The 72089-nt window shown below is 41.9% G+C and overlaps 1 protein-coding gene across 2 annotated transcripts; it reads right to left on the reverse strand.

The window, feature by feature from the left end:
- Nucleotides 1-19070: 19070 nt before the first annotated feature.
- On the reverse strand, nucleotides 19071-58113 carry SLA2 (Src like adaptor 2). Of its 2 annotated transcripts, none has more exons than XM_073606619.1 (8): nucleotides 57960-58113; nucleotides 40703-40822; nucleotides 37237-37333; nucleotides 35670-35756; nucleotides 34728-34831; nucleotides 23547-23696; nucleotides 22427-22556; nucleotides 19071-19511 (listed from the first exon to the last, which is right to left on the reverse strand). In XM_073606619.1, the coding sequence occupies exons 2-8, from the start codon at nucleotides 40776-40778 to the stop codon at nucleotides 19364-19366; spliced, it is 792 nt and encodes a 263-aa protein (XP_073462720.1). In that variant the 5' UTR covers nucleotides 40779-40822; nucleotides 57960-58113; the 3' UTR covers nucleotides 19071-19363. The 2 variants fall into 2 exon arrangements, with proteins under 2 accessions (XP_073462720.1, XP_073462719.1); XM_073606618.1 differs by having other exon boundaries at nucleotides 37237-37336.
- Between the last annotated feature and the right edge of the window lie 13976 nt (nucleotides 58114-72089).

The raw sequence follows: 72089 nt of genomic DNA on the forward strand, positions 1-72089 counted from the left end.
ATGCTCTTGGCCACCCTGCTGCAGTTCAGTTTCAGGGTCTTGGCAAACTTCTTATAGCCTAGGCCATCTTCATGCAGAGCAACAATTCTTTTTTTCAGATCCTCAGAGAGTTCTTTGCCATGAGGTGCCATGTTAAACTTCCAGTGACCAGTATGAGAGAGTGAGAGCGATAACACCAAATTTAACACACCTGCTCCCCATTCACACCGGAGACCTGGTAACACTAATGAGTCACATGATATCGGGGAGAGAAAATGTCTAATTGGGCCCAATTTGGACATTTTCACTTAGGGGTGTATTCCCTTTTGTTGCCAGCGGTTTAAACATTAATGGCTGTGTGTTGAGTTATTTTGAGAGGACAGCAAATTTACACTGTTATACAAGCTGTACACTCACTACTTTACATCTTTACATTGTAGCAAAGTGTCATTTGTTCAGTGTTGCCACATGAAAAGATAGGATAAAATATTTTACAAAAATGTAAGGGGTGTACTCACTTTTGTGAGATACTGTGTGTGTGTATATATATATATATATATATATATATATATATATATATATATATATATATATATATATATATAGTCTCTGGAAAAAACAATAAAGATTTCATGGCTATTGCAGGAATATAGAGCTGTACAAAAGGTCATTTATATATTGTTGCATGTACTATTGTCTTCTAATGCCGCGTACACACGACCAAACTTTCCGTCAGAATAGACTCCAACGGTCTTTCTGACAGAGTTCCGCTGAAACGGACTTGCCTACACATGATCACACCAAAGTCCGATCATTTAGAACGTGATGACTTACGACGGGACTAGAAAAAGGAAGTTCAATAGCCAGTAGCCAATAGCTGCCCTTGCGTCGTTTTTGGTCCGTCGGACTAGCGTACAGACAAGCGTTTTTTCTAATAGGAACTGATTCCGTTTGGATTGGATTTTCTGACAACTTTGTGTGATCGTGTGTATGCAAGACAAGTTTGAGCCAAGATCCGTCGGAAAAAATCCATGGATTTTGTTGTCGGAATGTCCGATCGTGTGGAAAGGGGATAAGACTAAATTGAAATTTGACTTCAAAATTAACACTGGTCTGTAGTGCATGTTCATACCTCAATACCATATATAATAACATATGAGATTTTTCACTCTAGCAGTATATGATGAGTTTGGAAATTGTAGAGAAATGTTAAGTAATGCATTACAATTTAATTACACCCATTCGATTTTAGATGACTAAAATTAGTTTTAGTCGACTAAAATATACTGGAGATTTAGTCGACTAAAATATGACTAAAACTAAAACAATTGCAGAAGACTAAAATGGGACTAAAACTAAAATGCCATTTTAGTCCTAAGACTAAAACTAAATTGAAATTTGCTGCCAAAATTAACACTGGTCTGGACCCTCCTGCATTTCTCAACTTACTTTTGGCCAATAGGTGCAATGGGCAGAATCAGTGGTTAATAGCAAGGTACAGGAAGGGGTGGGTCATTGTACCTACTTTCTAGCAGAAGTCAGTATTTGCATAATTAAACACTCTAGTTTACAGGGTTCCTATGGTGCTCTGAAAGGTTGCCAAGGGGGTTATTTACTAAAGCTAGCGAGTGCAAAATCTGGTGCAGCTCCGCATAGAAACAATCAGCTTCCAGGATTTATTGCCAAAGCTTAATTGAACAAGCTGAAGTTAGAAGCTGATTGGCTACCAGCTGCACCAGATTCTGAGTGCTCCAGTTTTAGTAAATCCCCCCCTAAGTGTATTAATATTCTGATTCAGTATGATACACTTTAATTAGAAGAGCCGTAGCGAGGAATTATAAAAAATGTGCACTCCACTTGAACATCCTGTATAAAAAATATAAGAGGTACCCCTATTTCAGTTGTGCATCACTGGACTTTCATTGGACAGTCATTTGACCTTCATTTATGATTATGATGTCTGATTCATAAATTCTATACACTATGAGAAATATTACTGTTGTTCTTAAGAAACGATAAACACACCCCCAAACCCAGTACTTCTCTCACCACCACAAAGCACTCAGCGTGCTGTCTAGCCACCTACACGCTATGTATATACACAGGAATGTATAGAAAGGGTGGAAGATTACAATCATTTCAGTTTCGTATAGGTTACAGCAGCTGCCCTGTACACACGATAAGATTAATGGACGAATGATCGTTCATTTTTTTTTTTTTTTTGCATGATATTCGCAGATCGAATCTGATGAGTTTACTAACGTCACGAAAATTCTCATACGACAGAATAAAAATTCGGAAGTGATGTCATGTGTTGTAATGCATTTGTATTGCATTTTCGAAACTTCAGCTGTAATGATTAAATGAAAATCAGGCGATCTAGCATCGTACGGAAATTTTTTTCGTTCATATCCAATAGAATAATATCGGATGAACTGCCATGATTGGCTCTCGAAAGCTCTGTACTAACGATCCGATTATCGTACGATCGCTTAGAACGCGGTATTTTTCATACAATTTTCTGATCGTGTGTACGGGGCTTAATAAGGAACTTGACAACCTCCCACCAGTCATTACCACAGCTTTATGAAAACATCGGAAAACAACCTTCAGTCTTATTTATTCCGACTTTGCACACCTAACTCATCCTAAGCATGGTGACTTATTAAAGTGTATGGCAAAAAAAGACAAAGAAAAAAAACAGAACATCTCTATAATAGTTGCACATTTCCTGATGTTTATCCATTTATATCTGAACTCAGGGCAAAAAAACAAACCCTTTCATTTAAATATATTCCTTTATAGCCACAAAGGATATAAATGCACTTTGTGTGCACCAAATGCTTGTGTAAGCTTAATTATTTCCTTGTAAAAAAAAGCTTGTGCTCTACGTAGTCTATGCAGAGAGCAGAGCTGTGGGAGGGGCTCAGAAGCTCCTCCCATTACAGGCTACCTGCATTAATTTACAGGAAGGGGCAGATACAAAATGGTTCATGCTACACAAGGAGAGAGAGCAGCAATGACCGGTCTTTATTACAGGAAGGTTTCACACAGGGGCAGATCCAGAGCCTAGTCTCAGAAGGGGCACTGCCAGAAAATATGCTTTTTTTGGGTAAATTTAACGGGGAAATGGCTGGTGTTAGCGCTTCAATCATCACGGCACCATGGTTGTTATGGAGTCAGGATGATTGAAGCGCATTATTACTATTATTACATTGTTATAAAAAATAAAATAGTTAAACTCACCATAATGCAGAATCAGTGGGAGCCCCAATTGTGTCACTTGCCACTGTCACCTGCCACACGTTGCGGATTGCCAATTGCCACGTCACCTGTCACTAGATGCAGATTGTCACATCACTTGCCACATGTTGCAGATTGTCACTTGCCACGTCCCATGCCACACGTTGCAGATTGTCACTTGCCACCTCCCATGCCACACGTTGCAGATTGTCACTTGCCACGTCCCATGCCACACATTGTAGATTGTCACTTGCCACGTCCCATGCCACATGTTGCAGATTGTCACTTGCCACCTCCCATGCCACACATTGCAGATTGTCACTTGCCACGTCCGATGCCACACGTTGTAGATTGTCACTTGCCACGTCCGATGCCACACGTTGCAGATTGTCACTTGTCACGTCCGATGCCACACGTTGCGGATTGTTACTTGCCATGTCCCATGCCACACATTGCGGATTGCTACTTGCCTGCTATAATTGTCTCTTGCTGTGTCCCAGTGTCAGGCAGCACATTAACAGTCAAGCAGCAGAGAGATGATGTAATCTTTCTGCTGCCGCGGCTGCCTGCACACTGCACAGTGAGGGCGGAACTGCTGGCATGCAGGGCGGGCGCTGGGTGGTGAGAGATGATGTTATCTCTCTGCTCCTCCGCCCACTGGCTCCCTGTTTAGCCAGCAGCCACTCTCACACTGTCACCGAGCCGCACAGCTGCTCACCAACAGTGCCTCCCGCTGTCTCTCCCCACCAGAGCCGCCTGTGCTCTCAGCCACGGAGCCGCCTCTTCGGCTCACTCACCCGCAGTGATGCCTGCCCGCCCACTCACTCACCCACATTCTCGGAGGGGGCAATTGCCCCGTTGCCCCCCCCCCCGGATCCGCCCCTGGTTTCACACTGGATTACTGCACAGATCTGCTGTAGAAGAAATACACAAAGCACACCAATGTTCAGCCTCTTGTATTTAGAAAGTATTTTCTCATTACTGAGTTTGGTTTGAAAAGTGCTGCAAGTTCAGAAAAATAGCTTGTTCTGCCAGAACTCCTAATATTCTGTTTGAGTGGATAACACATTGGGGTTGATTTACTAAAGGCAACTAGACTGTGCACTTTGCAAAGTGCAGTTGCTCCAGAGCTTAGTAAATGAGGTAAAGCTTCACTTTGCAAAGAACACCCAATCACATGCAAAGGAAAATAAAAAAACAGCATGTTTGCTTGCACGTGATTGGATGATGGAAGTCAGCAGAGCTTCTGCTCATTTACTAAGCTCTGGAGCAACTGCTCTTGTAGTACATAAAAGGGGAATGTCTTTTATGTGCTGCAAAGCTAATGTATATGTATCCATTATGTTTATGCCAGTGTGCATGTATACATATGAAAATACTTTTTTACTATTGTTGCAAATAAAAAATGATTACTATATACTCTACCTCCACAAACATTGTGCTTCATTTAAAGTCCCAAATTCCCCCCTCTTTGCTAACTGCTCTTGTAGAGTGCAACTGTACTTTGCAAAGTGCACAGTCAATTTGCCTTTAGTAAATCAACCCCATTGCCTTTTCTTCTCTTGAATCCCAAGCTGCATTGTCAGCCTCTCTCTGGATGACTGTCAGAAAAACCAAGTGCCCTGATTACAATTGTGAAAAACAGTGTCATAAATCAGTGCCCACCAATGCCCACCAATGCCCACCAATGCTAGCGATCAGTGCCCACCAGTGGCAGCAATCAGTGCCCACCACTGCCCACAAGTGCCACCAATCAGTGCCCATTAGCGATGCCAGTCAGTGCTGGTAATCAGTGCCACCTAATAGTGCTGCCCATCAATGCTCATCAGTGTTGCCCATCAGTGCCACCCACCAATGCCCATCAGTGCCCATCAGTACCACCTATCCATGCCGCCTATTAGTGCCCACTAATACCGCCTATTAGTACCCACCAGTGCCGCCTATCAGTGCCCATCAGTGCCACCTATCAGCCTATCAGTGCCCATCAGTGCAGCATATTAGTGAAAAACATTTTTTTTTTTCGAAATTTTTGGTCTTTTTTTTTTTGTAAAAAATAAAAAACTCAGCAGTGATTAAATACCAAACAAAGGACAATCAGCGCAAACCAAAATGTAAAATTGAATGCAAGCTGGACACTAAAGGATTCACCAACCTCAATATCACATAATAGACAATAAAAGTGCAGCGCAAAAGAAAAGGAAAATTTTCTTTAATTTTCCTTATCTTTTGCGCTGCACTTTTATTGTCTATTAAGTGATTAAATACCACCAAAATAAAGCTCTATTTGTGTGAAGAAAATGATAAAAAAATTTGTTTGGGTACAGGGTTGCATGACCGTGCAATTGTCATTCAAAGTGTGACAGCGCTGAAAGCTGAAAAATGGCCTGGGCAGGAAGGGGGTGTAAGTGCTCGGTAGGCAAGTGGTTAAAGTGCATATGATAGACTATTGTGAATTGAAAATTGTAATTGTTATCTTAAAACCAAGAAAGCACTGAGACTGCCTATCAGAGTAAGTCAGTTTATAATACCCAAATCCAATTCAAAAAATGTTGATAAAATAATAATAATATCTAATATATATTATTTGTATTATTATTATCTACTTTAAACTTTTTTTTATGCATTCTTTAAATTGTTAAGAAAATCAGATAGAGTAACGCAAGAGGACATCAAAGTAAACAAAAGCAGTACATGGCAAATCGAGGTTTCAGTTTGTCGAGATCAGGCACATAGAAACATAGATGCAATCTATATACATTGTGAACAGAGAAGTGACATGCAATTATAAGTTAGTAATAATGCAAAAAACACATGAAAGTATGTACAGCCATAACAATACTATGGTCACGAATTGGGGGTGTATATGCTAACAAAATACCTTAAATTCAGGTTTTTAGTATAATATAAAATTGTGAAAAGAACTGAGGAAAGCCCATCCCCGATAAGAATTGAAAGTATTTTTAAGGTGGATTCCATGTACTGTTATGAGTTTGTAACTGTTTTGTTTGTTTTAGGAAAGTTCATTGAATTCATTTTTTTAAATTAATTTTATACTTTTTATTTTTTATGTAGTCCTACATTTATTAATTACTGTTAACTGTGTAAATATTCTGTATGTCAAATAATGAGTTTAAATGCATTGCACTTTATCATTCTGATTGATTTTGGTGGATTACATAACTGTTTATTTAATTATATCTTTGTATTATAATTATGAGGTTGTTATGTCCAATGCCTAGCAATATGATAAATTGAATGAAGCCTCAGATATTTGCACTGAATTGTGGTCAAAAAGCCCTGCAGTTTTCAAAGTATGCATATAGTGAAGTATACATTGTCCCACGAAGACATCTGTCACTGCATTCGATGTACGTATATAGAAAGAACTGTGCCCGTATCTAACACTATTAAACCCCCTAAATAACAAATATTTTGTGTAAAAAAAAAAAAGTCCCCCCTAAAGACTGCTATACTTAAATTGCAATATAATATTATGTGTATTATGGGACAGCATTAAAGTCCCTTCAATTTAAAATTCCCAATATAAATAACACCCTCTTTTTCCCTTTAATCCAAGAATTTGAAAAGAGAGGTTGTTTTTTTTTTTTATATTGTAAATTAAAAAAGGAATGGACTTTAACACTATCTCATAATTCACACATAATATTCTATGGCACTCTATGTACTTCAGACTCAAACTGCAACAATTTTGGCGCACTCTGCCCAACGTACCATATGTAACTGTCTGTTATCTATAATGGTTAAAATTTTAAGGTGTGATATCATTCATCACAGAAAATGTTGACCATTTCGGGGATGTTTTTTTGTTCGTCCTTTATGATACAAATCATTTATGTTTTCATGTTCGATACTTTGTATCACTGTTTATCAACAACTAAATAAAAACTTTTATTGCAAAAAAAAAAGAAAAGAAAAATGAAAATGTATAAATCAAAATATAACACAGTACATCTAGCATTTTATGCTGTCCCCTTCCAGGTGGTTTGGGATTTCTGCACAGTGTATTGCATACTAACACTAAAAAAATATAAATGCTGTAAGTATATAAATAAATTAAGTTTAGATACTGGTTTATGGAGTATTATTGCTGAAAAAATATGTGTAATAAAACTACTATATGATTATTATGAATAATGGTATCTTTACATAATTTTAGATATTTCCATATGGTCTGAGGAAATAGAAAAGATATGTAAAACACATAACCACCTCAGAATCAAAATACCATTGTAATCTTCAGAATAAAAGTTTGTGTGACTTAAAGTGGAGTTCCACCCAAAAATGGAACTTCCGCTTTAAGGGAAGGTGACCCCCCTGACATGCCACATTTGGCATGTCATTTTTTTTTGGGTGGGCAGCCGGTACCCTCTTTTTAGAGGGTTCCAGCTCCCACTTCCTCCCGTCGCACTGCGGCACCGGAAGGGAGATCACCTCACCCCCCTCCCTTCCTGCAATCTTCTGGGACACGTCATGCGCAGTGCGTGCCCGGCTGTGAAGCCACAGCCGGGCACCCACAGTGACAATGTCGGCGTCGCAGAAAGGAGGGGGAGACAAGCGGGGCTTCGTTCCCCCGCATCGCTGGACCCTGGGATATGTAAGTGTCCGATTATTAAAAGTCAGCAGCTGCAGTATTCGTAGCTGCTGACTTTTAATTATTTTTTTTTAATCGGGACTCCGCTTTAAATATCACAGTGATCTTACTGAATCCTGAGAGATAAATGTAAATGTATGGGAATATTATGCTATTTATTTGGCTGCGGTACTACTAGTGATAACAATACCCTACCCTTTATAGACACTGAGCAAAATTCTAAACGAAACACTTTTGTGTTTATCATGAGCTTTTGTGTTTGTGTTGTGTTTTGTGTTTATCATGAGCTGAACTAAAAGATCTATGACTTTTTCTATGTACACAGAAGGCCTATTTCTCTCAAATACTGTTCACAAATATGTCTAAATCTTTGCTCATGAGCACTTCTCCTTTGCCAAGATAATCCATCCACCTCACAGATGTAGCATATCAAGATGCTGATTAGACAGCATGATTATTGCTCAGGTGTGCTTTAGGATGGCCACAATAAAAGGCCACTCTCAAATGTGCAGTTTTACCGTATTGGGGGGGTCTGGGGGGTCCAAAAACCTGTCAGTATCTGGTGTGACCACCATTTGCCTCACGCAGTGCAGCACATCTCCTTCACATTGATTTGATCAGGTTGTTGATTGTGGCCTGTGGAATGTTGGTCCATTCCACTTCAATGGCTGTACGAAGTTGTTGGATATTGGCAGGAATTGGAACACGCTGTCACATATGCCGATCCAGAGCATCCCAAACATGCTCAAGGGGTGACATGTCCGGTGAGTATGAAGGCCATGCAAGAACTGGGATGTTTTCATCTTCCAGGAATTGTGTACAGATCCTTCCAACATGGGGCCGTGCATTATCATGCTGCACCATGAGGTGATGGTCATGGATGAATGGCACAACAATGGGCCTCAGGATCTCGTCACGGTATCTCTGTGAATTCAAAATGCCATCAATAAAATGCACCTGTGTTCATTGTCCATAGCATATGCCTGCCCATACCGTAACCCCACCGCCACCATGGGCCACTCGATCCACAAATTTGACATCAGCAAACCGCTCACCCACACAACGCCATATACACTGTCTGCCATCTGCCCTGTACAGTGAAAAACGGGATTCATCTGTGAAGAGAACACCTCTCCAAAGTTCCAGATGCCATCGAATGTGAGCATTTTCCCACTCAAGTCGATAACGACGACGAACTGCAGTCAGGTCGAGACTCCGATGAAGACGACGAGCATGCATGAGCTTCCCTGAGACGGTTTCTGACAGTTTGTGCAGAAATTCTTTGGTTATGAAAACCGATTGTTGCAGCAGCTGTCCGGGTGGCTGGTCTCAGACGATCTTGGAGGTGAAGATGCTGGATGTGGAAGTCCTGGGTTGGTGTGGTTACAAATGGTCTGTGGTTGTGAGGCCAGTTGGTTGTACTGCCAAATTCTCTGAAACGCCTTTGGAGACGACTTATGGTAGAGAAATGAACATTCAATTCAAGGGCAACAGCTCTGGTGGACATTCCTGCAGTCAGCATGCCAATTGCACGCTCCCTCAAAACGTGCGACATCTGTGGCATTGTGCTGTGTTATAAAACTGCACATTTTTAGAGTGGCCTTTTATTGTGGCCAGCCTAAGGCACACCTGTACAATAATCATTCTGTCTAATCAGCATCTTAATATGCCACACTTGTGAGGTGGATGGATTATCTCGGCAAAGGAGAAGTGCTCACTAACACAGATTTATCCTAGGTTCCCATTGGAGCGATTTGAGAGATCAAATCGCATGACAAGTCGCAGCCTATTGGAGGCAATGGCACTGTTCCAATCGATGTGACACTGATTTTGGGGCGCACTACTGCACTACTTTTGTTGATTTCAGGTGCGACTTCAGTAGACATCTGTGCATGAAGCCACACAGATGTCTATCAAGTAGCACCCGAAATCGCGCTGACCTTGCTACTTTGAAATCGCGCTATTTCAAGTGAAGTAGCGCGATTTCAAAGTAGCATCAATGTGAACCAGGGTTGAGACAGGTTTGTGAAGAATATTTGAGAGAAATAGGCCTTTTGTGTACATAGAAAAAGATCTTTTTCTCGTAGCTCTTTGAGTTTAGCTCATGACAAATAGGGGCGGACACAAAAGTGTTGCGTTTATAATTTTGCTCAGTGTATGTTTTATTAGAGTTTTGCATTTTTCTGTTTTTTTTTAAGCGGTATGAAAATAAAATTGATATCATTTTTTTAAATTTTGGTACATAGGTGTTATGTAATCAATGATGAAACACCTTAAAAGCCCCATTTTGGAGTTTGTTTTAATAGTTCTTGTTGCTTGGATGTGGTGCCTAAATGGTCATAAAGGGACACACTTCTTTATGTAATTTTATTATCTATAACTATCTATAATGGTACCAACCAGCATTCCTGAAATTTGCAAGCTCTGGAAAACACACAATAATGCTGATGTGTGAACAATCCTGAAAAGAAAATGGTTATTTTTTTTATACATTATGCTTAGTGCTAAAAAAATAAAAATAAAAATACATTTTAAAACTTGTCTTTCTTTCTTTGTATTTTTTAATTAAAGGGGGGGTCCACCTAAACCGCCAAAAAAAAAAAATATTAAAAGCCAGCAGCTACAAATACTGCAGCTGCTGACTTTTAATAAATGGCCACTTACCTGTCCAAAGGGTCCAGCGATGTCGGCAGGCGACGCCGAGAACCCGCTCGGTTCTCGGCAGCTGCCGCCGCCATCCTAGGTGAGGGAATCAGGAAGTGAAGCGTTGCGGCTTCACTTCCCGGTTCCCTACTGCGCATGCGCGAGTCGCGCTGCGCATCGTAACTGGTCCCCGCTATCTCCTGGGAGCTGTGTGTTTCCCAGGAGACAGCGCGGAGGGACAGGAAGAGGCATAGACTCCCATGGGAGTCTATGCCGGAAGTGGGTGCAAATACCTGTCTTAGACAGATATCTGCACCCCCCTCCCCCCTGAAAGGTGCCAAATGTGACACCGGAGGGGGGGAGGGTTCCGAAAAGCGGAAGTTCCATTTTTGTGTGGAACTCCGCTTTAAGTAAATCTTGACCTATTACACTTGGATGTCTCAATTCTGGTGAACTAGCTCTTTAAAAAAGCAATAGTTTGTGGTGAGCTGTTGAGCCCAAGCCATCAGGTTCAAGTAATGACTTTTTGTCTGTTTCTGTCACAAATTGCTAGTATAAGTTTGCTTTAACTTCAGACATGACCTTATACAAAAAGGTCCCTCAATGTGGTTGATAGACCCATGTGACCCTCTTTTTCCCCTCTTCTGATGTTTTTGGCCTTTTATAGACCTGTGATGGAAACTTAACATACTCTTGAAACATGATGCACAGTGGAACTTCATGCAGTGAACCAGCAACCCAGAGGCGGATGATAAAGATGGAAAACATGGGACTACATTTCACTATGACCCTCATCTATGAGCATTCCAAAAATATAATCTCAATAGATTGACGCTAGATATTAAGTGTCACATGACAGTTCACTTGTACTTGCATAAACCTCCCAAGGGGGACACCTTTCAACACAAAGCATATAAGCAATGGACACACCCTGCCATGCCCCTAGTTCCATAAACCACGAAGAGGCCACATGTAAAAAAATATTTGTTGACCCCGTGTTTTTTTTTCCACCACTTCTTTTTACAGGCTTTTCAAAATAACAAATCAATACTTTTAGGTTAAAATGTTGGTAGATAAAAAGTGCATTTTGTTAATATCAGAACAAAATAAGTAGGAATGGTCCCGATGTTCGAGTCGAATGTAAGTTCGACTCGAACATCAGGTGTATTTGTTTGCTCCCAGAACAAATGAACACATGGGGCGTTCACGGCAGATTCTAGCGCTGCGGAGCGCCCCATAATGCACTGCGAGATCGCAGTTAATTGACGCCTGCTTATTGGACAAAGCATGCACCTGACCTGCATGCTTTGGCCAATCAAAGCACGATCTGCTGTGAGAGCCATGATTGGCCAATTGCATGGTGCCTTTGGCCAATCATGGCTCAGGGGCTAAGTCCATGCCGCACACTATGTAAGGCTGCTTAACACATGGCCGTATATAGTCTTTAATAATGGAGATTAGGCAGGGTATTTAGTGTAGTGTAGTGTGCGGTCAGTCAGCTTAGTGTTTATATAACACATATATAACGTTTATATACTTGCCAACAGTCCTGATTTTCCTGGGACAATCTCGATTTTGGGACCCTCGTTACGATCGGAGCTCGTCCCGATTAAATTCCCGGAATTTTGCCTTTGTCCCGGGAAATCTGGAATGTTTTAGGCAAAAATGGCTAGCGGGTTACAAACAAAATGGCCGCCGCCACTGCGGCGAGGTATCTTTTCTCGTGTGTTCAGTGGAGAGGGGAGGGGCAGCCAATTGGCTTCTTTCTTCAGTGTACAAGTAGGCTTGTTGCGAGAGTTTGCTCAGCTCTGCCGTCTGCGTGTTATGGGGGAAGTCGGTGGACAGCCCAGGCCAGCAACACATGATCATCAGCTGTAACCCCCGCCATTACTGCAATATCTCCACCATAGATATGTATAGGGGCAGCGAGCATTGTCTTGTGTACATGGAGGATGCAATGTACAGGGGGGGTAATTATGTACAAGGGGTAACTATGTACAGGGGGGTAACTGTGTATGGGGGAGGGGGTAATATGTACAGGGGGGTAACTATGTACAGGGGGCAACTATGTACAGGGGGAGGGGTGATATATGTACAGAGGGGTAACTATGTAAAGGGGGAGGGGGTAATTTGTACGGGGGTAACTATGTACAGGGGGAGGGGGATAATATGTACAGGGGTTAACTATGTACAGGGGGAGGGGGGTAACTATGTACAGGGGGTAACTATGTATGGGGGGTATCTATGTACAGGGGGAGGGGGTAATATGTACAGGGAGTAACTATGGGGAGGGGGTAACTATGTACAGGGCGAGGGAAGTAACTATGTACAGGGGGAGGGGGGTAACTATGTACAGGGGGTGGGGGGTAACTATGGCTCTGCTTAGGACACTGAGGTAAGGACTGGGGCTCCACTGTGGACACTGATGTAAGGACTGGGGCTCCACTGGGGACACTGATATAAGGACTGGGGCTCCGCTGGGGACACTGATGTAAGGACTGGGGCTCCGCTGGGGACACTGATGTAAGGACTGGGCTCCGCTGGGGACACTGATGTAGGGACTGGGCTCTGCTGGGGACACTGATGTAAGGACTGGGGCTCCGCTGGGGACACTGATGTAAGGACTGTGCTCCGCTGGGGACACTGATGTAAGGACGGAGGCTCCGCTGGGGACACTGATGTAAGGACTGGGCTCTGCTGGGGACACTGATGTAAGGACTGGTGCTCCACTGGGGACACTGATATAAGGAGGGGCTCCGTTGGGGACACAGATATAAGGAGGGGCTCCGCTGGGGACACTGATGTAAGGACTGGGCTCCGCTGGGGACACTGATGTAAGAACTGGGCTCTGCTGGGGACACTGATGTAAGGACTGGGCTCCACTGGGGACACTGATGTAAGGTTTGGGCTCCACTGGGGACACTGATGTAAGGAAGCACCGGGGCTCCACTGGGGACACTGATGTAAAGACTGGGTTCCGCTGGGGACACTGATGTAAGAACTGGGCTCCACTGGGGACACTGATGTAAGGAAGTACCGGGGCTCTGCTGGGGACACTGAGGTAAGCACTGGACTCTGCTGGGGACACTGAGGTAAGCACTGGACTCTGCTGGGGACACTGAGGTAAGGACTGGGCTCTGCTGGGGACACCAGATGTAAGAATGGACTCTGCCGGGGGCATCTGATGTAAGAAGGGACTCTGCTGGGGGCACCTGATGTAAGGAGAAACTCTGCTGGGGGCATTTGATGTAAGGAGGGACTTTGCTGGGGACACCAGATGTATGGACGGACTCTGCCGAGGGGCACCTGATGTTAGGAGGGACTCTGCTGGGGGCATCTAATGTAAGGAGGGACTCTGTTGGGGGCACCTGATGTAAGGAAGGACTCTGCTGGGAATGCCTGATGTAAGGAGGAACTATGCTGGGGGCACCTGATGTAAGGAGGGACTCTGCTTGGAATGCCTGATATAAAGAGGGACACTACTGGGGACACTGATGAAGGACGGGGGCTCCACTGGTGACACTGATGTAAGGACTGGGCTCTGCTGGGGACACTGATGTAAGGACTTGGGCTCTGCTGGGGACACTGATGTAGAGACTGGGGCTCCGCTGGGGACAATGATATAAGAAGGGGTTCCACTGGCGACACTGATATAAGGAGGGGCTCCGCTGGGAACACTGATATAAGGACTGGACTCCACTGGGGACACTGATGTACGGACTTGACTCCACTGGGGATACTGATGTAAGGAAGCACGGGGGCTCCACTGGGGACTCTGATGTAAGGACTGGGCTCTGCTGGGGACATTGATGTAAGAACTGGGCTCTGCTGGGGACACTGATGTAAGGACTGGGCTCCACTGGGGACACTGATGTAAGGTTTAGGCTCCACTGGGGACAATGATGTAAGGACTGAACTCCACTGGGGTCACTGATGTAAGGACTTGGCTCCACTGGGGACACTGATGTAAGGAAGCACCAGGGCTCCACTGGGGACACTGATGTAAGGACTGGGTTCCGCTGGGGACACTGATGTAAGAACTGTCCTCTGCTGGGGATACTGATGTAAGGACTTGGCTCCACTGGGAACACTGATGTAAGGAAGCACCGGGGCTCCACTGGGGACACTGATGTAAGGACTGGGTTCCGCTGGGGACACTGATGTAAGAACTGTCCTCTGCTGGGGATACTGATGTAAGGACTTGGCTCCACTGGGGACACTGATGTAAGGAAGCACCAGGGCTCCACTGGGGACACTGATGTAAGGACTGGGTTCCGCTGGGGACACTGATGTAAGAACTGTCCTCTGCTGGGGATACTGATGTAAGGACTGGGCTCCACTGGGGACACTGATGTAAGGAAGTGCTGGGGGTCTGCATGGGACACTGATGTAAGGAAGTACCGGGGCTCTGCTGGGGACACTAAGGTAAGCACTGATGTAAGGAGGGACTCTGCTGGGGGCACCTGATGTAAGGAGGGACTCTGCTGGGGGCACCTGATGTAAGGAGGGACTCTGCCGGGGGCACCTGATGTAAGGAGGGACTCTGCCGGGGACACCAGATGTAAGGAGGGACTCTGCTGGGAATGCCTGATGTAAGAAGGAACTATGCTGGGGGCACCTGATGTAAGGAGGGACTCTGCTGGGGGCACCTGATGTAAGGAGGGACTCTGCTGGGGGCACCTGATGTAAGGAGGGACTCTGCCGGGGGCACCTGATGTAAGGAGGGACTCTGCCGGGGACACCAGATGTAAGGAGGGACTCTGCTGGGAATGCCTGATGTAAGAAGGAACTATGCTGGGGGCACCTGATGTAAGGAGGGACTCTGCTGGGAATGCCTGATATAAGGAGGGACACTGCTGGGGACATCTGATGTAAGGACGGGCTCTGCTGGGGGCACCTGATGGCATCTGGTGGCAGGCGATGTGGCAAGTGACACACTTAGGGCTCCCACTGATTCTGCATTATGGTGAGTTGAATGATTTAATTTTATATTACAATGTAATAATAGAAATAATGCACTTCAATCATCCTGACACCATAACAACCATGGTGCCGGGACGATTGAAGCGCTAACACCAGGTGTTTGGAGCATCTTTATCTGCTGATTGGTAAACTTTCTGGAATACACATATTTCTATTGTGGTATAGGATCTGGGTCTGCTGTCCCTCCATCCCTCTTTCTTTCCTTCCTTTTCTCTCCTTCCTTAAGTCACTATCTCTTTCTCTCTCTCTCTCTCCCCCTAGTTCATCTCAGACTCTAACCACACACCTTTTGAGCCACGCCCCTCCAAGCCACGCCCAATATCCCGCTTAAACCACGCCTATTTTTTTGCCACATTTTTCTTTTTCTGTGATGCCACACCTACAAATGAATGGCCCGCCCCCTGATTATAATAAGACTCCACCTACAGGCAAAAACGTGTCCCTATAAATTTTTTTACAATGTTGGCAACTATGATAACAGTGTAAGGCAGAGTATATATGACAGTGTAGAGTATATAACAGTGTAGGGCAGAGTATATAACAGTGTACTGCGGTGTATATAGTACAGTGTAGGGCAGAGTATATAACACAGCGTACTGCGGAGTATATAGTACAGTGTAGGGGGGAGTATATAGCACAGTGTACTGCGAAGTATATAGTACAGTGTAGGGCAGAGTATATAACACAGTGTATATATAATACAGTTCAAAGTATATAGTGCAGTCCGTATATTATATATAAGGCAGTTCAGAGTATACAGAGCAGTCCGTATAGTACATATACTGCAGTTCACAGTATATAGTGCAGTCTGAATAGTCTATATAAGGCAGTTCAGAGTATATAGTACAGTTCGTATGGTATATAGAAAAAAGAAGAAACGAATAAGAACAGCGCCCTCTAAGTGCAGTATACAGGCTAGTTTAATCGATAAAAAATGGTTTTAAAAACACTCACAAAGGTGAAGATCCAAGGCTGAGGAAGGGACACGCATGTCCCGAATGCGAGCACCTCCCGCTGACCCGACCCGGAAGTGACGTCCGCTACAGCGAGCAGTGTCAACCACAGATCCTCTCTCCTATTCACCGGACAGCACAGTGAACCAGCGGTGTGACCGGCATAGGATCTGATCCAGGAGACACAGCCACCGCCACATCTCACGGACCTCCCCCACTCTCACCCGGCCATCGGGAGTGGATGAGAATTCATGCCTATTGTTTCTTCACCTTTGTGATTGTTTTTAAAACCATTTTTTATCGATTAAACCAGCCTGTATACTGCACTTAGAGGGCGCTGTTCTTTTTCGTTTCTCCATTCCAGAGTTCTTGTTCATTCTTACTCCGAACTGGCAGCCCTCTGTGGACAGATTTATTTTCTTTGTATTTTGACATTTGATTCCAACTGTTTTTATATCGTTTTTAACCATTGTGTAGTGTCACTGTTCACCATACAGTGGCAAAACACTATCGGTACACTGCTGTCACATTGCTTCATGATTTTTATATATATGATTGTTGTAACCCGAGAGCGCCGTATTATTCAATTCTTTTTTCGTATGGTATATATACTGCAGTTCAGAGTATAAAGTGCAGTCCGTATAGTATATATAATGCAGTTCAGAGTATATAGTGCAGTCCGTATAGAATATATAAGGCAGTTCAGAGTACATAGTGAAGCCCGTATAGTATACAGTATATAAGGCAGTTCAGAGTATATAGTGCAGTCTGAATAGTCTATATAAGGCAGTTCAGAGTGTATAATGCAGACCGTATAGTATATATAATGCAGTTTAGAGTATATAGTGCAGTCAGTGTAGTATATATAATACAGTGCAGGGTATATAGTGCAGTGCAGAGTATATAATACAGTCTATTGGAGTGGTTAAGGGGAACCCTATGATAGAAATAAGAAAAAAAATGGCATGGGGTCCCCCCCCAAAATCCACACCCGGCCCTTAGGGTCTGGTATAGATTTTAAGGGGAACTCCAAGCCAAATTTTAAAAAAAATTGGCGTGGGGTCCCCTCCAAAATCCATACCAGACCCTTATTGGAGCAAGCAACCTGGAAGGCCAGGAAAGGGGGGGGGGCGAATGCCCCCCCTCTAAACCATACCAGCCCACATGCCCTCAATATAGGGAGGGTGCTTTGGGGTCCCCCCCAAAGCACCTTGTCCCCATGTTGATAGGGAAAAGAGCCTCTTCCCTGGCCATTGGTTGTGGGGGTCTGCAGGAGGGGGGGTTTATCAGAATCTGGAAGCCCCTTTAACAAGGGGGCCCCCAGATCCCGCCCCCCCACCATGTGAATGGGTGTCGGATACATTGTACCAAGTGTCAAGAACTAAAAACCACAACAGACAGTTTTTGACAATTCCTTTATTAAAAAAAAGTATCCTGCGATGTCCATCAATCTTCAATTACGCGGCCCGATGGACCCAAAAATAGAAAAAAATTAAAAAGTTCCGCCTTGATGGTAGGCCTCCCGCCGACTGCTGTCTCTTGGCTGTAACAGCTGTTAAATAGGCAAGGGTGGGGCCACCCGGTGATGTAACCGAGTGACCCCACCCCCTTCTGACATCATGCAAAAAGACAGCAGTCACCGGGAGGCCTCCCATGGAGGCAGAGTTTTTTCTTTTTTTTTTCTAGGTTTCGGGTCCATCGGGCGGCATGATTGAAGATGGATGGACATTGCAGGACACTTTTTTTTCCTTTTTAATAAAGGAATTGTCAAAAACTGTCTGTTGTGGTTTTTGCTTTTTGACACTTTTTTTGGTGAATGTGTCTATGGGAATGTTTGACCATCCTTCCAAAAGCGCATTTGTGAGGTCAGGCACTAATGTTGGACGAGAGGCCTGGCTCGCAGACTCCGCTCTAATTCATCCCAAAGGTGTTCTTTCGCGTTGAGATCAGGACTCTTTGAAGGCCAGTCAAGTTCCTCCACCCCAAACTCGCTCATCCATGTCTTTATGGACCTTGCTTTGTGTACTGGTGCGCAGTCATGTTGGAACAGGAAGAAGCCATCCCCAAACTGTTCCCACAAAGTTGGGAGCATGAAATTGTCCAAAATGTCTTGGTTCCTTTCACTGGAACTAAGGGGCCAAGCCGAACCCCTGAAAAACAACCCCAAACCATAATCCGCCCTCCAGCAAATTATTTGGACCAGTGCACAAAGGAAAATCAATAAAGACCTGGATGAGCGAGTTTGGGGTGAAGGAACTTGATTGGCCTGCACAGAGTCCTGACCTCAACCCGAAAGAACACCTTTGGGATGAATTAGAGCAGAGACTGCGAGCCAGGCCTTGTCGTCCACATCAGTGCCCAAACTCACAAATGCGCTTCTGGAAGAATGGTCAAACATTCCCATAGACACACTCCTAAACCTTGTGGACAGCCTTCCCAGAAGAGTTGAAGCTGTTATAGCTGCAAAGGGTGGGCCGAATCAATATTGAACCCTATGGACTAAGACTGGGATGCCATTAAAGTTCATGTGCGTGTAAAGTCAGGTGTCGCAATACTTTTTGCAAAATAGTGTATATATTAAATAACTCAATGAGCTTGATTCTCATTTTCTTGGCTCAGCCTGCCAAGGTCTGTATCTTCTATATAAAAAGAGTCAATTTTAAATTAAAATATGAATTTTGTTTTTTAATAAACACACAATAATACTAAGATACAATGGAAAGCAGCACAGCTGCAATAAATAGAGAGCAATAAAGTCCTTTAAGCAGCACAAGTCAGTAAGGATTGACCTGCAAAATCTTGCTGAACAGGTACCGAACCAGTTAAATATCCTTTTTTAAAGTTTGTTAGTTTTTTTTTTAGAAACTTCTCATTTTGAGAAAAGTGATCACAGTGTTATCTCCCAGTCAATGAAGTGGCTTGACAGAACTGTAGCAGAGGAAAGTAGTCTCTATGATTTTTTCCACCGATGTTTTCTCTCTGTTGGCTTTGAGTCCTTGTCTTCTGTCATTAACATGTATGAGCTGACCGCTTCTCTGAGTCCTATGCTGACCGGGCAATCTTCACTCAGGTCGCTGTTCTCAGTAAACAACGAGGAGCTGAATAATGAAAAAAAAAAAAAAAAAAATATGTTATAATTTATGATTTCTATCTGTTGTATGTATTATTTTTAGTTTTTAAGGTGGAATATCATCGGGTATATTTTTTCATGTTAAAGTGTTACTAAACCCAGGACTCTGCATTCACTATATCTGGTCTACCACAGTACACAGAACATGGAAATGCAATTATTTTAGTAAATGTAAACTGCTAAATACCTTTTCTCCTCAGCAGTATATAGCAGTCTTGTGAGTGACTTCTATCAGTGTCCAGTTAAAACTTGTAGGAGAAGTATTCATTCTGCTCTGACTGTCCTGCAGGACCTCTGACCCTCTGTCAGGACAGTGCTAATTGGCCCTGTGCTGATCACATGCACCCTCCCCCAAAACAAAAAAAAACTCCCTAGCAATGCACACCAAACTGGGCATGTGCAGAGTGCCCCCAAGGCTCTGTACTATCAGCAGATGGATTGGGGACAGTGGAAGAAGGGGAACATGAGAGAAGAAGGGATCAAACAGCCTTTTTACACAATGCAGAGGATTAACCCCTTAGGTTCCACAGAGAGTATAAGAAGCATGCTTTACTGAATTATACAGACTGATTTTACTGTTGTGGGTTTAGTAATACTGTAAAGTGGAGTTCCAGTCATTTTTAAGTTTATTAAAAGTCAGCAGCTACAAAAAGGGTATCTGCTGACTTTTAATAAACAGGCACTCACCTGTCCCATGGTCCGCCGGAAGCCTCGCTCCTCTCCCTCTCCTCTCAAGTACATTGCAAGTGTGGGCACGCACTGTGCATGCGTGAGTCGCACTGCGCCGTCTCAGTGGTCGGGCAATCTTCTGGGACCTGTGACGTGTAACAGAAGATTGCAGGGAGAGAGGGAAGGAGGAGGAGTTGCTTAGGCGGCGAGAGCGGAAGTGTGAGCTGGGTACCTTTCAAAACTAGGTACCCGCTCTCCCCCCCCAAAAAATGACATGCCAAATGTGGCATGTCAGGGGGCGAGGAGTGCTTAAAGCAGAAGTTCAACTTTTGGGTGGAACTGCGCTTTAAGTTCATGCATGCTACATAAAATGTAAGCATAAAACTAGCCGTACACTATTAGAATTTTGACTGATCGTTCATATGTATTTCTGAAAAAATCATTCATCAGAGCATTCAATCATGGCATCATTTATTCTACAAATTTCATTTTAAAAGCTGTAATTTTTTTTTTAATTTAAATCCAATGCCGATGTTTTAAATTTTAATGTTCAATATTATTTCAATGATACAATGGAATAAATGTAATAGAATCCAATGGGCTGCACAAATGAGAACTGCATCCACATCAAAATCTTTAACATGCCATATACAGCAAACATAGACACCGTGGGAGCAAGGAAACACAGTCAACACATTTTGCTAAAAATGTATTCATGACTAAAAGGTAGCAGCACGAAACGCGTTGACTGTGTTTACTTGCTCCCACAGTGTCTACTGTTGCTGTATATGGCGTTTTGAAGATTATTAATAAAGTGGATACCCATTGGATCCTATTGAACTTGTTCCATATGGCTGGATGAGAGGTTCTTGCACCTAAATACACAGGAGGTGAAAGGGACTGTGTGGTGCCATCCAAAAGAAAACCAAGAAGAGAAATAAAACCTGGAGAATGTGGAGCGAGGAGTGGTCAGAGAACCGCTAACACTTTCAGGTTTTGATTACCTCTCACAGAGAGATCACACTACTCCTCCTGACAATGTTATATTCTGCTTTTCTCTCCAAAAAGACAGCGCCATCTTTATTCAGGCATCATCCAGGGTCAGCATCTAGTACACGCAGGGGCGGGACAAGGAGTGCAGGAGGGGAAGCTACCCTGGGTGCAATGGTTTATTGCAGGGATGGGGGCACCCTGACCCTAACCCTAAGGGAAAGGAGGGGGGCGCAGTCTGGCATCTTTGCCCTGGGTGCTGGATGACCTTGTCCCGGCACTGAGTACATGCACTGAGATACTGGCTCATAGATGGTACATTCATTTATATCCTGATGCCTGTGAAGTTATTGGGTGTGCCAAAAATGTCTGACATGGATCAGTCCCTTTTGCAACCCCTCACCTTGTCATTTGCTACAAATTTACAATGTTGTAGTCCGATGAAGGAGATAAGACTAAGGGAGCGCTGTATGCCGGTGTTTTGTCAGATTAGGTGACCCGTCAGATTTTGTAATGGAGGTGATGTTCCGTCGCCGCCATCTTGATACACCCCACACTCGTCTACAGTAAGGATATAGCGAGAAGGCGGCAAGTGGACATCTTGTTACACCCACCAGAGTCTTGCATTTCACACTTATTTTTAACAGTAAACTCAGCTTATATAGTGAAATACAGTATTTAAAAATCCGTCTGACTATTTAGATGTTGAATTTTAAAAGCAGCGGCAAGCCTGCCGATCTCACAGGTTTGCTGATCTGACAGAGCACTGCTGCTTTGAAAAATGAACATCAAAACAGTCTTATGGATTTCAAAATACTGTATTTTACTATATAAGCTGAGTTTACTGTTAAAAATAAGTGTGAAATGCCAGACTTCGGTGGGTGTAACAAGATGTCCTCTTGCCGCCTTCTCAATGTATCCTTAGTGTGGACGAGTGCGGGGTGTAGCAAGATGGCGGCGACGGAACATCACTTCCATTACAAAATCTGACAGGTCGCCTAATCTGATGAAACACCTGCCTGGAGCAGACTGATGACATCATCTCAGCCTAGACAATGTCAGCGGATTGGAGCTCAAGGACTGTTTTTCAAATTGTAGAATTTACAGCTTTTTTTTTTTTTTTTAAATAATACTGTCGCTGTACATTGTGAAACGTCTGGATTTTTTATCTTTTTGCAAACGTGCAGAATTAGTGAAAATTCCACTTAAAATCACAGCACTTACCTATCTAGGTCTCTCCAGTTGAGTGTTGGTTTCCTTACGATGATTGGCTGAGAGATTGGAACTACTGGAGGGATGAAGCCTTGTATGATACATGGATCCTTTAAGACGCAGCAAATACCGTCTGACATTTCTATAAAAAGATCAAATAAAAGCAAAAAGAATTTAAAATAATGCTTCTACTTAAAGGAAAATTCCACTTTTGTAAAAAAAAAAAAATCGATATATTTTACAATGTTAGATGTACACGTTTGTAAAATGATTTAAAGAAACTTTCCATGTAACTGCAGCCATTACTAATTCACTCCCTGGTTATCTCTCGCCTTGACTACTGCAACTCACTTCTCATTGGCTTACCTTTAAATAGACTATCCCAACTTTAGTCCATCATGAATGCTGCTGCCAGACTCATCCACCTTACAAACCACTCAGCGTTTGCTACCCTTCTCTGCCAATCCCTCCATTGGCTGCCACTCACCCAACGAATTAAATTCAAAATACTAACAATAAGTTACAAAGCCATCCACAACTCTGCCCCCAGCTACATCACTAACCTAGTCTCAAAATACCAACCAAATCATCCCCTCGTTCCACCCAAGACCTCCTGCTCTCTAGCTCCCTCATCACCTCCTCACATATCCGCCTCCAGGACTTCTCCCGAGCCTCTCCCATCCTCCGGAATTCCCTACCCCAATCTGTCAGACTATCTTCAAAATCTATGCACTTTTAGGCCATCCCTTGAATACCTTTCTCTTCAGAGAAGCCTATCTGGCCCCTACCTAACAACTGTACTTTCATTTTCTTCATCAGATCATCCCCCACAGTTATTACCTTTTTTATCACTTGACCCTCCCTCCTAGATTGTAAGCTCTAACAAGCAGGGCCCTCTGATTCCTCCTGTATTGAATTGTATTGTAAGTGTACTGTCTGCCCTCATGTTGTAAAGCACTGCACAAACTGTTGGCACTATATACAGTAAATCCCGTATAATAATAATAATGATAATAATGAATCTTATGTGAAAGTTGGATTAATCTGGTGTGAAAACATTCATAAATTGACCCATAAGCAATAGACAATGCTCTCTTTTCAATCTTCAGCCAAATCCAAAGCTTGCTCTTACCAGAATAGTAGTCCACCATGTCCTGAAGAGTAGGGAATGTTAGACGAGGAGATATATACAGCCACCCATTCTCTAGTTGATTGATACGATAATGTTTGATGGAATCCCGAGTAACTTGGTTGGATCTTCTAACTGACAGACTGTAACATCCTATGGGGAAACCAAAAGATTAAATGTATAAAATTGACGTAGAAGGTATGTTCAACACTAGAAGTGTTTTAGTAAATCTGGTTATTACATTGCTTAAAAAGCTGAAGGGCTTACCAACAAAAAACTTAAAGTCTATGAAAATCCTAACAATGAACTTCTCTTGTCTGCTTCATTTCGGTCTGATGAATAGACCTTTCAAAGCATTTAATTTTTATTATTTATATTTATTACTTTAATATTACAATTCAACAATGTGTCCCTTTAAATGTTAAAATTGTGTATTTTAACCCTTTCATGACTAAGCCTATTTTTGAAATTTGGTGTTTACAAGTTAAAATCCGTATTTTTTGCTAGAAAATTAATTAGAGTACCCAAACATTATATATATTTTTTTAGCAGAGAATCTAGAGAATAAAATGGAGATTGTTGCAATATTTTATATAACACGGTATTTGTGCAGCGGTGTTTTAAACGCAAATTTTTGGAAAAGGGACACTTTCATGAATTTAAAAAAATCCAAACAGTAAAGTTACCCCAATTTTTTTGTATAATGTGAAAGATGATGTTACGCCGAGTAAATAGATACCAAACATGTCACCCTTTATAATTGCACGCACTTGTGGAATGGCGACAAACTACGGTACCTATGAATTTCCATAGGCGATGCTTTAAAATTTTTTTACGGTTACCAGGTTTGAGCCCTAGAGGAGGTCTAGGGCTAGAATTATTACTCTTGCTCTGACGATCGCGGCGATACCTCACATGTGTGATTTGAACACCGTTTACATATGCGTGCGCGACTTCCGTATGCGTTTTCTTCGCTGCGCGAGCTCGTGGGGACAGGGGCACTTTAAAAAATTTTTTTTTTTTTTTTTTTTTTTTTTTTTTTTTTACTTTATAAATTGTGTTTTAAAAAAAATTTTTTTTTTTACTTTTATTGCTGTCACAAGGAATGTAAACATCCCTTGTGACAGTAATAGGTGGTGACAGGTACTCTTTATGGAGGGATCGGGGGTCTAAAAAACCCCCCATCCCTCCTTTACACGGCGATTCGCGATACACGGCGATTCTGAATACTGTGTACTTTTTTAAATTCGGCGCCATTGGCAGCCGAGTAAACGGGAAGTGACGTCATGACGTCGCTTCCGCGTTTACAACGAGAAGGCTGGAACGAAGCCGCCCACAGCTTCGTTCCAGCCCGCCCCCAGCTGCCGAAGATACCCGATCGGACACCAGGCCTCCCGATCGCACGGGAGGCCCGGTAACAGCGGCGGGAGGGAGGGGATGTCCCCTCCCGCTCCTCCGGTATAACAACCGAGCGGCTTTTAGCCGCATCGATTGTTATACTTGGGTAGCCGATCGCCCGCTGGAAACAACGGTACCGGGATGATGCCTGCAGCTGCGGGCATCATCCCGGTATAACCCCGGAAAGCCGAGTACGCATATCTGCGTACGGTCGGCGGGAAGGGGTTAATGTCACATTTTTTGTTTTATTTTTGCATCTGATTACTGGTTGATCCTGCCAGTTCTCCTTCTTCCTGGTTGTAAACTGACCATGCTAAGCAGCACGGAAGCCACTGCCGAAATCAGCCTTTCTTACCCTTTTAATCATAGAGGAACCATTGAAATAACTTTACAGTCTTAGGGAACCCCTGCTACAAATTGTTATATCTACAACTCAGGGTACATTAATGTAGTGGTCAGTGGGAGGAATGCTCCTTACACATGTGGTCATTGGGAAGAATTACCACCTTACAGATAGCTAAAAAGATCAACGGTGTCAGTGGGAACTTATATGAGAGGCAAAAATTGCTCATTGCCCAAGGAACCCCTGGCAACCTCTGGAGGAACCCTGGGAGACCCTGGCTTAAATGAAGGACGGGCAGCTGGAGAGCTGTCAGCATAGGCAGCACACTACAAGGGGGCAACACTATCTATAGATATTATACTTGCAGTGGTAATAATAATTATAATTATACTAGCTGTCCTATAAGGTTTAATCAGAGGAGAAACTTTGGGATTTTTGACAGCATTAGGCATAGGGTAAATTCACTCTGTATCAGAAGTTCAGAGGGCAATAAATCTACAACTAAGACCAGGGGCATAACTACGGTCAGATCATAGTGCCCCATAGTAAAATTTTGATGGTGCCTCCGAAAAACCTCTCTACTGTCGATCATAACATAAAGTATATCTAAATCAAAGCCAGGCAGCATGAGAGCTGTCCATCAGTATATTACTATATTACAGTGCTGTGTATAGATGTGGTCAGGGAAGAGTGGGGCAAAAGTTCAGGGAATTAACCTGAATTTCCCAGATAACCATTCTGTCTTCAGGAGCTCACCAGTCTATTCAACATCTCAAATATCAGGGCCTTGATGTAACTTCTAAGCCCTCTTGGGGCCCCTTCCACCCCTAGACCCCATAGCAGCCCCCAACCAGTGTTGCCCCCTTCTCCGTGCTCTGGGTGCCTCCTTAGCAAGCGGAGTGGGTACGTTCTCCTGACCCAGGTTGTGTGCTTATAAAAATGCACACAACTCCGGTAAAACAAACTCCGCCCCCTCCATACAGGAGTTTAACTAACAGCAGCAGGAGCCTATAGCTCCGCTGGCCTCAGTGTCTCCTGTGAAAGCAAGAAACGAGGGGAGCGGTGCTGGAGCCAAGACCGGAGCCGGGTAAGTGTTTTGGAATAGAGTGGGCTAGGAATGTTTTGTACTTTAAGGGCTAGTTTACACTTGCTTCAAAAGAAGGCTTCGGGCATGCTTTGTTAAAGCTCTGTGGATGCCAGTCAAAGCTCCTGTCACTAAATAAAATGGTTAGCTTGCAATCCTGTTTACACCTTGCATTTGCTTGGTGCTTCGATGAGGCTTTGGTGGGGCTTTGATGAGGCTTCGATAAGGCCTCAGTGGGGTTTTGGTGGGGCTTCAGTGGGGCTTCAAGTGAGCTTTGCAATAGATTTCTATGGAGGCTTTGAAGAAGCTTTGAAGCACAACTAAAGCAACATGGGGTATCATTTTTGAAGTGAAGCACCAAGAAAAAACAAGGTGTAAACAGGACTGTAAGCTAACCATTTTATTTAGTGACAGGAGCTTTGATTGGCGTTCAGAGAGCTTTAACAAAGCATGTCCGAAGCCTTGTTTTGAAGCAAGTGTAAACTAGCCATTAATGTGTGTTGAAGCCGAAGCAAGTGTAAATGAGGCGTAAAGGATAAGTTCACCTTGGGGAACATGTTACGTGTTCCACCTATTTTTAGGGTGGAAAATGTAACATGTTCCTGCTGCTGCAGCCTCTCGGGGATCCGGGTGCGGGGAGAAGTTCCCTGCACCCGCTGTCACTTTTTTAAAAGAGTGCGGCCATACGGGGGCTCCGCCCACACAGCCGTGTCATTAATTTACAGAGTTCTGTGAATGAATGAACTACAAGTACTAACATCCTTTGTGGCTGTCGGCTTGTAGTTCTCATGGTGCTGTTGAGCTCTGTAGTAGTTCATTGAGTATTGGGCAGACAGATACACTGACAGTCTGCAGGAGACCGGCATGGCACTAGCGATCTGCTGATCACTGGTGCAATGCTTTCCAGGCTCCTAAAAAAAATAAAAAAAATAAATAGTAAATGCACATTTTTTTACCTGCAAAAAAATGTGCATTCATTTTTATTTTTTTTAAAGGTGAACTTATCCCTTAATGTAGAGAATGCATTAAGTTAACAAAAAACTTTAAAGCCAGGTTTACATATGTGCGGCCACATGTGTTGTGCCCGGGGTCTGGTGCGTGTTTGTTCACCAGTTCAGGTCCACATTTTTGCCTGAATTCACACCTGAACCGGTCCCAAAAACGCACAGGACCCTTTTGCAATCCGCTCTGTGGTTGCGCCAGACCTGTGGATCCATTGAAAGCCGGTCACACTTGCATGTCATGCAAATTAGATGCGGGGAAAACCTCATCCAATATGTAAACCCAGCCTAAGACTTCAGAACCATTTTAACAACCTCCCTAATGGGGTCCCCTTCCACCCCAGGCCCCATAGCAGAAGGTGCAGATTGCAATGGTTATTGTTATGGCACTGGGTGTAAACATTTCTACCTCCAGAGTTGTGAAGGTTGTGCTTAGTAGTAATAGTGAATGAGGGAGATTTACTAAACCTGGAGAATCTGGCAGCCAATCAGCTCCTAACTTCAGTTTCTTAAATTAAAGAGGTTGTAAACCCTAATTTTTTTTTTAAATAAAAATAACAAACATGATATATTAACCTGCACTGTGCAAGTTTTGTTAACTTCTGGGGTGCCCCCCTCCCGGCGCTCCTGGCTTCTCCCCTTTATCGGGTGCCCATGCGGGCACGTTCCCAATTTCTGCTGCTGCATCCATTGACACAAACAGCAGGACTTGCCCCCCCCCCAGTCCTGTGTCCATGGATTTGATTGACAGCAGCTGCTGCTATCAATCTGTCCAATGAGAAGAGCGATAACGGCTGGAGCAGCTGGGCTCATGCACATTGCTGGATCGGATCGGGGCTCAGGTAAGAAAAAAGTGGGGGGGTCTGGGGGGCAGCTGCAGCACAGAAGGTTTTTCACCTTAATGCATTAAGGTATAAAACCTTGAGGCTTTACAACCATTTGAAGCTTTGACAATAAAACCTGGAAGCTGGTTTCTATGCACAGCTGCAGCAGATTTTGCACGCTCCGGTTTTAGTAAATCTCCCCAATTTATAGTACAATTCTGAGCTCGGTGAATCAATATTCTTTAGCAGTTAGTTGGGATAATATCCAGTAATGTACAACAAAGGGACAGCAGAAAGAGTCGGCATACTGAGACAAGATTACACAGCACCTGTGTATATACACCAGGCTATTTGGTTTCCTGTTACCAATGTCTGCAATGCATCATTTCCACAACTCGCACCACATATTGTGTGACAGGTGTGAGGACTTCCTGAGGGCAGATGACAAGTGTGAAATGTTCTGTATAAAGTGGAGCTTTTAGACCCTTTGTCATATCTAAGTCAGATCTCTGTACACAACTGTCAAAAATTAACTATTATTATTAACTATTTTTTTTTTCAATGTACACAATAAAATGCACCTACAGGCATCCCATAACTAGCTTTAACCTGCATATTCCTTAAAAAAAATGCTAGCTGTCTGTCTGTCTTTGTTTTTTTTTTTACTTCTGAGACACTGACCCAGGACAAGTATAAGCTAAATCCAGTGGCGGCCGGTGGAATTTTTTTTTGGGGGGGCAAACAGTATGCCCCCCCCCCACCCAGTTGGTAGCACTTGCCCCATCACCAGCGGCTTCCCTGCTTGGCGGCAGCCCCCCGTTCTGCTCTCCGCGGGTCATCGCGGCTGCTTCCGTTTCCTCCCTCCTCCTCAGCGGCCAATCGGAAGTCTTCTCTTTTTGGCCAATCGGAAAACGGGTCTCCCACCCGCTTCTGCTTGGCTGGATTGAGGGTCAGTGTTTCAACAGCGATTGACACCTGGGTGGGATCGGAGCGCATTCTCTGCGACCCGAGCCCACCCTATTTTGAAGCCTATTAGAACCTCTGGCTCTGTTTCAATGGTTTTTATTGGGGTTTTAACAGATACAAGGTAAAGAGTATATGACATTTGTATGATGCAGTAGATTTGTAGATCATATAATACAACACATTAGAACAAGAGGCATCTAGGGAAATAAATGCGCCGAGTTTAACGGCTAACTGTAACAAATGTTTTCTCTTAAGTCAAACATGCCCCTGAAGGCTGGTACAAAAGTATTTTCATCAAGAACCTCTGGCTCTAATCAGGTGCTTCAAAAAAAAAAAACCTGGCTGCTATAATTCATGCTCCAGTGCCCTGTTTTTTTCTGGATTTTTGGTTGATATTCTGTCTCTATCATTTAAAATACACCTATGATAACAATTAAAGACCCATTTCTTTGTAGGTGGGCAAACGTACACAATCTGCAGAGGATCAAATAATTATTTTCCCCAATGTATAGCGCCAACAGTTTACGCAGCGGTTTACAATATAAAAGCGGGGGCAGTACGATTACAATACAGTTAAATACAGAAGGAATAGGAGGGCCCTGTTCATGGAGCTTACAATCTAAAGGGAGGGGGAGATATAATGCAGCTTAACCACTTGCCGACCGCTGCATGCCGATATACATCGGCACAATGGAAGCAGTGGGCAAATGGGCGTACCTGTACGTCCCCTTTAATTGGCGGGGCTAGCAGGCGGTGCGTGCGCACCCACTGCGTACAGCGTGACCATGCCCGTGGGTCCCGCGGACTCGATGTCTGCCGGTGTCCCGCGATCGTGTCACAGAGCCGCAAAACAGGGAGATGCCTAAACAAGGTATTACCCCATTCAGCCTAGTGACATGACAGGGATCTACTGCTCCCTGTCATCGGAAGCAGTGATCGCTTCATGTGAGGTGTAGCCCACCCCCCTACAGTTAGAATCACTCCCTAGGACACACTTAACCCCTTGATCACCCCCTAGTGTTCAACCCCTTCCCTGCCAGCGTCATTTACACAGTAATCAGTGCATTTTTATAGCTCTGATCGCTGTATAAATGACAATGGTCCCAAAATAGTGTCAAAAGTGTCCGATGTGCTCGCCATAATGTCGCAGTCATGATAAAAATGGCAGATCGCCATCATTACTAATAAAAAAAATTAATAATAAAAATTCCATAAAACTATCTCCTATTTTGTAGACGCTATAAATTTTGCGCAAACCAATCAATATATGCTTATTGGAATTTTTTTACCAAAAAAATGTAGAAGAATACATATCGGCCTAAACTGAGGAAAAAATTTGTTTTTTTTATATAATTTTGAGGGATATTTATTATAGCAAAAAGTCAAAAATATTGCTTTTTTTTTCAAAATTGTCGCTTTTTTTTTTTGTTTTGTTTATGGCGCAAAAAATAAAAACCGCAGAGGTGATCAAATATCACCACAAGAAAGAAAACAAGGGACATCAATTTTGTTTTGGTGTAACGTCGCACGGGCGTGCAATTGTCAGCGACGCAGTGCCGAATCGCAAAAAGTGCTCTGGTCAGGAAGGGGGTAAAATCTTCCGGGGCTGAAGCGGTTAGAGTCCTTAGATGCGGTAGCTGCATTCGTTTTCTTTTTTTCAGGCTTTTCTCAATTCTGCCAGTAACATACATCTGGTCACCCTAGGACAGAACACCTTCCCCTCTCCTCATCTCCATAACATAGATGGGAGGTGTTCTGTTGTCCACAGAGAGCCCTTCGGAATATTGCTAACTGGTAACAGCACAGGCAAAGAGCACAAGAAGTTATCGGCTCACAAGATCTCTGGTAGATCATCAGGTTTTTTTTTTTTTTTACTCATCAAACAGAAATGAGGAAACGATTACGATGGTATATAACACTAAATGGTATATAACACTAACATGGCAAAAAAAAAAAAAAAATGTTGGTGAGTTGGAGACATAATTTCTGCAAAAATCTTCTATGTGCACTGTAGTTATCATTGACCGTATTAGGCTATATTTGCATCGCATTCACACCGAAATGGTGCAGGACCTTATACTGTATGTTTTCTAATAAATATAGTAATAATCATAAAAATGGTTGTGTCTTTGTAAAGTAAGTAAAATATGTTTTTTTTTTAGAAAAGAGATAGTTACTACTTTCTTCAGCTAAGACTTGTTAACACATGAAACTCTGCCTTGAAAACCTTGGTCTGATACGATATACCACTGTGTGGGTGTGTGGGGTCTCGAAGGTAAGTTTATTCTTTTACACATAACACATGTTAATGAATGTGCTTAAGAAAAAAAGAAAAAAAAAAGAAAAGAAAAAGTGGATCTGCGTAGGAGTGTGCAGCTGTAGAAGTAATAATTGTTAGCGCAGAACTGAGAATCTGCACACTTTTGCAGAAGAACCATATCTAAGCGTGAAAATAAAAATGTATTATACTGTCGTTTACCAGTCCCTAGGTGTGGTGGCTGCCTTCATTTTTTTTTTCCTTTCTTTTCACCCAATGATCTGGCCAGAAATGCACTTGCTATTTTAGGGTGGGACAAAGTCATCTAAGGCCCAGGGCGAACATGCTAAACTGCGCCCCCCCCCTCAAGATGTATAAGCATTATGTGTCAGCAAAAATTGCCCCCCCCCCTCAAAAAATTGAGCACTAATCTGCATGCTTAGCCTCCAAGCATAAATTCCCCCAGTACAATTTCCCCCCTCCCAGCACAAATATTTTCCCCCATCCCCAAATCTCCCCAACACAAATGCCCCTCCCAGAAAAAGTCATCCTTCCTAGCACAAATCCTCTACCCCTCAAATTTCCCCTCCGAGTACATATCCCCCCCCACTCCAAATCCTCCCTCCCAGCACAAATATTTGCCTCATCCTGAAATCCCCCAACACAAATGCCCCTCCCCCAAAAAAGTCATCCCTCCTAGCAGGAATCCTCTACCCCTCAAATTTCTCCTCTGAGTATATATCCCCCCCACTCCAAATCCCCCCTCCCAGCACAAATATTTGCCCCATCCTCAAATCCCCCCAACACAAATGCCCCTCCCCCCAAAAATTCATCCCTCCTAGCACAAATCCTCTACCCCTCAAATTTCCCCTCTGAGTACATATCCCCCCCCCCCCCAAAGTACAAATATTTGCCCCCATCCCCAAATCCCCCAACACAAATGCCCCTCCCCAAAAAGTACCCCTTAAATGTCCCCTCTGAGTACATATCCCCCTCACTCCAAATCTCCCCTCCTAGCACAAATTCACCCCCTAAATTTCCCCTCCTAGCAAAAATACCCCCAAACAAAAATTCCCCTTCCTAGTATAATTCTCCTCCCCTTCGTCAATTTACCAATTCTAGCACAAACACACCAAATTCCTCTTAACACAAATCCTTTTTCCCCGTCCCCCTCCCAAAACAAATCCCCCTGAATCACCACTCCTAGCAATTCTTACCCCCTGCTGCCCTCCCAAGTTGCCCCTCTCAACACAAGTTCCCTCCCCCTCAATATCCTAAAGCCCCCCCCCACCTTACATGAAACCACAGTGCACAGGGCAGACACCACTTCTGCCTACCCTCTGTCATCAATTGCATTGCCCTCAGCTATCTCTGCTGACTATAGAACCACACCCCTCCAGCTTATGGACAAGGGGAGAGGGGCAGATTCCTGTAGTCCTATCCTTTTTCTGTTGCCCTCATACGAATGGGGGCGAATGAGTGTTGTCATCCTAGGCAGGGCCGTTGTTAGGGGGGACCACCAGTCCTCATGTAGGGGGCTCAGGCACCCAGGGGGGCTCGAGCAGCAGAGGGAATCAGCCCACCCCCCCAACCAAAGCTGCTGGCTTCCCTGTCCCATAAAAAAATAATACATTGTGAAAAAAATAATTTTTAAAAATTGTAAAATAGAATAATTTTAAAACTTTTACATTTTGATTTTTAAATTATAAAATGTTTTTTTCAAAATTGTAGAAAACAATTAAAAAAGGTCTAATTCACACAGCTTCTCTTGTGTCTTTGTGTCCACTAAGAATGAATTTTTTATATTTTTTGTGAAAATTTTGTTTTGATATATTCTATGGGGGGCCTGCCAGGTAGGCTGTATGGGGCCCCATGATTTCTAACAGCAGCACTGATCCTAGGACTAGAAGTTTGTTACTGGCAGAATCATCAGATGAAAATAAATTTACCAAAATTAAAAAGAAAAATTAATTCTATATATAATGTGTTCCTGAAATTAGGAAACCCCATTTTGAAAACATCACCTTCATAAAGGACTTTAATTTATTAACGAAAGAGAGCTTTTCTGTTGAAAAACAGTAGACTTACTGGTTGGATCACCAGGTGAAAATGAAAGAAAGTCTAAAAAAAGACAACTAATGCAGCAATCATATATAAGAATTGGTAAGCTGCAATATAATAAATGTTTGCTTTTGGTTTAATACTGCTTTAAAGATTGACTAAACCCAAACCCAGTGAACAAAAATGTAATATATAGCATCTTACTGGTTCTTACATGTGGTGGCTATATTAGTCATTTATTTTATTTTGTTGTACATTTTCTAGAGGTAATGAAATATTCCAGTTGATCCCCTTCACAATTCTTGTGTCTTTGTTACCTCCCATTACTTGGGAACTGAACTGAAATCTCAAGCACCATTGCCAGCTTTATTATCTATCCTTGTGAATGATAAAGCAACATCTTTAAATTTAATGGATATGAGGGATGGGGAGGTGTTTGTAGTCCAAGTCAGAACAGCAGCCTAGTAAAAATGCTGTTCCTCTATGAATACAGAGCAACAAGTAAGCGTTGTCACAGTAGGACAGAGAGTGTGTAATTGGCAGATTTCTCAGGTCAAAATTAAGCAAAAAAAAGGACTAAAAACACTGTAACCACCACATCTAAGGTTTGGTATGCTGTAATATATTACCATATACATTTTGGGTTTAGATATCATTTAAGCAGAATTTACATTTAATTTACATTTTATGCGAGGATTTTATGTATTGGCATATGAAAATAATAAAAATTCTAACAAATCTTCTCTAAGTTCCTCCATACCATCTTTGCAGACATGCTAAATTTACAAAGTGCACATTTATTCTGTAAAGCCAAGATCTGAACTTTTTGGTGGGTTTTGGTCCACCACCTTTATTTATAGCTTTTTTTTTAATAACATACTTTCTTATTTCTACAGTTTCTTTGACACCATCGAATCTCTGGATACCACAAAGACCGAAAAATGAAGTGAGCTGCTGTATAAGTGCAAATTGATCTGTGAAAATATCTTGCTTTATGATATTTTGAGTTTCCTCTGTCATAACAATGTTAAATAATGTGTTGGGGTGAGGGAATTGCACTGCACCCATTACCGTACCCAATTTCACAAACTAAACCCACAACTATAGCAATAAACAATAAGCAGCAACTCATTATTACCCTGTAAAAAATAAGCATTTCTGAGACTTATATTAAATATGCTATTTTTATATGTCATACTTTTCAAGTTGAAATGTTTTTAAGAGGAAGAACAAAATGATAAAGGATTTACCTCTTCTGGTTTCACTTTCTCGGATCAAGAAGGAACCAGTTCTGTTGCTGCTCATCAAGAGCAACTCTTCTGCTTTTTCACGATTTATACCTTTGAAAAGCCACCTTAAAAAATAAGGAACTTGTGGTTAGGTATTATTCTGTCCCCTGCATTGGACATGGTACTTTTTATATGCCTGTCCAAAACAAATGTGGATGTGGTAATCTTCTATTCCCTTTTTTCGGCAGTCACATTTAAAGGGAATGCATAGAAATAATGTTTATATAGATGAAAAAATAGCTCAACTTGATGAAAATAATCTTATGAAGTTTAAAGCTTTATAATGTAGTTTTTACATATACAGTTCTGCTCCTCCATGATCAATACTGACAATCAATAAGAGTTATGCCCCATGCACATGGTAGGATTTTCAGACAACAAATGTTCAATGGGAGCTTGTTATCGGAAATTGCGACCGTGTGTAGGCTCCATCGGACATTTTCCGTCGGAATTTCCGACAAACAAAATTTGAGATCTGGATCTCAAATTTTCCGACAACAAAATCTGTTGTCGGAAATTCCGATCGTGTGTACACAATTCAGACGCACAAAATTCCACGCATGCTCGGAATCAAGCAGAAGACCCACACTGGCTATTGAGCTTCATTTTTCTCAGCTCGTCATATGTGTTGTACATCACCGCGTTCTTGACGTTCGGAATTTCCGACAACATTTGTGTGACCGTGTGTATGCAAGACAAGTTTGAGCCAACATCCGTCAGAAATAAATCCAGGATTATGTTGTCGGAGAATCCTATCATGTGTACGGGGCATTAGTGCAAATGGTGAACATGGACAAGGTTTGCAATGGTGCTGGTCCTGGATACTGCAAAGTATGAACTGCTTTTTTAAATTAAACCAGAATTCTTTTTCAAAATGCAAGTATTTTTTAACTACAAACTTACCTGTTATATACTTTAGCAACATAATCCCTAGGCATGTAGCACTCTCTTCCACTTGTAGCAGACATCACTTTCCACCATTCTCCATCCCTGGAAAACATTGCCATTGAAGTAAAGTATTAATTTATTGAAAAGGGTCAACCAAAATAACATAAATATAACACCAGACTGTCCATATTTCCTGCAGCTAAAGAAACAAGTCAATGATTCTGACAAAGTTGGTTCAGGAAGCCAGTTAGGTAAAATTACCAACTTTCTAGGTAATAGGTTTTGCCTCTTTTCTTGGTTGGACACAGAAAAAAAACATTATGGTTTTTGAGAAAAGTGCAGTAGTTTTTTTCTATTTCAGTTAGCATTTTTCTATAGTCTATATTAAAGCTGTCAGCTATTGCCCACTTTTGACTTCTCAATTGACCGAAATCTGGTGGTCGCTCAAACCTGTAGGATTGTTTTGTTTCGTTTCTGATTACCTGCTTAGATATGTGCATATGTATGGCCAGCTTTAGTTTTTTCTACAATAACTCTTCAGGTTTCACTGCCTAAGAACACCAATACGAGCACTGTGGTTGCCAAGAAGAACATTATAAATATTAAAGGAGATTTGTCAGATGGTGGTAAAGAGGTAGTTGAGGTACCTAAAAGGACAGGGGCAGACTTGAGTCCATAGTGTATTGGGCATGGCTATTTTGTCCTAGGCCCATGAACCCTGGAGCAGAGAGATTGTGGAGGGGACTGCATCTTTTGATGATCTAGGCCATCCATAGCCCCATGGGGGTGTGGGAACCGAATGATTGGGTTATACGACTGGATGAAGAATTTTACGAAATGTTATTAAACTAAATTATTATATAGTATGGATTGAGGTCATGAGGCTAATAACTAATCAGTGATCAGCCCTCTATGGACATCTTCCTCTTCACAGTATAGCCAGTTGATATGTTGGTATGGTTGGAGAACATTGTTAGCATCTGTACTTGAGTTTCATGCTTGATTGCACAAAAGCCACAGTGAAAATTTCTCTAGCCATAGCTAACTTGTGTATTTGCGATTTGCTCTTTTTATATAAATAATAAGATAAACTGCTTATGTGTTTCTTTCAGTTGTTCTGTTCCTAAGTACCCATACGTTAAGTAAAACCAAACTATTGACATTTTTTTAAGTTATACAGGTACCTAATAGAAGTGGTGATGATGAATTTGACAGTTTGCTGAATGGGGTATGGTGACATATTGTACAATCCAATTGGGGTTTGTAATTGTATAAAAAAAAAAAAAAAAGTTAGGAACTCCTGAATTTAACGATCTGCAATCTTTTATCTAACTTGCAAAGATCGGTTCATCTGCTAAATCAAAAAAGATCTGTGTGTTCTGCTAATTTAAAATCTGACTTTCTATAGAATATCATTTTGCAATATCATTGTCTGGCTTCAGAAGAAAAACAAACTGACGTACGTTTGCTAAATAAAATAGAGATTGTTTACTTAAGCTGTGCCTAGGTGATAAAACTTGTTTTTTGATTACACCTCATCCAGGCTGGTCAGGAAAAAACAAGAACATTTGAGGTCACTCACTCTGAGAGAACGTTGAGCTGCTCGCCAAGTCGAACACTTAAATCGCTTTGACCACCGGCTGGAAAGTTGTACAAAGCCACAAATATGCACTTGTCCGCTACTGAAAAACAAGTAAACATCATTTGCACAGTACTTGCTAAAGTTGTGACGTACAAAATGTACAGAAACTCAGTTTGACAACAAATTATGCAATGTCTCTCTATACTAAAATAAGGGGTTAAAGCTTGACTCCAGCCAAAACGTTTTTTGAGCCTTGAAAGCAATTTTGAAGGGTTATAATCTTTGTTTTATTGAACACTGGGCACTATTAGTTCTCAGTGTAGAGCTTTTAACACCAACGCAAGTGCCGCTAAGAGCTTATTCACACCAGAGTGAAAAATTGCCCCACTGCAAGTAATAAATTCTCATTTTGTCTAGAGGTAGAGGAAAAGCAGTGCTGTAACTACATTATTCCTTCACCCACACTCTACAAAGTCCCCCAAAGCCTCTTCCCTTGACTACCCCACTGGTCACAGGCTTCCAACATCATCACATACAATGCAGGACTAAAAGTCCTTCAATATACATGAGGACATGGCGAGCCTGCCCACATCTCGAGGCGTTGGAGAAAAGAGGAGAGCTCCAATTGCCAGGAGAGTGAGGAGTAAGGCAGTATAGCTGTTTATTCCTCCGACTTTCACTTATACAGTAACTAGTAAGTTAAATATTCAAGCTAAAAAAACACATGGCTATCAAGCTCAACCAAAAGACAAAAGATAAATACAATATAAAAAACAAGGAGCACAGACATTAATACAAACCTTAGGATGATTAACACTTCCCCATCTTAATGTTGTGAGGATTGGAATTGAAACGCCACCCCACTGCTAAGAGGCCCAGATACAACATTATTCCATTAAAAGTCAGGGGTACAATCCAAAAAAGTAGCCAACATGTTTCGGGGGTCCAAGCGCCCCCTTCATTAGGGCTTAACTGGCAACTGGCAACAATGTGAACAAGCCAGAAGTGAACTGGACCTACAATGGTAATTTTTCCAATCTGAAATACAAGCACAGGCCAAACAAGCTGCTGATAAGGCCTGTGCTTGTATTTCACATTGGAAAAAATACCATTGTAGGTCCAGTTCACTACTGGCTTGTTCACATTGTTGCCAGTCAAACCCTGGAGAAGGGGGCGATTGGACCCTCAAAACGCATTGGCTTTTTTTTTGGATTGTACCCCTGACTTTTAATATTATTTATTTATTTTAATAGAATAAAGTTGTATCTGGACTTCGTAGCAGTGGTGTGGCACTTCTCTTTCAATTCTGGTTACTTAACACTACAATCCAAGGAGACTGTGGGGATCCTCTGGGGTGTAGAAGCTGACTGCCCAGGAACCAGATCATTTACACCAACATCAAAACCTTAAGGCCTGGTTCACACCTATGCATTTTTTTGTGCATTTTCAGTTTTGCAGAAACACACTACAGTCTGTTTAACATGGCTTCCTATAGGTCACGTTCACATCTGTGCATTTTATGGAAAGGGCCAGGAACTTTTTTCTGTTTTTTGGTTCCACAGACTTCAAATGCAAAATGCACCTGGAATAAGCAAACTGCAACCTGCATAGGTGTGAACCAGGCCTAAGATAACAAAACAAATAAGATAAACCAATGAGTCCAGCACTATCTTTCCACCTTACTCCACCACAACATTATTGAACAGACTTGTCCTTTCTTCCCAGCAGGAAACAGCAATAAAACCCCTAGAGAGATTAAAATGCTTCACTACGCTTTAAAAAAATGTAAAAAGCATTGGTTGGAGTTAGGTTAGTATGAGAAGAGAAGGCTCAGAGCTGTAGTGGAAACTCTTCTCTCTTCACCCAGACCCCCAAATCAGAAAGCAAACAAGTGCAAATTAAGGCTATCAATACAAGAACCTGAATATGACTTAGTAGCAGCTGTTTGCAATCCCCTGTACAGTAGAGCTCAGACTGGGAGATGAAGAAACAGCAGTCAGTTGTGCTGCAGTGCTCATGTGCTAATAAACGGACATGCTGCTCCCGTGCTTGTTCCCTGCTACCTCAGTGCCCCTTGTCCATTGCTCTTACGGAGTTGAACCTCCAAGGTTAGGGGGGTGCATGTGACCTCTCCCATATGACAGTGCTCAAGCCTGAGGGACTAATCTCTTGGCCCTAACACTGTAATATGAGGAGGGAAGGCGACCTCATCAACCTAGGTAAGCTGTGACACTATCTGACACTGTAGCTTACCCTCGTGGACTCCTGCAGTGGGGAGGGAGTGGGGAAGGGGGGCAAAAATGCTTTAATAGGAAAGGTGGGGGGGGGGGGGGGTATTAGCAGACACTGTTGTCTCCCCTTGAACTGGAAAAGTGATAATGGGGTTGATTTACTAAAACTGAAGAGTGCAAAATCTTGTGCAGCTCTGCAAAAGTAATCAGCTTCCAGGTTTTGTCAAAGCTTAACTGAATAAGCTGAAGTTAGAAGCTGATTGGCTACCATGCATAGCTGCACCAGATTTTAGTAAATCAGCCCCGCTGTGCCTTTAAGAAGTTTCTTTAAGGTGAACCCTACAATAATAATAATTACATTGGTGTGCTCTTTTTTTCATTTAACAATGCATAGTTGCCTCATATTCTCCATCACTTTGAAACATATTCCTTTTGTAGGCGAATATGTTTTCTTATGCAAATCCTGATACAAAAACTACGGGCAAATATTACCATCTTCTACCCAATTTGCATATTGAGCCAACGTCTTTCATTATGACTACTCGAAAACATGAGTCAATCATTAAAAAGTTGAGGAATAAAAAAAAGCCTAGGATTTCCCCGGCTCTGTGAATGGGAGATGGAAATTATTAGGCCTATTTTATCAATTGGAAAAATAGGTTCCAAAAAATAGGTTGGGTGGATTCAAACATCATCTCAACATTCATTCCTTGCTCTATCCCAATGATGCAATTATTATCAGAGGTCCCTCTTTCCTTCTCCACAGCAGGACATGGAAATACAATGAGAAGACCCCAAGAGATAGAAGAGGTGATTAGGTCCAACAGTGTTATACAAAACTAAAATATTATTATCAGGAGGACTTTTTAAAGAAAATTCTGAGGCTGCCATTGCTGACCTCTCGCTCTGAAAATGCTTTTTGAATGGTTGTCGTGTTGACCCTCTGGCTTTATACTTTGTGGGACTGTCCCAGAACATTTATGAAGGTAAGAACCTCTGTCATTTATGATCTGCACACTCATACCAGGACAGCCACTCAGAACATATTGAAGTCAGAGGATCAATATAACTTCCAGGAAACTAACATTTTCAGAAAGAGGTCAGCCAGCGCAGGTTTTTTTTAAAAACTAAGATAAACCTAAAAAGTAACATTTATATAGAACTACATGGTATGGAATATATAGATATGGCAGAGATGTAATAGACTTTACCAGTGATTTCTTTAGTTATCTTACCAGCAATGTTTGCTTGAGAGTTGACCAGAGTCGTCTGAATTGCTGAATATCCTCTTTTGCTGGGTAAGCTCCCCATTGATCTCGTTGACTCAGTTGTAGAAATTCTTAAGTAATATAAATCTGTCAAGAATCAGAGGCATGTTAATATACAAATAAACCCATCTCAGTTTTGTCTTTTAAAATGTGAAGTATACATGAGGGGCCTTCAAAAAGTTTTTGCACTTTTATATTTTCATTGGAAACATTGAGGTCGGGAGGAGTAGTAATTGGTCGTGTCTGAGAGTGTCATGTGACTAGTCTGTCTGGCAAGCCGGCTGACCTTGCAGTTTAGTATAATTAGTGTAATTTGTTTTTCAAATTCTTAATAAAAAGAGTTTTAAAAAGAGCAAAAACTTTTTGAAGAACCGTTGTATAAAGACAATTTTTTTGTCTGCCCACTGGCAAAATCAACTGGTAGAAAAATTATTTTACAGTGCTGTGGTTTTGCTAGTTTGAGGAATGTGGATATGAGGCACTGGATATTTGGTTGTTTCTAGTCCATTATCAGGGGAAATGGCTAATAATGCTCTGGCTCTGGCTATGGCAATTCACATACAACAGGGGTTTCAGGGAACAGCTCAGGAAGAATCCAAAACATCTAGGACAGACACTTTTAACAAGGTTTCCTCCAGAGTTTGTTAGGGGTTCCTTGAGCTGTAATAATTGGCTGAAAGACATTTAATGGTGCCTGCTAAGTTCCAGGGCCAATAGCACTTGGCATAGTCAGTAGCGTGGCACCAATGATCTCTATTTGCAAGAGTTTCATTCTGATCACCACTGCAAGGGAGACATTCTTTCCACTGACCACCAACATAAGGGGCATTTTTTCCCACTGATCCCTAATTCATTGGTATTAGCAAGGGTTCCCCAAGTCCTGAAAATTATTTCAAGTGTTCTTCTGAGAAAAAAAGTTGAGAAAGGCTGATCTAGGAGCACAAAAAGAGCACCTCACCAATTTTCATTGTCCAAAGATATAAGTTTATAAATCCTTAATCAAGATGACAAAAGATGTAACAGCCAATGCATTTTGCAGATGTCCCCCTTCAACAGGAAAATTGCCTTTAAAATCTGGAAATGTTACAGCAATCTAGTGGATTTACTAGACTGCTGTGCCACTGCCACATATTCATCATTTCCCTGATGGAGGGGGACATGTACAACCCCTGATGTATGTTGGGTGCCACATCTTGTGGCTTAAGTTAGCTTTAAAATAAGCATCAAAACAAGCCCCCACTGACCTCTGTAGCTGCAACCACTGTGCACCAAGAGATTGAAAAAAATGTCTTATCTCTATACTTGTTTTCCGGTCAATGACTCAAGAAAACCTGAAGCTAATGCATCAGCATGACAGCCAGGGAACGAACAATTTCAGTAGGAATGGTCAGCGATGGCAACACTCTTGTTATTCTTATAACAGATTTCCTTTAAAGAAAACCCCAAATTAAGACTCTACTAGTCTGTCTGCCATTGTTGAACCTATATGTTGCCTGGTTGACAATCATTCTCCTGCCTAAATACTTTTTCCACAGTCCAGGAAAAAGTAAGACCTGGACTTCCGAGTGGACAACGATTTGACTTGCTGCATGTTTGTTCTGGATCAGTGATTTACCAAACTCTGAAGCCCCAGGCAGCCAAGGAAACCAACATTTTCAGAAAGACATCAGCAATTATGACCTAAGTACTCCTCTCGGTAGAGGTTTCCTTTAAAGCAGAATAATAATTTGTTGTCAAATATAGGATTTCCTACCACACGCATGCAAAACTGAAATTTTACATGAAACCCGAACTGCACATTAGTAACAAAACAGGCGTCCTATCTTTTTTATTTTCGGTGGAAAATGAATCATAAATTTTCCCAGGTGTGTGCTGCATGTGTTCCACATTACCAGCTAGCTTTAAAGTTAAGATTTGTGTGGGCGATGGGGGAGAACCGTCATTTGATAATGAAGATCAGGTTGTGATAAGTGAATGGAACAAATTTTACAATTTATATGAAATAATATTAGGCTGGTCATTAAAATGTAAAAGAAGAATAGAAAAAAAAAAGCAATCTACAAAGCTGCCCATCAATACAAATGGTCAAAGCTGTGTGGACTGGACATCTACCCATTACACCGACAGTATATAAGCTTGTTGAACATTCCATTCTAAATATATAGGCAATATACAGTGTGTATAGCCAAAACTTTTTATTTTGTTTTGGATAGAGTAGGGAAGGGTTAAAACCTCTATCAGTTGATTTTTGTTTTGCAGACTGTATCCCACTGAGGAGGTTTTCCTACACTTCTTTCTCGGAGACACAACAATCAGTGGTATGAAATCTCTCCAAAGTAAGGGAAGATCCCTTCCTAGACAGTTGTCACTGGAACACCTTACTTCTATTTCTTTCCCATCATCTTCAGTCTTGGTGACAATGGCCACCAGGATAAATAGAGAAGATTTAGCTGCACATACACTTTAATGCATATGGAGTTGCCCCCCACTCCCATTTGAAGCTACTTTCCTGTTAAGGACTTCCTCATGATTTTAAAATGTGTCTGTGGAGTGTGAGTTCTTTTATAGGTCTTTAGCACAGGCCAATATGGACACCTATTTGACCTCGTTGGACATCCCATTCCAAAACCATGGGTATTAATATGAAGTTGCCCTCCTTTGTAGCTAAAATGGCCTCCAATCTTCTGGGAAGGCTTTCCACAAGATCTTAAAATGCATCTGTGGGAATTTGCGGCTATATTCCAAATCCGTTTGGATTTTGCTGGGTTGGATCGAAGGTAGCCGGGTGTAGATGAACATAATTCGGTTTACATCTGACTGCCCATAGAGGAGAATGGAGGGTCAGATAGGGTCCGAAAAACGAACAGGCGGACCAGATCGGACCTCTAGTATGAAGGTGACCTACAGAGATCAGTAAAAGATTTGGAGATTTGGTACACCAGCATCTATCAATTTAGGGTGGGCTGACTCTTTATTAATAGCATCATACTTAAAATATTTATTATCTTAAGCAATGACAACTCCTGGCCACCAATCAGAAATCATTGTTCTATTACTGAGCCGTGTTCGATGTGCTATAGAGCACTGGATGAAGTGACAGTAAAACGCACTATAAGGAGGGCCTGTTAAACATATGAACGAATTTGGTGGGTTTCATCATTTGCTGTTCATGTTCTTAGAATTGAGTTATATATAGAGTATTCCTCCCACCTGCTGCCGGAGTTTAACCATAGGAAAAACAAGTGGCTTAGTTGCAGAGAAAGTGTTACAGCCCCTTCTCAAATACCGTATTTTACTTTAAAAAAGGTCTTCAGTGATTTAGAATAAAGATTGGAAATTCATCATAGCATCATTAAACCAATTCATTAAGGTGGCACAATAGGTAGATACTGTATATATCCTATCTCACCGGTAACCTCCCTTCTAATGCTTACTATGGTAGGCAGTTGCCATCTATTAGCCTGATTAAGACTAGGATTCCCAGAGAAAAAGGGCTATCTTTAGAAAATGGGAATCTCAGTATTCAGTACACAGGCATTGTTGTAAACTGTTTCAATCAATGCCGCAATGACCAAACGTGTTTGAACCCAAAAAGCTGCATTTCACTTGCTTTACTGGCAATGTAAATGCAACTCTTCTCTGTCCAAAGAAACGCAATACAAAGCAAAGCAGGTCAAATGCAGCCAACGCAGTGCCCCTAATACTCTCTGAGTTGATTGGAGCAGTGGGTACGAAACATGTTGGTCCACTAGAGACCATTGTGCTCTGTCTTGAGCAAATGTCTGATTCTGGAGCAGGGGATGTCAATTCTGGGCTGTAGCACAAAGTAAGTAAAAGGAAAAAAAAGGAAAAAAAAAAACCTGAACATTATTATTGTATATGTAGCCTGACTGCATTACGGGAATATATGTTTAAGCTGCATTTGGGCTTCAAACTGAATACTGATAAGACCAAGAACAGCATGTACCACACCGGAAGACAGGAGACAGAAGACATGGTGGTTAAGTGGCTAATGGGGTTCTGTGTTTAAATCCCACAAGGGATACTATCTGCATGGAGTTTGTATCTTTTTCCCATTTTTTGTATGCTCTGCTTAGTCCTACAACTCACAAACTACATTCGTTATGAGTGTAATTCAATGACGGTGGCGGGAAGATCAGATTATACAGTGCCCTGAAAAAGTATTCACACCTCTTGAAATTTTCCACATTTTGTCAAGTAACAACCAAAAACGTAAATGTATTTTATTGGGATTTTATATGATAGACCAAAACAAAGTAACACATAATTGTGAAGTGGAAGGAAAATGATAAATGGTTTTCAACATTTTTTACAAATAAATATCTGAAAAGTGTGGATGCATTTGTATTCAGTCCCCTTTACTCTTATACCTCTAACTAGAATCTAGTGGAACCAATTGCCTCCAGAAGTCATTTAATTAGTAAATAAAGTCCACCTGTGTGTAATTTAATCTCATTATAAATACAACTGTTCTGTGAAACCCTCAGAGGTTTGTTAGAGAACCTTAGAGAACAAACAGCATCATGAAGACCAAGGAACACACCAAACCGGTCAGGGATGAAGTTGTGGAGAAGTTTAAAGCAGAGTTAGAATATAAAAATATCCTAAGCCTTAAACATCTCACAAAGCACTGTTCAATCCATCATTCGAAAAATGGAAAGAGTATGGCACAACTGCAAACCTTCCAAGACATGGCCGTCCACCTAAACTGACAGGTCGGGCAAGGAGAGCATTCATCAGAGAAGCAGCCAAGAGGCCCATGGTAACTATGGAGGAGCTGCAGAGATCCACAACTCAGGTGGGAGAATCTGTCCACAGGACAACTATCAGTCGTGCTCTCTACAAATCTGGCCTTTATGGAAGAGTGGCAAGAAGAAAGCCATTGTTGAAAGAAAGCCATAAGAAGTCCCGTTTGCAGTTTGCAAGAAGCCATGTGGGGGACACAGCAAACATGTGGAAGAAGGTGCTCTGGTCAGATGAGACCAAAATGTAACTTTTTGGTCTAAAAGCAAAAAGCTATGTGTGGGGGAAAACTAATACTAAACATCACCCTGAACACACCATCCCCAGCCTGCAAAAGACTTGAGACTGGTGTGGAGGTTCACCTTCCAGCAGGACAACGACCCTAAACATACAGCCAGAGCTACAATGGAATGGTTTAGATCAAAGCATATTCATGTGCTAGAATGGCCCAGTCAAAGTCCAGACCTAAATCCAATTGAAAATCGGTGGCAAAACTTGAAAATTGCTGTTCACAGACGCTCCCCATCCAATCTGACAGAGCTTGAGCTGTTTTGCAAAGAAGAATGGGCAAACATTTCACTATCTAGATGTGCAAAGCTGGTAGAGACATCCCCAAAGACTTGCAGCTGTAATTGCAGTGAAAGGTGGTTCTACAAAGTATTGACTCAGAAGGCTGAATACAAATGCACACCACACTTTTCAGATATTTATTTGTAAAAAAAATTTGAAAACCATTTATCATTTTCCTTCCACTTCACAATAATGTGCCACGTTGTGTTGGTCTATCACATAAAATCCATATAAAATCCATTTACGTTTTTGGTTGTAACATGACAAAATGTGGAAAATTTCAAGGGGTGGGAATACTTTTTCAAGGCACTGTAGGTACCATCATAGCCAGCACAGTGGCTTAGCACTTAGCACTGGGGTCCTTGGATTGAAAACCAGTCAGGACACTACCTGTATGGAGTTTGCATGTTTCCTGTATGCTTGTGTGGGTTTCATTCCACACTTTAAAGACATACTGGTAGGGTAATATCTGGTAGGTCACATGCATACTCACAGTCTATGTGAGTATGCATGTGAAATAGGGACCTTCGATTGTGAGCTCCTTGAGGGTAGGGACTGATGTGAATGTACACTATGTAAAGTGCTGTATACATTGTCGGTGCTATATAAATACCTGTAATAAATAGAAAAAAAAACATTGGGGCAGGCTCAGATATTAATAAAGTTATAGCCTTTATAGCTGTAAAACTGTATGTGTATAAGTACATATAAATGTATATATAAGTACATGTACAGTATGTATATATTTTTTATAAGTGATCTCTGTCCTCAGTTGCATAAGGGGCTTGGAGGGATGGGGGTGGAGAAACAGCAGTACACTGATCACTCTAGTGAATGACTGTGCGGAGGCATGCCAGCAGAAGTCTGATCAGTGGAGAACAGACAGGCTATTCTCCCAGCACAGCCAGAAAACTGGTCACACTGGGATAGATGTGCTCTAACGTCTAGCGCGGTCAGTTTGAAACAGGAAAGCAGAGAGGCTGGCAGGATCACCAGAGATTTCATGCAATGGAAGCAATGCAAAGAGAACAGGATACTTTTTTGTACAAGTACATGGTACAGGAGGCACATATGAGGAATATGAAATTTTGGCGGTAACATTTCTCAAGCTGGCTGCACAAGGCATTGTTAAATGCACAGACAGCATTAGAAGGTGCTAAAGAAAATATGAAACCGTTGCATGAAACTTGATGAAAAAAATCCAGAATGCAATGCAGTGTCCTGATTGGTTCTAAATGACCACAAGTAGTTTAGTATAAATGCTGTAGCCAATGAGGTTAAGCTTTTACACAGCCTGTGTTATTGATGGGAGATTCTTAACAGTACATTTTTCTTTCTGAATACAATATGAACACATTCTACACAATGGCTGCTTGTAGGCTGGCACTGAGGCTCTAAGGGGGTTTCCTTGCCTATCACTGGGGGACTGAGGAGGATGCTGAGTAAAACAAATTTGCAATTGGGGTTTATCAGAAGAAAACAGACTGCTGAGAAAGTAATAGTGATACTGAAAACACGCCTGGGACTCCAGCTCTAAACGCATGAAGGAGCACAACCATAAACAACCTGTGTCTATAGAAAGCTTCCCATTTCTGATTATTAAAGGAGAACTTCAGACAGAGCGCAAGCTTTATGCCTTATTCAGAGCTACGTACCTGCATTTTTATTTAATTACATTTATAATGAAACTAATTAAAATGTATAATTATTTATTTATTTGCATTTTCTTTTCTTTTTAGGGACAGGCACTCTCACATTTGCACATTCATTAGCTCATTAATTAGATAACAGATGAGTTCCCACCAATTCTATGAGTTTATGAGTTAAAGCTGAACTCCAGAAAGTGTTCTTAGCCCAGAACAAGAAAACAAATGCAGCCAAAAAAAAAAAAAAAAAAAAGATACCTTTGGCTTGACTTCGAAGGAACTCATTCTTAGGCATGACATACGTTATACATTTTTTTTTTTTTTGTTCAACTATGTGGTTGAACAAAAGAAAAGTACTGCTTCCCCGTCCACACATTCAATGTGGATGGGAGAATTACTCCACCGAGCAGTTGTGTTCTCACTGCACTTTCACATTTAATTATATTACAGCCTTATTCCAAAATGAATGAAATTCCATATTTTCCTCAAAATTCTACAAACAATCCCCCATAATGACAACGTGAAAGGGTTTTTTTGAAATCTTTGCAAATTTATTAAAAATAAAAAATGAAAAAAAAATTCCCATGTACATAAGTATTTACAGCCTTTGCTCAATACTTTGTTGAAGCACTTTTGGCACCAATTACAGACTCAAGTCTTTTGAGTATGATGCTACATGCTTGGCATACCTATTTTTGGGAAGTTTCTCCCATTTTTCTTTGAAGGACCTCACAAGCTCCATCAGGATGGGCCGCGAGCGTCGGTGCACAGCCATTTTCAGATCTCTCCAGAGATGTTCAATCGGGTTTAAGTCTTGGCTCTGGCTGGGCCACTCAAGGACAATAACAGAGTTGTCCCGTAGCCACTCCTTTGTTACCTTGGCTGGGTGCTTAGGGTTGCTGTCCTGTTGGAAGATGAACCTTCGCCACAGTCTGAAGTCTAGAGTGCTCTGGTGCAGGTTCATCAAGGATGTCTCTGTACATTGCTGTATTTATCTTTCCCCCAATCCTGAGTAGTCTCCCAGTTCCTGCCGCTGAAAAACATCCCCACAGCATGATGCCGCCACCACCATGCTTCACTGTAGGGATGGTATTGGCCAGGTGATGAGCGGTGCCTGGTTTCCTCCAGACAAGACACTTGCCATTCTGTCTGGCCACTCTACCATACAGACCTGATTGGTGGAGTGCTGCAGAGATGGTTGTTCTTCTGGAAGGTTCTCCTCTCTCCACAGAGAAACGCTGGAGAGAGTGACCATGGGATTCTTGGTCACCTCCCTGACTAAGGCCCTTCTCCCCCGATCACTCAGTTTCCCTGGGCAACCCGCTCTAGGAAGAGTCCCTGTGGTTCCAAACTCATTGGGACCTTCAATGCTGCAGAAATTTTTCTGTACCCTTCCCCAGATCTGCCTAGATACAATCCTGTCTCGGGGGGTCTACAGACAGCTACTTGGACTTCATGGCTTGGTTTGTGCTCTGACATGCACTGTTAACTGTGGGACCTTATATAGACAGGTGTGTCCCTTTCCAAATCACGTCCAATCAACTGAATTTATCACAGGTAAACTCCCATCAAGTTGTAGAAACATCTCAAGGATGATCAGTGGAAACAGGATGTACCTGAGCTCAATTTTGAGTGTCATGGCAAAGGCTGTGAATACTTATGTACATGTGATTTTTTCTCTTTTTATTTTTAATAAATTTTCAAAGATTTCAAACAAACTTCTTTCACGTTGTCATTATGGGGTATTGTTTGTAGAATTTTGAGGGAAATAATGAATTTAATCCTTTTTGCAATAAACCTGTAACAGAACAAAATATGGAAAACGTTTTCCGATGCACTGTATAGTGAATTCTATTATTAGAGGTATTGACCCCATGGGAGTAATAAGGTGCTCTAAGAAAGGGGTTCTTAACTGGGAGAAAGCCCAAATTTTAAATCTGCACTTCCTCACAGTATTTAACCTTTGGATGATCAATGGATACTTGAAGTGATTGCAACGAATGGTGCCACTCTAAAATCAGACAGTAAAATGCAAGGCCACCAGTACGCCAAGTAAATCCAAGTAAATGTGTATTAAACTCACATTCTTTGTAAAGATTTATAGAAGACACAGAAGAAGTGCCAGAATTCTTGTTCTTATATGACATGGTCTTCACAATAAATGCGAGTTTTATGCACATTTACTTGGAGTGCTGGTGACTTCGAATTTTTCTTTTGGGTTCTTAATTGGGGCCATCCATGCCCCTTGGTGGTATGAGAACCAAATGATGAAGGTATGGAACTGGTTCTTTGAAAGATCAAAAAATCTTGAAACAGGCTGCCAACCTTACTGAACCTTAAATTAAACTAAAAAGAAATCTACCTAATGTGGGTAACATCGTCAGTAACTAGACCTCAATTCCATGCTTTGATTGCAAAAAACAACAGCAAAAATCTCACTGGCTATAGCTAGCTTTGTGTATTTGTGGTTTGCCTTTTTTATAGAAATGATATAATCTATAAAATCTCTTTCAGCTCTTTTGTCCTTATCTATCCATATATAAAGTAAAACCAAGCTATTGACATCTTCTGACGTCACATTGGTCCTCAATAGGACTGTTGATGATGATGACGGGTATGAGGACATATTGGGCAATAAATTGGAGTCCGTAGTTGTAAAAAGGATAAGAGCCCCTGCTCTAGGATCACTTCAATTTGCTATATCTGTACCCAGTGTCAATGCTCACAAGCGGTCCAGCTGATGAACAAAATGCAGTTTACCTGGTACACATTGCTATTTTTCCTTAGTTATCTTATTTTATACCGTACACTCTTTTTATAACATATAAGTACAAAAAAAAAAAAAAAAAAAGAGATTTAAACTCATAAATACAATATAAAGAATAATAACCTAGTACAAAAGTCTCTTGGTTGGGCTTGTGATAAGTATTGGGTGTGTAAGTGACCATGGCACGGCCATGGCTGATGTCAAATAAGTTTTTTTTTGTGTGTGTCAAATCTCTCATTGTGGATTAAGAAGTAATGCTGGACCTGTTGGGATGGGTTTTCTGCTCTCATCAAAGGGATCCTGGGTTTGTTGGACCCTTCAAAATGTAACGATTGTTGAGGGTGAGGAGCACTGCCAAGGAAGGTCTCCAATCTTCCAATCTTTATACATTTTACAAAAATTAGATTTAGGGCGTATGGGGTATGTACCATGTCTGTATTCATTTTATTGTGTGTCGCCGGATATCAGTTTAATGATAATTAATCTCTGCTTTAAAAAACAAGTGCAGTACACTGCGTTAAACACCCAAAGAATTGAACATGTGTGAGGTTGAGTGCATAATGTAATTCTTTTGCATCAAAACTAAGCAATTGCCTTTTACAGAAAAAGCAAGTATTGCAAGCAAACAGTAATTAACTAATAAGATAATATGATAGCCCTGAATGTACATAAATGTATAAAAAGCTGCTTGGAAATGTATTCTGTGCCCCCAACAGAGTATAGGCTCACTCTGAAAATATCAGTCAATTGGTAAAAATGGCAATCAGTATGATAAATAACACATAGGGGCCAGTTTATCAATATTTTTGTCCAAGATTTACACAGCTTTCACCCAGGATTCTTTCCATTCAGGTGAGTGAAAGTTCTATAAATCTTGAAAACATTAATACATAGACCCTATAGCTAACAATTGGCTATTATCTCTAAATTGAACCATATTAAACTCCCTGAATGTCTAAATCGTTAAGTATGATACCAAATGCCAGTAAGTACATAATATCAAACTACAAGAGATAAGGTTTAATACAACATTTGCTGAAAAGTAATGTAATCCATCAGCCTGGAACATTCATTCATTTATTGGTTTCCTCTTGGACAAGTTTTTTAACTGGCAGCAGCAATTAGGCATCTAAAGGGGCCAACTGGCATCTGCCCAGGAAACCATGTACAGTATTCGTTTCTTTTATGAAACCCTATTTTATTTTTTTTATTTTATTTTTAAATAAACCCTGTTTTTAATATTAAAGGGTAAGTTTACTTAGAACTGGAATTTCAGTTTTTGATAGATGTTTGAGAATTGAACTGACATTTTCTTATATCTCTTGGAAATTCTGTTAGTGAGATCTCTAAACTGCGTTCTGCAGACCTGCTGTGCCCATTATGAGGGGTTCTCATCAGCCCTGCTAGAATTGTATTTATTTTAGATTATAGACAATATAACAAGGAGGGCTGGAACACGCAGAACTCCCAAGTGGACACGAACAAAGCTAAGAATTATGGCACTCTTGGAGACATATAAAAGACATATAAACGCCAAGGGCCAACTTCACCCACATATCTCCACTTGTAACTAAAATATAATTGTTGCATGGACCATTAAATAATATCAAATTGCCTTAAGCCAAGCAGAAAAACCCCATGCCTAACAAAATAAGAAACATCCATAGCAAACACCTTTTTTTGCTATAGTATTGAAAAGGAAATAGCTATTAGGATTAGGCAAATTGCAAATCTTACCATTTAGGAATTATCATCAGACAGACCTACAAGCAAATACTCAAGAGAATAACAAACAATGAATCTGCAATTCCCCTGATTCAATCATTCCTACTTGCATGGTATCATAGACACCAACCATTACCGATTTACAAGGACGTTCACAGATTTTTGATATTGCCCTTTCATTTTTTTTTTTTTTGCCATTTGCAATATTAGAAGACAGGTCCCCTTAACAACAGATTTTCAGCTCAGTGTGTTATTTTATTTATATTGCCAGGGCTTCGACCAAAGGATCCATATCTGTCCTATTTATTGTCCAGTTATTACACAGTAAAAAGTACAAAAAGAAAGAAAAAGTTTTTTGGGCTCGATTTTTGAGGCACAAGTCACACAAAGAAAATTAAAATTTCAACATCTTTGTTACAAAAGTACTGAAAATTCCCATAAAAACATGTAATTTAGTTATCTCCAAACTACCAAATTCATATAATTTTTTCGATCATAGTCGAATTCTTCAGGAGCAGGTAATGGGGATAATTAAAAACATGTAAAAAAAAAAATAGAAACAATTAATTTACATTAATCCAAAATCATTTAAAGTGCCTATATGAAGACCGCAGTTACCTCAAAGACCACTGGGGGCATTGCAATAGCTTAGAGCAGTGGTCATTAACCCTGTCCTCAGGGCCCACTAACAGGCCAGGTTTTATGTATTACCTTGGGGAGATTCAGACTAGAATACTGCAATCACTGAGCCACAAATGATATCACCTGTGATGTATTTCAGTTATCTTGCAAACCTGGCCTGTTAGTGGGCCCTGAGGACAAGGTTGATGACCACTGGCCTAGAGGGTTCAAGAGGGGACCCCAATCCAGGAGAGCAGGAGCAAACACTTTAAATGATTTTGGATAACAATTAGCGTAAACTAATTGTTTCTATTTTTTTAAATGTTATAGAGCTGTTTCTAACTATCTCCAAAACCTGCTCCTGATTCCTGAAGAAGTGGACTGTGATCCAAGAAATCCTACCAAAAAAACTTCTTTCTTGTACTTATTATGTGAGAGATATGGCATACTATTTAGTCAAATTCCTATAGCCTCTACTACACAGTAAAAGTTTTTTTTTAAATGCTGTAGGCAATTCATTGCCATGATCCTGGTAAATCAGCCAGCAACCATAAAAATAAGAGTGAAATTTATTGGCACAATATAGAGACACAAAAGTCTTCTCAACTAAGCAATTCATCTTCTATGATTTTCACTATAAATTAACCACTTGACAACCGCCCACAGTACATTTACGTCATTATTTTGACATTAAATACTGTTGGTGTGGCAGCAGCTAGCTGTCATAATCCTGGTACTTTTTTGTACTGTGGGCGATTCTGCGTCTGATAAAAGTGGTCCCAGCAGCAAATTTGCCTAAGGATCACTTTTAGAGGAGGCGGGAGAGGTGCCCCCCTCCTGCCGCTTCCCAGTCATCTCCAAGTTTACCGATCCTGTCCATTAGCCCAGAGACAATTCAATCCGTCGGATGCCTAGGCAGGAAGCCGAGTGAGGACAAGATGGCCCCCACTTGGCTCTATGTCCTTGGAGGACCGTAACGAGGTCTGACGTCACTTCTTGGCCTTAAAGTGATGATTTTTTTTACCCTTAAAGGCAAAATTATTATTATTTATTTTTTTTTTTGCTTTTAAAGGTAAACGAGAGATCTGAGGTCTTTTTGACCCCAGATCTCTCAATAAAGAGGACCTGTCATACTTATTTCTATTACAAGAGATGTTTACATTCCTTGTAATAGGAATGAAAGTGATAAAAAAAATAAATAAAGGGACAGTGTAAAGATTAAAAGTAAAATAAATAAGACATTTTTTTTTTTTAAAGCGCCCTGTCTATCCGTGCGCGCGTGCAGAAGCGAACACATACGTAAGTTGCACCCACATATGTAAACGGTGTTCAAACCACACATGCAAGGTAGGTATCGATGCGACTGTTAGAGTGAGAGCAATAATTCTAGTACTAGACCTCTTCTGTAACTCTAAACAGGTAACCTGTAAAAAAAAATTAAGAGTGGACTGTGGAGATTTTTAAGTACCGTAGTTTGTCGTCATTCTATGAGCGTTGCGCAATTTTAAAGCGTGACATGTTAGTGATCTATTTACTCGGCGTTACATCATCTTTCACATCACACAAAAAAATTGGGCCAACTTTACTGTTTTTTTTTTTTTTTAAATTTAAAAAAAGTGTATTTTTTTTTTTAAATTGTGTTTAAAAGACTGCTAAGCAAATACGATGTGACATAAAATATTGCAATAATTGCCTTTTTATTCTCTAGGGTCTCTGCTAAAAAATATATATATATATATATATAATGTTTGGGGGTTCTAAGTAATTTTCTAGCAAAAAATACAAATTTAAACTTGTAAACAAAAAGTTCCAGAAAAGGCCTGGTCTAACCTATAGCAGCAGTCAACAGTCATCTTTCGCTTTTTGGGCCTGGTCCACTTACAGTCAATTTAGCACAGCTATACATTGCATAAAAGAGTGCTTCAATTTCATCGTATTCTAAGCTGCAATTAAATACAAATATAGGGGGTTTATTATTTGTCTGCATTAAAACTGAAAGCTAATTGGATGCTATGGTTTGTAGCAACGTGTATGGCCTTATTAAATTACATTTTTGATACCCTTTTCTAAACTGTAGGCTTTCATAACTTCGGCAGCTGCCCTGTCATTCTATATCAGCAGCCTCTGACTCAGATACTTTCTAGCATGGCAACATGTTTTGTAAAAAATAATAAAAGGCCCCTGGATCTACTCTAAGGTTCGAAGTCTCTAGTATAATCGATAATTATCTACTAGACCCAAAGTCATGCCATTAAGCAGGGTTTTTCTTCTCATGGACGATATGTTTTTTAACAATCCCACTTTTTTGTTGGCAATTCAAGTGTTTTTTATTGGGATGTGCAAATCTTTGCCGTTCCTGGCAGACATTCGGCCAGTTTGTGTTCTGTATCCATTGAACACAGTTCTTGCTCCCTTTGAAAGTGACCACTACAGTAGATGCTTGTAAGTTCAAAAACTACTAGTGAATAAGTAAAAAAAAAAAAATTGACTTCTTCATCAATGTGTCCTAAAGAAGGTTTTTTTGTACAGCTCACAGCAAGCAACAAGACTCAAAGCTCTACCGAAAAATGACAGCTAATTGAATGTAAGCAGCAAGCTTATGCATTGATGTGGGGTATTATAGGCAGTTGTTATTTCACGCTGCTTGATATCAAAGCCTCCAGTGAGGTGATGTCCACCACAGCCAATAAATTAGTAATTTGTACACTTAGATTTAACAACAACAAAGAAATTTGTCCGTACACAGCAATGTGTTTTGCACCAAGCAATAAAGCTTTTAGTTTTGCTTGCCGTAAATTCAACAAATTAATTCTCTGTAATGAATAAGCAATGATAAAAGTCTGTAGAAATAAATTGGAGCAAACACATTGCAGTTATATAAAATATATAATGGGCCCCTTAGAAACCATTTTATACACTTTTAGGTGTACTGGCAATTATTAAAAGCACTACAGAGGGTACTAAAGACCAAATGCCACATATAAGGGGGTACTTAGTAAACCCCTGCTACTGTATAGGGCCACACGGTAAAACTGGAGTGCCATGTTTAGTCCTTCTGTAAAAGTCTGTAGAACTGGTGGTGGAAGAAAGCTGAACATCTTTTGACCATTACATTATCTGGGAAATCAACTGAACTGTAACAATGGGGAACAGACGTTTTGTATCGGATATAAAGTGTAGGCATTCTACGAGAAGACAATTTTTAATCAAACCAAACAGAAGTATTCATGGGTGCGTTAGATACTCAACCAATTGTCAAAGTAGGCAGTTATCAATTATTTTGTCATCAAATAGTCTAGCTATGTAAGACCACCATAAATTTACCAGCCTTATCTAATTTTCGCCACAAAGGCCACCAACACCGGTAATAGGGACGTTTGCGGGTTGCCCCAACTATGGCGCCTTTTGCAGTTTGAGGGTATTGTTAGGCATTTACAAGACCTCCTAGCCATTGCCCTAGCCAATTGTCAAAGTAGGCAGTTATCAATTATTTTGTCATCAAATAGTCTAGCTATGTAAGACCACCATAAATTTACCAGCCTTATCCAATTTTCACCACAAAGGCCACCAACACCAGTATTAGGGATGTTTGCGGGTTGCCCCAACTATGGCGCCTTTTGCAGTTTGAGGGTATTGTTAGGCATTTACAAGACCTCCTAGCCATTGCCCTAGCCAATTGTCAAAGTAGGCAGTTATCAATTATTTTGTCATCAAATAGTCTAGCTATGTAAGACCACCATAATACTGCCTTATCCAATTTTTGCCACAAAGGCCACCAACACCAGCAATAGGGACTTTTGCTGCTTGCCCCAACGATGGTGCCTATTGCAGTTTGAGGGTATTATGCATTTACAAGACCTAGCCATTGTACTACCACAATAAACAGTAATGAATATGGGTTCTCACACCAGGCATATTAGTGGGATCAGGATTCGATTTAGGCAACGTCATTACAGGACCCTGGCACTTGCAAATTGGATGCATCCAACTGTGGTTTGTGAGATTAATTGAACCTGGTATAGACTTGAAAACTTTGATTGGTAAAATAAAATGTTGGCTATAGCCACCTGTTCATCAGTGGTATAATATACTGGCTGGATTAAAAAAAAATAATAATAAAAAAAGAAAAAAGACAAATGGGATAAAAGGTCTATACTCATGCAAAAACGTAAAAAAAAAAAAACATTAAAGAACAAACCCAAATGGAATAAACATAAGTCTATACTATTATGGACAAAAAAGGTTAAACAAAAAAACTAAATGTAATGTAGTTGCTGGATAAAGAAAAAAAAACACAAATGGGATAAATTTAGGTTGTCTATACTCGGGCATAAAGGTTAAAAAAACCCCACAAAAGCACAGATCCGAATGGAACAAATATAAGTCTATATTATTATAGACAAAAAAGGTGAAACAAAAAAATAAAATAAAAAAATATACCCCAAATGTTAAAAAATAAATAAAAAGGGGGTAGACTTGATGGACCAAATGAGTTTTTTCATTGTCACTTTCTATGTTTCTCTGTGGGAAATGCTCAGAAACAAGTTTCTACTCCTTTTTCTCTAAAAAGTTGGGAAAACTTTTGTTTGCCAATATAAGCCGGGACCAAAGGATGGAAGCATGGATTATCACCCTCATTAATGATGACCTACACAGCCCAGTCCTTGTCTGATCACTGCAAGGCATGCTAAAATTATTAGCCTAGTTGCTTGAATAATTCCAGGTCTTCTGTAATTTGAAAGGGTTTGGCAAGATAGTAAGATAACTGGCTTTCTCATAAAACACACGTTTCATAGTTAGGAATCGAATGTACTTATAAACACAGCACCTCTATGTAAAAATCCCAACATCATTCCTGCAAAACCAGAGATAGCGAAAAACACGTTTCCAGGCAGCCAGCAGAATGTGGACACTCTCACTGGGTATCATAAATAGTTCAGGAGCCTGTATAGGCATATTGGAACAAGACCAGCATGCACCACTTAAAAAGGCTTTCTGAAATGTGTATTGAATCTGTCTCCTATGCAGAGTTATGGTCTAATAATGTGAAAAACTCAGCTATTTTGGGCAAACAATACACCATAGTCCTATAACATAAACTCTATAGAAGAATAATAAAAATAAAACTTACTTTGTTAGCATGTTTTCATCAGCTGAGAGAGAAGACTGACTACACCTGCTAATGAGAGAGTTTGGAGGAAGTTTTCAGTGTGGGTTTCTTAATGAGTAGCTTACGCTGTCACATCGAGAGGCAGCTGAGTCTGAGAAGTAGGATGTGTCTTGTAGCAATATTCAGCCAGATCTGTGTGATGACATCACTCCCAAAATTCTATGGGGAGACCTGAGCATGTAGGAGTGCATGAAACTGCACCAAACTACTGACTTGTGTCATGGATCGTATGGTGTAAGATCAATGCACCCGTAGGTCATGGAAAGTACATTATGTTTTCGTGACTTTTTAAAATAAAAGAACAGTGTGGTCCAGAAAAAGGTTTCTGTAGTATAGATTTTTCATGTCATAGAACCCAGACCGTAAATATCTCCAGACTCTTGCCAGCGGTATCTACAACACCCTTTCTCAACTTTTTCATCCCTAAGGAACCCTTGAAATAGTTTTCAGGTCTCAGATAACCCCCGGCTAAATTGAATTCATCAGGGGTCAGTGGGAAGAATGCTCCTTATATTGGAGGTCAATGGAAAGAATGCCGCTTACATTGGTGTTCAGTGGGAAGACTGCCCCCCTTGCATTAAAGCATGTTCCTTACATTGGTGGTCAAAATGGGAAGAATGCTTCTTACATTGGTGGTCAGTGGGAAGAATGCCCCTTACATTGATGATCAGTGGGAAGAATGTTCTTTACATTGGTGGTCAGTGGGAGAAATGCCCCTTACATTGATGATCAGTGGGAAGAATGTTCTTTATATTGGTGGTCAGTGGGAAGAATGTCTCTTACAATGGGGGTCAATGGAAAGAATGCTCCCTACATTGGTGGTCAGTGAGAAGAATGTTCTTTACATTGGTGGTCAGTGGGAGGAATGCTCCTTACATTGGTGGTCAGTGGGATGAATGCCCCTTATTATGGAAGTTAGTGGGAACAATGCCCCTTACATTGGGGGTCAGTGTAAAGAATGCCCTTACATTGGTGGTCAGTGGGAAGAATGTCCCTTACATTGGTTGTTAGTGGAAAGAATGCCCCTTACATTGCTGGTCACAGGGAAGAATGCACCCTTACATTGGTGGTCAGAATGGCACAGTTTCAGACAGGCAAAATGATTGGTGGTGTCCTGCTGCTGGCCATGCTATGTGGCGTTGGACATGGAACCATTCATGCCCCATCAGGTGGGAGGTCTTTCAGCCAAAGCACCAGGAAACTCTAACAATCTCTGGAGGAACCATAGGGTTCCATGGAAACCTGGCTGAGAATGGCTGATCTATAGGTTACACCAAAACTACTGAGTGGTTCAACCAGCGGCAGATTCGTTGTACTTTGGACTGTTCTCAATTCACGGGCCCCCTGGCAGTTTAATGAGGTCATGAACATGCATAGCTCCTAACCGTCCCTCACTTTCAGGGACTGTCCAAATTCGTGCAGTTGTCCCTCTTTTTGGTATAAAATTGTACTATTTAGCTACCAAAAGTTTTGTACTACACTAAACCTTTCTTCCAACCTCTAAGACAACTCCCAATCTTTTCTCAGTCATTGAACCCTTTAAAAGTATGCAAAATGCTATAGGAACCCCAGTGTAAATGTAACTTACCATCAATGGGAGGGAAATAACTACTAGACTCCAGTTAATCCTCTATACTGCCAGGCATTTTCAAGCGAGACCTATTTTGATCAATCACTAGGCTAAAGTTACCCATGATGACTTTAATTTCCCTATATTATTATTACAGGTAATTTTATAGAACCAACAATTTATACAGTGCTTTTTATATTGTACATTCATATTAGTTCCTACCGTCCAGTATGTTTTTGGAGGAAATTGGAGTACATCCAAGCACAGCGAGAACATATAAACTCCATGCATGTAGTGTCTTGGTTGGGGTTTGAACCAAGGATCCCAGTGCTGCAAGGCAGGATAGCTAATCAATAAGTGCATAGTGCTGCCATATATAGGAACAATTATTTCAACAAGTTTCTATATTTGACCAACATGGTCCCTGGGCAGCCTGGCATCACCCACATGACTTCTTTCATGATCTCCACTAACAATGACACTGAATCCTAGATCTATTCTAACAGCACTACTGCCTTTCTGCTGAGCCATCTGGTAGCCAATCAGAGCTCTTCTCTAGTGCTGCATATCAGAATCATCTGCTTGCTGATTGGCTCCCTGTGTGGTGGGTAGCGCAGTGGGCAGATAAGTGGGTCATGATGCAGCAAGGAAGTGTCTTGCAGGGTGAGTGTGTATCGCTGGAAGCATCGGGTATGTACAGTATCTGTTACCAAGCAGAACCTGAGGATAGCACCCCTGATGAACCCAGTAGGCACCCCGGAGAAAGATTGCTCTAAGATTATGAATTGATATTTTTAAAACATAGTGGTGGTTTAACCAATCTTTTTTTCAAATATTCTTCAAAGGTCCATAAATCCAGGGATGCGGCTTATCTCTACATTATTTAGGCTCAATTCACAAGGCTACAGTGGGTATAGAAAATAATCACCCCCCACCCCCCTAAACAAAAAAAACACATTTTGTTGCTTTGCAGTGTTTTATCCAGTTGTATTTACTAGTGCAACTTATAACTTCCAAGTGAAAGATATAACACCAACATGTCAGAAAAAAAAAATCAAAAACAAAATCCCTGAGTTGGAGAAAGGATCACCCGCCCTTTATGTCAGTATTTTGTTGAACCACATTTTGCTTTTAGTCTGTTGGGATATGTCTCTGATAACGTTGCACATGTAGACTTTGCAATATTTGCCCACTCTTCTTTGCAGAACTGCTCAAGTTCAGTTAAATTTGATGGTGACCATTTGTGGACTGCAACCTTGAAGTCATTGCATGGATTTTCAATGGTGTTTAAGTCTGGGCTCTGACTAGACCATGCAAGGACATTTTCTCCTTCAACTACTGTGTGGTCAGCAGTAGGGATGTAGGGATGAGCCGACCAGAACCTGCGAACGGACTGAAAATTTGCACGAACGTTAGAACCCCATTGACGTCTATGGGACTCGAACGTTCGAAATCAAAAGTGCTCATTTTAAACACTAATTTTCATGGTATTGTCCTAAAAAGGGTTTGGGGACCCAGGTCCTGCCCCAGGGGACATGTATCAATGCAAAAAAAAAAGTTGTAAAAAGGGCCGTTTTTTCGGGAGCAGTGATTTTAATGATGCTTAAAGTAAAAAAAAAAAAAGTGAAATATTCCTTTAAATATCATACCTGGGGGGTGTCTATAGTATGTCTGTAAAGTGGCGTGTGTTTCCCGTGCTTAGAACAGTCCCCGCACAAAATGTCTTTTTTAAAGGAAAAAAAGTCATGTAAAACTGCTTGCGGCTTTAATGTAATGTCGGGTCCTGGCAATATGGATGAAAATCAGTGAGACAAACGGCATGGGTACCCCCCAGTCCATTACCAGGCCCTTTGGGTCTTGTATGGATATTAAGGGGAACCCCGCACCCAAATTAAAAAAAAGGAAAGGTGTGGGGCCACCAGGCCCTATATACTCTGAACAGCAGTATACAGGCGGTGCAAACAAGACAGGGACTGTAGGTTTGTTGTTAAGTAGAATCTGTTTGTAATTTTGAACGGGTACATTTTTAACGTGTTTAGCTCCAGCCAAAAAATCTTTTTTAAGCTTTTTGGAAAACATAGGGACATTTGTTTTGCTGTCTGTGCTCCTCTTCAGAAAATTTCACCTCACTTTTTGTCCCAATAACAAATGTTTTTTGAAAATATGGGTTTTTTTGTGAAACAAGGATTTGTGGTAAAGCATCAGTGGAAAGGAGAAATGTTTTTCCCATATTAACTCTTACAGGAGAGAATTTCCCTTCCTAGGGATGTTTGAAAGTAGGGGCCTTTCCTATATACTCAGCAGAAATTTGGGCCTTAGGTGTTGTTGTGGCCACAACACTGTAAGCCCTCACAGGGCCCTGCTGTGAAATATTAGATCAAGAATTGTAATTACATGCCCCTGTTGAACAGGGGCTGAAAAATTGGGCCTTAAGCACCGGTGCTGGTGCCACAACACTGCAACCCCTCACAGATACTCTAGTTGGAACACAGGAACGAGCCCTGCTGCAAAGTATTGCATCAAAAATTGTAATTACATGCCCCTGTTAAACAGGGGCTAAAAAATTGGGCCTTAGGCACTGGTGCTGGTGCCACAACACTGCAACTTCTCACAGAAACCCTAGTTGGAATGCAGGAACGAGCCCTGCTGCAAAGTATTGCATCAAAAATTGTAATTACACGCCCCTGTTAAACAGGGGGTGAAAAATTGGGCCTTAGGCACTGGTGCTGGTGCCATAACACTGCAACCCCTCACAGAAACTCTAGTTGGAATGCAGGAACGAGCCCTGCTGCAAAGTATTGCATCAAAAATTGTAATTACACGCCCCTGTTAAACAGGGGCTGAAAAATTGGGCCTTAGGCACTGGTGGCGGCGCCCAGAACCAAAAATGTTCTTACAAGCTATCAGCGTGATCATTGAGGAGGAAGAGGATAATTACTCAGGATATTCACTCAGCATCAGCATAGGCAGTCTTTGAAGGGATCTGAGATTTCAAAAAAAATTATTCGGTTACATCAGCATCAGGTGCTTGGTAGCTGGTGGTGATCCAAGACTGATTCATCTTTATAAAGGTCAGTCAATCGACCGAGTCAGTGGACAGACACACCCCGTGATTGGTTACAAAGCCTCCAGCAGCACTGAATGTGCGTTCCGAAAGAACGCTGGATGCAGGACAGGCCAGTAGCTCAATTGCATACTGTGCAAGCTGTGGCCAGTGATCCATCCTCAAGACCCAGTAACCCAGAGGATTTTCGGTGGGAAAGATGTTCAAGTCAGATCTTGCCCCTAGGTATTCCTGCACCAGACACTGGCGATGGTTGCTGGAACTGATCATACCTTGTGGCTGCGGACTAAAAAATTGTCTGAACGCATTGGTCAGACGGCCACCTTCTCCACCTTCTCGCTCCTTCTTTGACTGACCGAAGCCTCAGCAACACGTTGTCCAGAAACAGGAGTTTGTAACCTCCCAGTCTCTGGGAACGCGTTGCACAGACCTTTCTGCAAGGCCTCCTGAAGATGTTTCATCCTCTGCTCCCTCTGCGACGGCAAGATAAGGTCCGCAACCTTACCCTTGTAACGTGGATCAAGGAGGGTTGCCAGCCAGTATTGGTCCTTCTCCTTGATACCACGAATACGAGGATCCTTACACAGGCTTTGCAGGATCAGGGAGGCCATGCAGCGTAGGTTTGCTGAGGCATTCGGTCTGGAGTCCTCTGGGTCACTAAGGACGACATGGTCCGCAGCCACCTCCTCCCAGCCACGTTCAAGTCCATGTGTTTCTTGGGACTGATCCCTTAAAGACTGCTGCTGATGCTGAGTGCCAGGCTCCACCTCCATACTGACACAATCCTCCTCCTCCTCGTCCTCTTCCTGTGTGATCGGCGGGCACGCAGGAACACTGTCTAGATAAAGGGGGCCTTGAGAGCTAAGGAAGTCCTCCTCTTCCTGCCTCTGTTCTGCCTCAAGTGCCCTGTCCATTATTTCACGCAGCGTGTGCTCCAACAGGTGGACAAGGGGGACAGTGTCACTGATGCATGCACTGTCACTGCTCACCATACTCGTGGCCTCCTCAAATGGTGACAGGACAGTGCACGCATCCCTGATCATGGCCCACTGGCGTGGGGAAAAAAAAACAAGCTCCCCTGACCCTGTCCTGGTGCCATAGTCGCACAGGTACTCATTGATGGCCCTCTGCTGCGTGTGCAGCCGCTGCAGCATGGCCAACATTGAGTTCCACCTGGTGGGCATGTCACAGATTAGGCGGTTCTAATTAGGCATTATATGACCGGCGGAAATGCACACAGACTTTCCTGGCCTGCCTCAGGACATCCTGTAAGCCCGGGTACCTGCCCAAGAACCGCTGCACCACCAAGTTAAGGACGTGAGCCAAACAGGGTACATGGGTCATTTGTCCCTGTCGGAGGGCAGAGAGGAGGTTGGTGCCATTGTCGCAAACCACCATTCCTGCCTTAAGTTGGCGTGGCGTCAACCACCTCTGAACCTGCCCCTGCAGAGCTGACAGAACCTCTGCCCCAGTGTGGCTCCTGTCCCCCAAGCACACCAGCTCAAGCACCGCATGGCATCTTTTGGCCTGCGTACTTGCGTAGCCCCTTGAACGCCTACGGAGCACTGCTGGTTCCGAGGACAAATCACAGGAAGAGGCCATGGAGGAAGAAGAGGAGGGGGTGGAGGAGAGAGGTGTGTCACAATCATTAGTAGTGGCATTTTGGAGGCGTGGTGGCGGAACAACCTCCAACACTACTGCACCTTGTCCTGCATCCTTCCCAGCTGCCAGCAGAGTCACCCAATGCATGGTGAAACTTAGGTAACGTCCCTGTCCATGCCTGCTGGACCATGAGTCAGCGGTAATATGCACCTTACCTTGAGACGCTTGAGACATATGTTGCAAATAGCAGCGGTACGATCTGATGCACTTGTCTCAAAAAAGGCCCACACCAAAGAACTTTTTGAATACCGCGCAGAGACTGCAGCGCCCTGCACATGCGGAGCTTTGGGGTGTGATGCAGTCAGTGTGCTGCCCTTAGGCTGGCCCCTGGAGGGCATCCTGCCTCATTGGTGATGTGCCTCCTCCTCCTCCTCTCTCCTATCAGGCACCCACGTTGAGTCAGTGACCTCATCATCCCCTCCCTCCTCATCACTGGAGCAAACCTGGCAGTATGCTGCAGCAGGGGGAGCATGACTGCCAGATTGCTGTCCTTCTTGGGCAACCCCTCTGTCCATGCTCACGTTACTGCCTTCATCTAGCTCAGTATCATCATCAGAGCCTTCCAAACGCTGGGCAACCTCCTGGAGCATGTAACCAACACTGTGGTCAAACAGTTCGAGGGACTCCTCAGGAGGACATGGTAGGGCTAGGGAAGGAGTCACTGATGACATTGAGCCGAGGGAAGAGGCCGCTGCTTTGCCAGACAAAGTACCCTGAGCATGGGTGAGAGAGGATGAGGAGGATGAGGACGGCTTGGTCATCCACTCGACCAAGTCTTCTGCATGTTGCGGCTCAACACGGCCAGCTGCCGAAAAAAAGGCCAAGCGTGTCCCACGGCCACGTGCTGATGAGGATGCACCGTCTCCACGACCAGCACTGTTGCCTCTAGACACAGAGCCTGCTTGCCCTCTTTTATTGGCTTGTGACTGTCTGCCTCTCCTTGTTGGCCTTCCAGACATACTAATGGCCTGTAGCTGCACTAAGCTGGGATATATATATATATATATATATATATATATATATATATATATATATATATATATATATATATATATATATATATATATATGTGGTAGTGATAGGATCAGGAAAACACCACCAACCTTCTACAGGTAGCTTTAGCTGAACACTGTGCAGAGCTCGCCAAAAAATAACTTGTAGCTTATTTAGCTGCCTGCGGTAGTGATAGGATCAGGAAAACACCACCAATCTTCTACAGGTAGCTTTAGCTGAACACTGTGCAGAGCTCGCCAAAAAATAACTTGTAGCTTATTTAGCTGCCTGCCGTAGTGATAGGATCAGGAAAACACCACCAACCTTCTACAGGTAGCTTTAGGTGAACACTGTGCAAAGCTCGCACTACACTAACTTGTAGCTTATTTAGCTGTCTGCGGTAGTGATAGGATCAGGAAAACACCACCAACCTTCAAGAGGTAGCTTTAGGTGAACACTGTGCATAGCTCGCAAAAAATAACTTGTAGGTTTAGCTGAACACTGTGAGGAGGACACACTACACTAACTTGTAGCTTTAGCTGAACACTGTGCAGAGGTCGCAGTACACTAACTTGTAGTTTTCACTGAACACTGTGAGGACACACTACACCAACTTGTAGCTTTAGCTGAACACTGTGAGGAGGACGCACTACCCTAACTTGTAGCTTTAGCTGAACACTGTGCAGAGGTCACACTAAACTAACTTGTAGCTTTAGCTGAACACTGTGAGGAGGACGCACTACCCTAACTTGTAGCTTTAGCTGAACACTGTGCACTACACTAACTTGTAGTTTTAGCTGAACACTGTGCAGAGGTCACACTAAACTAACCTGTAGCTTTAACTGAACTCTGTGAGGAGGACACACTACACTAACTGTAAATAGTCTAGCTGCCTGACTGTGGTACTAATAGGATCAAAAGAAATTTTCTTCAGGTAGCTGTAAATACTGTAACAAGACAAGCCTGCCTGTCAGTAGGAAGATAACAGGAACGGATCTAGCTAAACTGAATACAGTGTATATATATATATATATATATATATATATATATATATATATATATATATATATATATACACACACACACACACAACACCTGGGATGCATATATATACACAATACACTGTAAGTGCAGCTAACTCACTGACTGTCCTGCCTTATCTAGCTAACTCAAATGAAATGACACTGTCTCTCTGTCTATCTAAGCACGCCGGAACACACTACACAGGGCTGCCGTGCAGGCGGCCTTATATAGTGTGGGGCGTGTTCTAAACCCCCTGAGCCATAATTGGCCAAAGCCACCCTGGCTTTGGCCAATTACAGCTCTCTCTACCGACGGCGCTGTGATTGGCCAAGCATGCGGGTCATAGTGCATGCTTGGCCAATCATCAGCCAGCAATGCACTGCGATGCCGCAGTGAATTATGGGCCGTGACGCGCCACACGAATTTGGCGCGAACGGCCCATATTGTTCGCAATTCGACGAACGATCGAACAGCCGATGTTCGAGTCGAACATGGGTTCGACTCGAACACGAAGCTCATCCCTAGTCAGCAGAAGGTCTAGATGTGCAGTTAGTAGAGACATTTCCCAACAGACTAAGGCTGTCACATTAACCACTTCAGCCCCGGAAGATTTACCCCCTTAATGACCAGGCCATTTTTTGCAATACGGCATTGCGTTGCTTTAACTGAAAATTGCGCGGCTGTGCGACGCTGTACCCAAACAAAATTGACGTCTTTTTTTGCACTATAAACAAAAAAAGGCCGACAATTAAAACGAAAAATATATATTTTTCACTTTTTGCTATAATAAATATCCCCCCCCCAAAAAAAAATTCTTCATCCGTTTAGGCCAGTTTAGAAGGCATTCTTCTATAAAAACGCAATAAGCGTATATTGATTGGTTTTCTTAAAAGTTATAGCGTCTACAAAATAGGGGATACATTTATGGCATTTTTATTATAATTTTTTTTTACTAGTAATGGCGGTGAGCAGTGATTTTTAGCGGACCTGCAACATTGCGGCGGACAGATTGGACACTTTTTTGGGACCAGCGACATTTATACAGCGATCAGTGCTGTATAACACAAGCCTTTGGGCACCCCATTTTCAGTTATGTGACTAACTTTTTTGTTCTTTTAAATTCTTTATTCAAGAGGAAAGAACATTCAGAGTTTATACATCTACAACATATTATAGATGTGTAAAACATTACTTAATTACAGAACAGGGTCCATGTGACACAAGTATAGCAATCTTTCCTCTCTAAAGCGGTTGTCCCCAAACTTAGGCCCAGAGGCTGGATATGGCCCTTTGCTTATTTTATCCGGCCCTTGGGCCATTATTCCCCCCACTGTCAGCAACAGCGGGGCATAGTTCCTCCCACTAACACCAATGATAGGGCACTATTCCTTCCACTGACAGCAATGATAGGGCACTATTCCTTCCACTGACACCAATGATAGGGCACTATTCCTTCCACTGACACCAATGATAGGGCACTATTCCTTCCACTGACAGCAATGATAGGGCACTATTCCTTCCACTGACACCAATGATAGGGCACTATTCCTTCCACTGACACCAATGATAGGGCACTATTCCCTAGGCCAGGGATATGCAATTAGCGGACCTCCAGCTGTTGCAGAACTACAAGTCCCATGAAGCATAGCAGTACTCTGACAGCCACAAGCATGACACCCAGAGGACGAGGCATGATGGCACTTGTAGTTTTGCAACAGCTGGAGGTCCTGCTGTAAAACAACCAAGGTCTCCAGGTCATCCAGTATTTGTCTTCTTGCTCCTTTAGAGCATGTGACTGTATTTATTAAATCTCATTGGACTCAAGTTAAAATAACTCAATCACCATTTTCAAAAATTAGGATTTTTATTCGGGTGTGTGCTTTTTGAATTGAGCCTTTTGTGCTAAAAAAAAAAATATAGTGTCCCTCTTTCCCATGTTAGAAAGTTGAAAGGTTCATATACAGTATGTGTCAATATACACAGGAAATTGGGATTTGCTTCTGACGTGTTTGTGAAGCATTGCTAAAGAAATTGGAATGCAGTGATTACATTTCAAATTGGATCTTAAAGGAAATGTATGGTGCATTTTAACTACTTGACCTCCAGAAGGTTTTTTTTTTTTTGTTCACAAACTTTTTATTCAAATAAATTGGTGGTAAGAGAGAAAAAAACAGCAATATGAAATGGAAAAACTGAAAAAGAGTTTTCAAGGTACAATCGCCAGTTACATCTTGATATTAGTAAAATGACAAAGGAAAACAAAAAATTGTATCAATGGCCATAAAACAATATTACAACTTAATCCAAAGGGGATAGCTAACACCATACAGTGGAACCTCGGATTGCGAGTAACGCGGTTTACGAGTGTTTTCCACTACAAGCTATTTTTATTTATTTTTTTAAAATCCTGACTCGCTTTGCGAGCGTTGCCTCACAAGATGAGCAGGATTCAAGCCGCTGGGGTGTGCAGTACCGCATTTGGCCAGAGGTTCAGGGGCGCCGTTGACGCTCGGAAACACTCGAATCCCGAGTGTCTCCGGCGCCCCCGCACCTCTGGCCACATGCGGTACTGAATACACCGGCACGCCCACACCTCTAGCCACATAGAGTACTGCAAAGACCAGCAGTGGCTGTGGAACGGATTTTCTGAGTTTCCATTATTTCCTATGGGGAAACTCACTTTGATATACGAGTGCTTTGGATTACAAGTATGCTTCTGGAACGAATTATGCTCGTAATCCAAGGTATTACTGTATATAAAAAAAAGACATTGATGTGTTTAACTGTAAATGGTTAGTCAGATGTAGATTATCCACATTGAAAAATATAGTTGTCAGTGATCTAGAAAAAGTCTTCAGCATGTTTAATCCAAGGGTTCCATTTAAAGTTATAGGAATTCATAGAGTTGTATAAAGTGTGGAATATTTTTTCCATAAGGCCAATGGAGTTTACTCTTGATTTTAATTGGGTAATATAGACTGAAGCGGATTTCCAGTCTTTGGCTATCCGCCAGCGTATGGCCACACAAATAGTATGAATAAGTCTCATAGGGGTAGGAACATCTGGTATAGGGGTGAATAAAAGACAATTAGTGGAGGTGAGGTGAACAGGGTTGTCGTTAATCGTGGAAGCAAAATTTTCCAACTTACGCAAAATATGGGATATTTTCTCACATTCCCAAAAAATATGTGGGAAGGATCCCTGAGGGGAACATCCTCTAAAACATGTAGGAGAGACTGATGGGAACATTGCGTGTAGCTTGGTAGGTGTGAAGTACCATCTGGTAAAGAGTTTCATGGCAGTTTCATGAACTGTGAGGGATCTTGTACATATACGTAAATTTATTATACAGTCATCCCAATCATCTGAGGATAATGATAAGGTAAAGTCTGATTCCCATTTCTGCATATATGGTAGTTTTTCTTGGATCCGTACTCACCAAATGACCATAGCTTTCTGAGATCAGGCCCCTTCCTCATGGAGTTTTATAGCACATTTGTTCGTATAAAGAGGGGGTAGATGCCAGATGTTTTATAGTGTGTGGTATAGAAATGTCTAATTTATCCCTTTCATGACTAAGCCTATTTTTGAAATTTGGTGTTTACAAGTTAAAATCCGTATTTTTTGCTAGAAAATTACTTAGAACCCCCAAACATTATATATATTTTTTTAGAAGAGAATCTAGAGAATAAAATGGCGATTGTTGCAATATTTTTTATCACACGGTATTTGTGCAGCGGTGTTTTAAACGCAAATTTTTGGAAAAGTGACACTTTCATGAATTTTAAAAAATCCAGCAGTAAAGTTACCCCAATTTTTTTGTATAATGTGAAAGATGATGTTACGCCGAATAAATAGATACCAAACATGTCACCCTTTATAATTGCACGCACTCGTGGAATGGCGACGAACTACGGTACCTATGAATTTCCATAGGCGACGCTTTAAATTTTTTTTACGGTTACCAGGTTTGAGCTACAGAGGAGGTCTAGGGCTAGAATTATTGCTCTCGCTCTGACGATCGCGGCGATACCTCACATGTGTGGTTTGAACACCGTTTACATATGCGGGCGCGACTACCGTATGCGTTTTCTTCGCTGCGCGAGCTCGCGGGGACAGGGGCACTTTAAAAATTTTTTTTTTTTTAAATTTATTTATTTTATTTATTTTTGTACTTTTATAAATTGTGTTTAAAATTTTTTTTTTTTTTTTTACTTTTATTGCTGTCACAAGCAATGTAAACATCCCTTGTGACAGTAATAGGTGGTGACAGGTACTCTTTATGGAGGGATGGGGGGGTCTAAAAGACCCCCCATCCCTCCTTTACACTTCAAAGTATTCAGATCGCCGAAAACGGCGATTCTGAATACTGTGTACTTTTTTAAATTCGGCGCCATTGGCAGCCGAGTAAACGGGAAGTGACGTCATGACGTCGCTTCCGCGTTTACAATTAGAAGGCTGGAACGAAGCCGCTCACAGCTTCGTTCCAGCCCGCCCCCAGCCGCCGAAGATTCCCGATTGGACACCGGGCCTCCCGATCGCACGGGAGGCCCGGTAACAGCGGCGGGAGGCGGCAGGAGGGGGGGGGGTGTCCCCTCCCGCTCCTCCGGTATAACAGCCGAGCGGCTTTTAGCCACATCGGTTGTTATACTCGGGTAGCCGATCGCCCGCTGAAAACAACGGTACCGGGATGATGCCTGCAGCTGCGGGCATCATCCCGGTATAACCCCGGAAAGCCAAGTACACATATGTGCGTACGGTCGGCGGGAAGGGGTTATAGAAACCTGCAATGTTCCCTGTTAGGAGTTTGAAGGGATGAAAAAGATTAAAAAAAAAAAAAAAACAGTTCAGGACTTTTCTATAAATTTTTTAAAAAATATTAAGCCATTATTGTACCACACAGTAGCGTATTTAGGTTTCGTGCTGCCCTAGGCCTGATTAAACTTGTGCACCCCATTAATTTAAATATGACCCATCCCTTTCTGTCAAGGCCACATCCCTTGCTGTTTAAGAGCCGCCCTGAAATTTTTGAGTGGGGACACTAGTTCTGAGGGCCTGGGGGGGCGGCAATGGATTCCCTTAATTTGCATAGATTTCCTGTCACTTCCTGTTTAGCTATGGGGCAGGAAGTGAAGGGAAATCTCTGCAATGGGACAGGGATGGTAAAAAATAAATATAACCCTCCCTTACTCTATCCAAAATGAAAAAAAAAAAGTGTTGCCTATAGTTTACTTTAAGCACAAATTTCTGATAATTTTATGGAGATGACTAAGAAGATATAACCATGCCAATGGTGCAGCAGAAAACATATAGCACAGTAAGGAAGGTTTGTAGTCCAGTATGAGAGGACAGTCAAAATTAGAATGCCGACCACCCCGCATACCAGAAGCAGTGCGGCCACTTTATGGGAGCGCTACACTAATTTTCCTCTCAGCCCAGTCTGCCCCATAAGACTGGTGCTGCACTAACAGTGTAGCGCAAGCTGGTGGGGACTCTTTCCATGCTGCCCCCCTGCAAAGTGCTGCCCTAGGCCTGGGTCTTGTTGGCCTAGGCCAGGATACAGCATTGGTACCACCAGGAAAATTCAGGGGAACTATGAAGTCCAGGAGGAACTTTGTATCACCGAAAAAGGATGCTTGAGGTGGGGTTTCTGAACACAAGGTTAAGTTTATGTCTATATAGATGTCAAAAATGTAATGATTGAGAGACCAATTGCCTATTTCATTTCTTGAGGCCCTAAAATGCCAGGACAGTACACATTCCCCCAAAATGACCCCTT

Source organism: Aquarana catesbeiana, linkage group LG12, assembly GCF_042186555.1.
Source record: "Aquarana catesbeiana isolate 2022-GZ linkage group LG12, ASM4218655v1, whole genome shotgun sequence".
Taxonomy (NCBI): domain Eukaryota; kingdom Metazoa; phylum Chordata; class Amphibia; order Anura; family Ranidae; genus Aquarana; species Aquarana catesbeiana.

Bases quoted from the DNA above. Each gene is read 5' to 3' on its own strand.
- SLA2 (XM_073606618.1), bottom strand. From the start codon at position 40,778: ATGGGGAGCTTACCCAGCAAAAGAGGATATTCAGCAATTCAGACGACT. The intron at 35,757-37,236 runs GTGAGTGACCTC...AATGTTTTCCAG, and splicing joins CAGCTCAACGTTCTCTCAGA to GGATGGAGAATGGTGGAAAG. The intron at 22,557-23,546 runs GTAAGAGCAAGC...ATCTTTTTATAG, and splicing joins CATGGTGGACTACTATTCTG to AAATGTCAGACGGTATTTGC.